Consider the following 72,089-nt stretch of genomic DNA (forward strand, 5'->3'; position numbering starts at 1 on the left):
TCAATTGGTATCAGAGCTTTGGACTCCAGAAGAGAAAAGTTTAAAGGTACTTGAGGCAAAGATCCAAAGATGTATAAGAGGGATGCATCGAAGCTGAACAAGTCAAGTTTCTCTACATGGCAGAAAAGGATGAAGCTGCACCTATCAGGAGTTGGAGAATATGCTGTATATTATCTGGAGAATGATTTCATTACACTGAGCACCTATACATTGACAATGGAAGAGATAAAGGCAAAGCAAGAACATATCCAAGCAATGATTGAAATAACATCTGCATTGACCGATTCAGAGTTTAATGATCTAGAAGGATGCAATGATGCAAAGGCAATGTGGGACAAGCTCATATCTGTGTATGGTGGAGATGAACATGTTCAAAGAGAAAAAGTGGGTACTCTAAGAGGACAACTTGAATCTATGAGGATGAATGAAGGTGAGAACATAACCCAGTATAGTGCAAGACTAAAGGAGATTGTTAATCAAATCAAAGGAGTAGGTGGAACTATTGAAGAAAAGGATATAACAAGTAAGTTGTTAAGAACCCTTCTACTAGCTTATGCAATCCGAGTATCTGCAATCAATGAACTAAGGTCTGTACCCAATATGCCAGTTTCTTTAGATGCTACTATTGGTAAGCTACATGCATTTGAGTTAAGTAATTTGGATAACAGTGGGTCATCGGTAAATAAAGTTGAATCTGCATTTAGTTCTTTTCATATTGGTGAATCTGATGATTACAATGATAGAATGAGTAAGTACACTAAAGGGGATCAAAGTGGAGAAAGTGAAATATTTCGCAAGAATATGGAAGTACACAAATTGTATGAAGAAATTAGAAAGCAAGAAGAGTTTGAAGCACTATTAGCCAGAAGGTTACTGAGAGGCAAAGGTAAGTATAAAGGAAAACTACCTTTGAAATGTTTCAATTGTGATAAGATAGGACATATGGCTTCTAATTGTCCTGACAAAGATTCTACTGAAAAGAGGGATTACTGAGATGATAGACAGAAAGATAAGCATTACAGAGGACACCGAGACTTCAGAAGAAGAGATAGAAAGTCATGCTTAATAGCTGATGAGGAATCCAATGATGATAAATTAGATGAAACTATTACAGAGGAAGTAGTTTATGTGGCTATCAAAGATGGATCAGATGAAGAAAGTTATGAAGAAAAATCCCTAATATTGCACATAAATACTAATGATTCTTGGATCATAGATAGTGGATGCTCACATCACATGACAGGTGATAAACACAAGTTTGTTATGTTAGAAGATTATGATGGAGGCTATGTAAGATTTGGTAATGATGCACCATGTCCGGTAAAAGGTAAAGGATCTATAACACTTCTTGACAATGCTAAATGTAATGATGTTGATTGGGTTGAAGGATTGAAATATAATTTGTTGAGTGTAGCATAGCTAAACAATACAGGTTACCGAATAGAATTTCAAAAAGGAATTGTCAAAGTTCATGACAAGCATGGAAAGTTAGTTGCTACCGGGACACAAACAAAAGGTAATACATTTCATCTTGACTCAACTCGAAATAAGTGTCTGTATGCAAAGATAGATGATACCTAGTTATGGCATAAAAGGTTTTGTCATGTAAATTTTGATAATCTGATCAAAATAAGCAAGAAGCACTGAGTAAGAGGTCTACCGAGTCTTGGAAAACCTAAGAATGCTATGTGCCGAGGATGCTAGATGGGTAAAATGACAAGATCAAGCTTTACAAGTAAGTCCTACACTTCTAAGGGAATTTTAGATCTTGTGCACACTGATCTTTGTGGTCCTATGAAATTTCAAAGTTATTATGGTGATAAATATTTCATATTATTTGTGGATGATTATTCAAGGATGATGTCAGTTATGTTTTTAAAAGAAAAATTAGAAGCTTTTCAAATGTTTAAATGGTACAAGGCAAGAGTTGAAAATGAAACAAGAAGACAACTGAAATGTCTTAGATCAGATAGAGGAGGAGAGTTCACATCTGATAAGTTCAACTTATTCTGCAATGATCATGGTATAAAAGACAAGTCTCTGCACCAAGAACTCCACAACAAAATGGGATAGCTGAGAGAAGAAACAGATCTATTGTGGATTGTGCCAGAACCCTGATGATTGAAAAGAAAGTGCCACAAACATTTTGGAGAGAGGCAATAAGCACAACAGTTTACACCTTGAACCGTGTACAACTGAAAAAAGAACTTTGAAGACACCATATGAGATCTGGTATGAGAAGAAACCTAATGTAAGTTATTTCAAAATCTTTGGAAGTAGATGCTATGTACACAAAGATGATAGAAATGGAAAGTTTGATCATAAAAGTGAATAAGGAACATTTCTAGGTTATTCTTCTAGAAGTAAAGCATTTAAATGTCTAATCAAATCATCTAAAAAAATAGTAGAAAGTGAAAATGTGAAAATTGATGAATTTTCAGAAAGAAATGATGAAGGAAACTCCAAAGAACTAGAAGATTATGATGAATTTGTCTATGTTCAACCAACAAGTCTTACTGAGAGAACTGTTGAAGGAAATGAAGATAATGTCCAGTTGCCGAGTGATGAAGAAGATCATACAAAGCCTACCGAGCATGTATTAGCCAAGTATGTCAGAAGACATCATGTATCAAGTCAGATTATAGGAGATAAAGATGATCGAATGATGACAAGGAACAAACTGAGATAGAACACATGTCTGATACCTGAATTTGAACTGAGAATAGTGAAAGAGGCATTTAATAGTGAAGATTGGATAAATGCTATGATAGAAGAGATTGATCAAATCAAGAAGAATGACACATGGACACTGGTCCCAAGACCGAAGGACAAAAATGTAATCGGTGCAAAGTGGATTTTCAGAAACAAGCTAAATGAAAAAGGTGAGGTCATTCGAAATAAAGAAAGACTAGTTTGCAAAGGTTATGCCCAAGAAGAAGGAATTGATTATGGTGAGACTTTTGCACTTGTGGCTAGACTTGAAGGAGTAAGAACATTGTTGGCATATGCTGCTTACAAGAATTTCAAGGTATATCAAATGGATGTCAAATCTGCATTTCTGAATGGTATATTAGAAGAAGAAATTTTTATTGAACAACCTGAAGGATTTGTTCAAGACAAGAATAAAGATCAGGTATGTAAATTGAACAAAGCTTTATATGGTCTGAAACAAGCACCTAGAGCATGGCATGAAATATTTCACTCTTATTTAATCAAGATTGGTTTTATAAGAACAAGTGAAAATAGCAATATGTACATGAAGAATGATGAAAATGGAATACTGATCTCAGCCATAATTGTTGATGATATTATATTTTGTGGAAATGACTCTCTATGCAAGAACTTTGGAAATGAAATGAGAAAAGAATTTGAGATGTCATTAATCGGTGAGATAAATTATTTTATAGGTTTATAAATACTGCAAATGAAAAATGAGATTTTCATTACTCAATCTAAGTACATAAAGGAAATCTTGAAGAAATTTGGAATGGAGGACTCAAAACCAGTAAGTACTCCTATGACTACCAACTATAAATTATCAAAGAATGATGAATCTGCATCTATTGATGAGACACTTTACCGATCCATGATTGGAAAGCTACAATATGTTATTCACAGCAGGCCAAACATAGCACATGCAGTAGGTATAGTTGCAAGATTCTCTGCAGATCCTAAGGAAACACACATGACAGCAATCAAGAGAATTTTCAGATACTTGAAAGGCACTAAGGACTATGCCTTAGTATATCAGAAAGGAAATGACTTTGATTTAAAAGTTTATACTAATGCTAATTGGGTAGGCAACATTGATGACAGAAAAAGCACAAGTGGAGGAGCTTTCTTTTTAGGAGAAAGACTAGTGAGTTGGCTTAGCAAGAAACAAGGATGTGTTTCATAGTCAACAACAGAAGTTGAATATGTTGCTGCAGCATTGAATTATACCAACATAGCATGGATCAAACAACTGTTGGAATGTATAAATAAGAAAGTTACCAAGCCAGTAACTATATTCTATGACAATACTAGTGCCATTAACATTTCAAAAAATCATGTTATGCACTCTAAGACAAAGCACATCTCTATCAAATATCATTATCTTAGAGAAGAAGCTCGAGAGAAGAAAGTGGTGTTGGAGTATGTTAGCACAAAGGAACAAATAGTAGATATCTTCACCAAGCCACTATCAAGGGACACTTTTGAGTATCTCATAAGTAAGTTAGGGGTCCTACCCCTATCTTCCATTCACTGACCGAGTTCAGTGAATGCATCAATTCGATGACTCTATATAATATCTTTTAGGAGTTGATGCTGATTTACACACTTTAGGATGTTTTCTAAAGGTGTGTAGGAAACAAATACAGGGAACAGGAATTGAAGACAAAATGCTCTGACCGAGACTAAGTTGACACATAACATCAGGAAATCACTTCATACAGGAAGAAATTATGTTTTAGTTCTTTACTTTTTGGCATTGTTGTCAAAGGGGATAAGACTGAAGAAAAGGGGAGAAGACTAATGGAAGACTGATGACAGGGAGAGCATTTCAACATTTCAGAATCTCATAGCAATCTGAATCAATTAGGTCAAATCAATTGGTTTTGCCATCAATGCCAAAGGGGGAGATTGTTGGCATTATAACAGACAAAGGAGAGATTGTTGGCATTTAAATTAAGATATTGAGAAGGTTGTTGATGATTATGGATATAATTGATTAAGGATGTTTACTGTCTTAATATTATTATTTTGTCATTGATGTCAAGAAATTGATTTTCTAATTCAGTATGATGTTGCCATATCTTAAGAAGTATGATTTGATGAGTATAAAGATGTCGGTAAAAGACAGAGAAAGAATGTGATGAATAAGGGGAGGAATAAGTTATTCAACGGGCAACTATTACCGAGTTAGACAATGATGAGATCATGATGTTTAGATTGTTTTGATATCCTACATATGTTGTTGATTATAAGGTTAATACTATACTATGTTACCGAGCAAAGAACCTAGTCAGTAAACCCTAAGGAACCTAGTTGGTAAACCCTAAGGTTATCGCTATCGGTTAATGAAGGCAGAATGTCTACTGAGTGAAGTTTAGTATTTACCGAGTTGCAACCAACTAGTAACAGAATGCATTGAATGAATAAAAGCATTATTTAATGAAGGAAGCTAATGAGCTGGAATTGATTAAATGATTGGTATGCGGTGCATGAAGTTTGTTAAAGAATATATGGTAAAGGAAAATTGACAGGAAGATCTACAACTTAGATTGAACCGCAATACCCTAGCACAAGTTCCAAGAAATGTATGCAAGTTCCAAGGTGGGGTAAAACATTTTCAGATCGAAGGATACATTGAACCTGGTCAAGTTTGAAGATCTGATGGCTATGATTGATCATGGGATATGTGATCAAGGAGATTAAGTGGTTGGCAAATTGTTTATAAATAAGGAACCGTTGATAAATAATGTATGCAGGCAAGTGTATGCACAGGGATGCTACATAGTGATTACCGAGCATAGAAGCTTGAAGACCTGTTTGAATAATAGAGTATAGAGCCCAGCAGATGGACAAGATAAGTCCTATTGTATTGAGAAAATAAGAATCTGCTTTAGCATTTTAGATGTGAAGTTGCAGATAGATTTTATTACTATTATTTTGTGAAGTGACAGAAAATCTCTTAACCGAGTCGACTTAACAATCTTATTTGTTAAACCCTCTAGCAAGGTGACATTCTGATTGAGTGTTTGAAATCCTTTAACAAGTTCACTTCTAACAAGGTGAAGATCCTAACAGATCTGAGGGAAATCCCTTCACCGGGTCACATCTAGCAATGTGTTTGTAATCTTTAACAGGATTTGCTTTTAACCGAGCATACTCTAGAAGAGTATATTTCTTAGTGGGTCTGAAATTCCACAGTGGTTTTTCCCTATTTGGGTTTCCACGTTAAATCTGGTGTTATGAGTTTTATGATGTTTATATGCTTTTGAGTTTGCATGTTTAGCAGTTTTGGTTATATTGCTGAATTATATGTTACCGAGGTTGAATCTGTTGTTTTTATGAAAGATTAAGTTTGTATGATTCACCCCCCCCTCTCATCTTATTAGCTTGGCATCTATACTTAACATTAAGTATCAGAACTATCAGGGGAAATATGGATGACCATAGAAAGTTACCTCTTATTTCCTTGGATAAGATGAGTATAAAGAAACTCAAAGGTGGGGAAGGCTTGCATGATTTAATTTCAAGAAATATGGCATTTGGGGCGAAATTGATTTGGTATATGTATACAAAACCTCATTTAAAATGGTGTAACATCCTTTAAGCAAAATATCTTGACAACCATTCACCTTCCACGATTCTACCTATTGCAAACCCTCCTAATGGTTTTGCAATTTGGAATTTTATGTTATCATGCACACATATTATTGTCACTTACATCTCATGGGAAGTGAATAGTGGTAAAGATGTGTTGTTTTGGGATGACTCATGGAATGGTCATCCTCCTTTGAACACCAAGTAAGACTTGGAGATTGTAATAGGTTTACTAATAGGGTGTTGGGGAACTAAGTTAATTGATTATGTACAATCAATGTGTGCATCTACTGGGAGGGTAACATGGAATGATATATTTCTTATGCCTATTCCACCGAATGATGTGGCTATATTGAATAACATCTTGAAAAGTAGAGTGGTATACTTTTCTAATAAGGAAGATAGAATCATACGGGCTCCCTCAAAGTATGGACAATACTCGGTTAAATAGGGGTATCAAACTTTAGTCAGCAAAGGGAAACATATTCACAAGAAAAGAGCCTAATCATTTTGCTAGAATCCGATGGTGCTCCCAAAGGCAGGTAGTTTTGCTTGGTTGGCTTTGAGGAAAAAAATTCTAACTAGTGACAAGCTGTCCAAATTTGGTATTGCTGCCTCTTTTCAATACGTACTTTGCAGTGATCAATGGGAATTAGTAGACCATCTATTTGTGCAATGTGCCTACTCTCAGGAGTGTTGGAATTTCATAAAATAGAAATTAAGTTGTCTTCATGTTCTTCCTAATTCTCTTTGGGATGTTTTCTCAAGTTGGCCCTTTTTATATAAATCCGGTTTTTTTGCTTGTATCTGGAGAATAGTCCCAATAGTACTCATATGGACCATTTGGTGGGAGCATAATAGTAGAATATTTAGAGACTCTAAGTCCTCATGGGAGAAAATTGTAGTTAAAATTGAGAAAGTTGTCTCAGAATGTGTGAACTCTTATGTTTTTACTTATAAATCCAGTGCCTCCTTGTTCACAAGTTGGGATAATCAGATTTTAAATAATTGGAAATTCATCTCACTCCCATTCAAAGGCAATACACTACATCCCCCTAAGAAGAAAGTGGATAGAAAATGTGTAAAATGCATACCTCCTTGGGACAAATTTTGCAAACTTAACTTTGATGGAGCTTCGCATGGCAATCCTGTAGTGTCAGCAGAAGGTATGTGTATTCGTGATTGTAAGGGCATCCTACTTGTAGCTAAATCAATTTAGTTATCCAGAGGAACTAATAATATGGTTGAAGCTCAAGCTCTTCTAATTGGCTTAATGTTGGCTCAAAATATTGGTATAAGAAATCTCCAAATTGAGGGTGATTCATTGCTGATTGTCAATGCTTGTAAGAAATAATTTATTCATAATTGGGAGATAAATTATTTTCTACAGCGATGCTGGTCTTTATTCTCATACTTTGATTCAATTGTGATCTCTCATACATATCAAGAAGGTAACAAATTAGCCTATTCTTTAGCTAATTTGGGATGTGAGGGTAAATATCTTGAAATCTTTAGAGACTCCAACTTTAAAGTTTTCCCATCAATTGCCAACATCATAGAAAGTGAATACACTCACTAATCATACTTTCCAGGTGGAACCCTAACCCTACCTAGGTTAGGTTACAAAAATCTGAGAGGGGAGAAGAATATTAGATCAAGGATGATCTGATGGCATGTTGAATTTGGCCTTTGAAGTCATCCTCAGCCTCTGGAAGAGTGAAAACCTTGCAAATTAGGGTAAACCCTGCATGTGAATGCATTTGGGGTACTTGTAGAGCCCAAAAGTCTCTAAACTGCACTGAAGAGGGCATGGGTCCAAAATCGGGCACCGATTGAGCAAAGAATGTCCTCAACCATTAGGTCAACAACCACCCTCCTGCAGAGCATTCAAAACTCAATGACCACTGCAAAATCAAATTTCCATCTTCGATCTGAGAGATTCGCATGAAGATGGACGTGCGAGATCTCTCCACATAGACATCCAGCAGGCCAAATCTATGATTAAAACATGGTCATTAGATTAGGTCTTTATGAAGATCTAATGACCGCAATTGGCTGACATGACACCCCGATTCCACGTTTCCTTAGCTTTGTTTGACCATTGAGCTTCTCTGAGTTCTTATCCCACATTGTCTCTGTGGGTCTATTTTTACCCCGCGGGATAAGCTTTTGCTTGTTTTTCCTTTTGTTTCTTTATCTTGGGGGCCATGTTGTGTTGTCCTTCCTTGATGCGGGATAAGGGCTCTTTGTTTCTTCTTGCTTTTCTCATCCTCAGGGTTGTCGTTATTACTCTTTTAACTTTGTAGAACAAGCCATGCATGCTTTTGCTTTGATTTCTTATCTTGCGACATCTTTCTTCACCCGGCCTCAGCTCGTAGGATAAGCATTTTCTTGGCTTTGTCTTCCTTGTTTTCTTATCTCACGACATCTCCCTTGTCTTTGTTTTACTCCATGGGATAAGGGACTCTTTGATTTATCCTTATTTTCTTATCCCGCGGGAACACGTGGGATAAGAAAGTCCTTCATTTTCTCTTTGTTCTCTTAGCCCATGTGACCTTATGCACTGTTTGTTATCCTCGCGGGATAAGATTTCTTTGTTTCTGCTTCGCTTTCTTATCCCGTGAGCCTTGATGAGCCTTCATTCCACTCCGCAGGATAAGGTTTTCTTTATTTTATTCCTTTATTTTCTTATCCCATGGTCTTTGATGCCTTTGTTTTCCCTCATGGGATAAGAGAGGCTAACCCTCTTCTTACTTGGATCTTATCCCACGAGGCCTCCCTTGTTGCTCTTTGATATACTGGCAGTCTGAATGTCATCGCTACACAGGATAAACCTTTTGGCTTATTTTCTTCTATCCTCTTTATCCCACAACCCTTTCTTGTTGACCTTTTCACACTACGGGATAAGCATTTGTCCCTTTTAACCCCAATCACTTCTTATCCCGTGACATCACATTGTGTCCCTTTTAACACCGTAGGATAAGGGAAAAATACCTGCCTTAGTTATTTTCTTATCTTACGGGTCGCTACCGATGTCTTTCTAACCCCGTGGGATTAAAAAAAATCTTATTGTTATTTCTTATCCCGCGTGGTTCTTGCTACATTTGTTTTATTCTGCGAGATAAGGGAAAACTCCACCCACCTTTGAATTTTCTTATCCCACATGACCTTATCCCGCGAGACCTTTTTTCTTCGCTCTCTGTTAATTTTGGCTAAAAAATTGCCAACAAATACCTTGGTATTCGAGAGGGTTGTTACGAAATATATTTTTATGGAATTTTATGATTGGTCGACATGTTTCTATAGTTTCTGAATAATTTTGTATATATTCAGTTTTCTGTGTATTTGTCGAGGTTGGCTTCTTGGAGTTTTTCTACGATTTTGGAGGTTGTTTCATTGCTAGATTTTAATTTGGTTAGAGCATGGGGATTTTGGATTGCTCAACCTCAAATTGCTTTTCCATAACTTCTATTCCTTCAGGTTGGAGATTTTGCCCTTCTTTGCATTTCGTTATTGAAAGGATTGTTTGTGAAAGCTTGTCCACGGGAATGGGAAGTTGTTAGATTCTTTTCATAGTTTATTATCATCATTATATTTGGGGAAAATTATTGTATTTTATGAATTCTGATTGTTGTGATTGCCAAAGATTCTTTTTGCATCTTGTTAATGGATGTGGTTGTATTTTTTTTCTGGGTAATGTTGTGAATGCCCATGAATGTTTGGAAGTCTTGATATCTTGTCTTGCTGATGTCTGAAGGAATTGTTGTGATTGTGATTTATTATTATGGAAGGCTATGGATTCGCTTCTCCTCTAAGCTTTTATTTTGTTGCGTTTCCATAAATTGCACTATAATGCCCGCCAAAATACCCTAGAGAAAACAACCAATCTAACTAACAAATAGAGACAATTTTTTTTAAATCCACTAATGTAACATAAAAACTACCATTATGAAAAATGCATCAATTAACATCTACAAGTTTACATAAATCATATCCATAAATTTATATTACACAAGCGGAAATAACATCATAACCATTGTCCATTTATTTTATCATATATATACTGATTCTCTAGGGTATCCCAACGTCACTACTTAACAAATTTTAACATATAAATACAACTCCAACTATAAGAACATAATACAATCATTTCCTAATCAATTATTTTCTTATTGACCATAAGAATCACTAACATCATACACATATTCTATCATATCCCATTATCCTTAAGCTCATTTTAAAACACCAAATCCAAATGTTCCTAATTTCCCATTTCTTCACTAACCATCTAGTATCATATAAATCCTATCTAACTCATAAGCAAATTTGATTCATTTTATTTCTTAAATCCATCTACATCCTATCAAGATGACACATTCTTATTCATATTCAAATCTATACATCAAGTAATAATTTATCTTTCCAATAAGAATACTTCAAACAAGATTATTTCATAACTACATTTCCTACAATAGTCTCTACATCATTCTCACACCATGGACCATACAATGAATATTATATATTATTCCATTGCAAGAATCATAGTCTCTACATCATCATGTCCTAATGCATAAGAATACAAGGTATAAGAGTACATAATCTCTTTACATTACAAAGTCTTCATGATACATTACACTATCTCAATACATTAGAAATCAGCTCCATATCTATTTGCATAATGAAGAATCATAGAATCCATGTCCACATACACTATCATCCAAAGAAGAACATCCCAATAGAAGAAGGTATCAAACTACTCGACCATGTGGAACCAAATAGGAACCACCCCCTGTACTAGGAGATGACATGGGGTTCCAACTCATAATAAAGACCTAGGAAAACACCTAACAACCAAGTGAATCAACATGACATCCACAAGATAACATTCAAGAATAATGGATCAAATCACATCACAAGGCTAATCACAAATCAATAAATTCCTAGAGGCATAATCAAGAAAAAGGCTTAAGGATCATGGACACATGTAGGGAAAGAGTGTCATTGCATGTAGTCATCATGGGAACTTGGGAACATGTCCCGACATTTGTGATACCCATGTGGAGCCATCTCAACCTTTGAGAAATCAAGGGAGTTTTCCCTACCTGTATCACCAAGGTCTTCTCAACCATTCATAGATCAACATAATCACCCCAGGGACATGAGTTGAGGCCACAAAAATAATTTCTTATCTTGATTAAATGAATTCCTAATTACCCAAACCCACCAATCAATTATTAGGGTTATCACTTGCAATTACAAAGGAAAAATCTTCATGTGGTTCCATCAGGTCTAGATCCCCTCCTAGAGATCCATTGCTCATGACCTTGGTCCTACACATGCAAGAGCCCACTCCCCCTAACCATGGACCAATACCTTAGGGTGAAAATATAGCCAAAATAACATCACATTCACATCATGAAGGATCTCCAAAGACATGAATATAGTCATAACATCACTGATACAATTTGAAACATAATATGAAGCATACACCCATATGCAAAGCAAGAGCCTCCACCAAACCAATACAAAAATGAACCAAGGCAATTACATGAGATAAAAAGATAATCCATAAGAAATTGCAATCCTCAATAGTGATGCATAATCATCCCACTGTAGATCTCATAAACATTCCTCAACAACAAGGCATTCTTCCTCTTGCTGGAGCAAATCAACATATGAACAATATCCTCAATGGTAAGGCACAAATCCTCTTACTGGAGCACAAATCAGAAATGATATAAACAATGAAACATCAAATTTTCTCTATAAGAATCCATAGAAATCACAATAAACCTCTGGTTAAAGCCCAAAATCCAGAAAAGTGACTTCACAAGACCTAACTGACAAATTTGGCAACTCAGGGCAGAACAACGAATCAAAAACCTAGTTTAGCATATCTAGGAGATTGTTTATCTCTCTCATGACATATTTAAGAGTTTTGGGGTCTTCTTTTGGCGTTTTACTACCATTATTTAGCATTTTGGGTTCATAGAGAAAAAATCAAGGAAAATGGACAATACAAGTACGAAACTTGCCCAGTTCACACATAGGCCTGCAAAATTGATAAATAACTCTTGCAAAAGATGCAGGAGGGTAAAATAGGACTAAGAAAACATTAAATTGGATTCAAAAGATCATACAAATGAGATTCATCATCAAAACTATGGACTTCCTGCATACATACTTACACCGAACACACCTAGATTGCACAAAACTTCACCAATGGATTCACTAGGTTAAAAGAAGGACTCTCACACCATAATAAATTGAAATAAGGAAACTATAAGTCCAACATGAAGGAAGGAAACAAGAATAATACTCACAACAAAGGCAACTAGTTGCTTCACAATCATCATACAGACACATTCTTCCATTTCATAAGAGGATATGGATAAATAGAAATCCTGAAACTTTTCCCAAATCAAATAGAAACAACATAATGTCAATATTTGATCCCCAACAACCCCTAAAAACAATCTTTGAGAAGGCATGATGAATATAGAGCTTTTCTGAAAACCAAAATGCAGAATAAAGTTAAAGCTCAACATGAAAAATAGAATGATGGCAAGAAATTTTGTGGTAGAGAAATCCAATCCAACACACAAAGCAATCAATTTTCAAATCCAAGCTCCAATGAAATCAAACTCCAAAATGCCAACAAAAATCATTCGGAAGCTAACCCAAAAATGTTCACAGAAAGCTGAATAAATAAATAATTAATTCAAAACCAATCAAAATATTCCTATAAACAATACATTATACCTACCATGCATAATATCGAGGTAAATAATATAAAATAGTTTTATTTACTTACCCCCTCAAAAACAACCAATCAGATAAAAGGGTAGGTAACAATTATATTTTCTCAATTAACCATATAGTAATAAGAGGAAATAATATTATTAACAATAATATATTAATAATAAATCAACCCAATAGGATACTAGGGTAGGTAATAAATATAATATCCAAGGGATAGACAATAAATAAATAAAAAAACTATATAAATAAATTTCACAAGAATTAATTAATTAAATAAAATCAAATAAATAATAAATCATAATTAAACAATAAATAGATAATAAAAAACCTATTAAACAATAAATCATCAAAACCATTTAAATTCAATAAATAATACCAATTAATAGATAAAAATAAATAATAAATCATCAAATAATATTAATACCTTAATCTAACCGCTTAATAAACTATATAATAAAATCAAATATAAATTTAATTAAACAATCATACTCACAAGACCACATGACAAGGGTCCTAACAACCACAATGTGCCACAAGACAACACTAAACATAACTCAACTGACAAGGCGACAACTTAAGCCTAGAGTGTAAGAGGGAAAGACATACCATCTCCAACAACTTGCCATTGGGATAAAGACATGCTCAGATTTGTGAGACCAGGTGGAGTCGATGTCTGGTACTTGCAATCGTCCATCCACCACTAAACACAATACAACATATATACAACACATATACATCATGAATGATTAGGCAAGTGATAGAGAATCACAACATCATATTGTGCTCTCAATGAGTGGTATGACATCGTCTCTAATCACAAAGACACTATAAGGCAATCACAAATATCTTAGAATCAATTGAAACATCACAATCATAGAGCAGGGTTAGAGTAATGATAATGTCATCAAAATCCCATAAGCAATATGATCCATATGAATAATGAACACATATAAATCATCAATTATAGATCCATCATCATATCCAATACAATCATGAAATAAGGTTAGTATATAACATGATACCATCAAATCATCATAAACTAGAGTAAGCTAGATCAATATAATCCTTTGGTGTACAAGAAGACAAGATGAATCAGGGAGGGGCACTACATACACTGTGTCTAGTTGTGGAAGCACATGTTGTATCGGGACTTAGATATCCTTTGTATTTGTGTATTTCCTGAATCTATACTTTGTATTGCACCTTATTTGGGCCAATTTTCGAGTCATTTCATATACTTAGAGCTTTCCTAGACTTTGTCGAACTCATTAGTTCATTTTTTGAGTCTTTTTGAGCGGATGCACTAAATTGGTCTATACACTAATCTTTCTTGTGGATGCGCTAAACTACCTTGTTAGTGGTAATTTTTATGGTTTTAGTTTTCTGGATCGGATTTTCTTGGCCTGTCCCTGTACCAGAGGCATTTGTTGATTTTCTTGTGTTTCTTAGAATGAATTATGGCTCAGTATTGGGTATTTTATTGTTGTTTTGGCTCCAACAAGAAGGATAATACCTTGTTGTTGAGGGATGTGCTTATATGTTATTATAGCTCCAACAAGAAGGAGAATGCCTTGCTACAGAGGATGGTTCTTGATGGCTCTAGCAAGATTTTTGTGCCTCATTGTTGAGGATTTTTTTATGTACGACTGAGTATGAGGGATGTTCCTTACTCTTGTTTATTGATGTTTTCATTTATGGTCAAGGCTCTTGAGTTATATGTTGGCATTTTGGCTTTGCCCATGTTTCAGATTGGTATATGTTCATGTTGATGATATTTTTTTATTCTTTTTATATGAGCCTCCTTGTTGTTATTGCGATTTGTATTATACTAACCTAAGGTCTAGGTGCATGCTAGGGGGAGTGGGCTTCAAAGTGAGTGACTAGGGTTGTGAGGAGTAGCCAACTAGGTTACCCGAGGTCTGGACTGCTACAATATCTTATTTGGATTTTACCTTGTAATCAAGTGATAATTTAAATTAGTTGATTCTAGGAGGGTTGAGTAATGGTATCCGGGATAGGATTGGGAAGTTCTTGGTGATCCAAGTAAACTAATCTCTCGTACTCCTTCAAGATTGAGATGGATTCGCATGGACATTATGGATGCTGGGATGGGTTCCTAGGTTCCCATTATAATTGCATGTAATGACACTCTTTCCCTACATGCAGGTCATAGCACCTTGATTCTTTATTTGTGAATAGCCTCTGGAGGTCTTATGATATATTGAGCCTTGTTTTAGCCGCGTGATGTGCGAAGTGTTATCCTTTCGTTGTTAGGTGTCATCCTATATCTAGAGTGTGAGTGGGATCTTATGTCATCTCCTATCATGGGGGGGTGGTTTCTTATCATTCCACATGGTGGAGTGCAAGGATAGCTCTAAGAAACCCTCCCTAGGTAAAGGTGTAAAATCTTGGTGAATCTTTCAATATTTTGGGGGAAAATATTAATTTTTTTGGTGATTTTTTTTAATAGGGGAAAAATATTAAATTAAGTTGGCAAATTTTCTCATTTTTGTAAGAATTGTACAAAAATTAAGGTGAATTTTTCATTCTTTTTGGGAAAAAAAATAATTTTATTGGCGAATCTTTTTCTTTTGCGTGATTTTTTTTGAAAAATTAAGGCGAATATTTCACTATTTTGGGGGAAAAATTATAATTACATTGACAATTTTGTTCATATTGCATGAAAAAAGTGGAAAAATTAAGGCAAATCATTCATTATTTTTTGGGGAAAATAATAATTAAGGCTAATCTTCCATTACTAATTGGAGAAAAAAACTAATATAGAAAACACATCACATCTTAGTTGTAAGTGTCTTGCATATCCATATGAAATCTTTTAGAAAGCTTATTTTTGGCACATATGAAATCTTGACCAAGGATTCTTTGCTATCCTTTTGCATAGAAAAATCAAAACACTGTGTGTGTCAGAGGAAGAAAAATACGGAGGATAACACATATTTAATATTCAATGAGAAGCTTCCAGTATTAATTTCTGTTGAGGTCTGTGAGTCATGTACAGGTGTTAGGACTATTGGAATGAAAGCTTTCTTGTGGAATGAGAGAAAAGTACATCTCACATAGATTAATACAGTATGTGGAATAATCCAAAGTATAGACTTAACAGTCAATTGCCGCCACTTCCCAAATCGAGAAATAGGGTCATTATTCGCATGCTGTATTTCAAAATGTAGAAGATAGACATTTTCTAGAGATAAGTTTTTAGGAAGTGTTTCCGATCTCTTTGGCAACCGCCATGTTCCCCTTATAATAGGTAGAATGCAAAGAGAAAGTTGGGTGAAGAAACAGGAGATGTGGTTTTGGAGTCAAGCATCCTTGCTTGATAAAAACTCTCAAAGTTCTCCCCTACTAGGAAATGCAATGAAAATATTGTATCTTGGTATTCTCTACATCAATAACCACAAATGTGCAATAGTGGCATGGCTCATAAGGTAGTTCACATTCCTGGAAGCTTTCTGTGTCTCTAAACCAAAGCTTTCATGAATACTGGCCTGAAGATTTTACAAAATTGCATTGTTGCAATACATGTTACACATTCTTGTAAAAGGATGGTATCTTGTTGCATTCCTTATGATTACAAAAAGAATATCAAGGCCGTAAAGAAGGATTTTGTAATTTTCTCATCTTTGGGGAGAGTAGAACTAGAAACAGGGCTTTGTCTTGTCAGTGTGTAGGATGGTTTCATGGTGAAAGAATCTACACTTTTTTTCATTAGTTTTTTAATTAGTTCATGAATAGACTACTATATTTATTATTGTTGCTAACATTGTCTTCATTTGTACTTTCAGATATTACATGAATGGTGAATCATAATATTAAGGATATTTTGATTTGTCTTAGAAATTTCATTGTCAATGTTTGATTGTGTAGTGTGAATGTGGATTTTCTTCAAGGAAGGAATTACATTCTATTTGCAAGTTACTATAAGTATGGAGTAATGTAATGGATCTATAAGAATAATTTGTGCAACTACATATGAAGTTGTGTTAACGCTAGGCATTAATGCTCAAGTGACTCACTATTATAAAATTATCCGTTGCTTGGATTTGCATTCTTGATCTCATATTCGACTCCGAGATATGTTTCATAAATACATCAAAATCAAAGTGCAATTTCCTTTGTTTCAGAAATACATCAAAATCAAAGTCCAATTAAATGTAGAATAATTAAGGCACATCTTTCACAATTTGTTTTTAAAATAACCCATATAGAAAGTGTATTGTATATCCATCGGAATTAGAAATGTACTTTTTAGCACATATGAAAGCTTCATCTCAAATTCTAACCGATATTTTTGCATTGAAAACACTCCTCCTGTCAGAGGACTTTATGCTTGTCATTTTGATGAAGAGTTGCATGGGTATGGATGTTAGCTTGTTCTTAAAGAAAATATTGAATTGGTGGTTAAATGATTATAGTAGTTTGATGAGTTTTGATCCTCTCATTAGGTGGCATGTAGATTTATGATTCTTTGGAAAGGAAAAAAGGAATATTTAGAACTTTTAAATGTAGAGCTTCGAGGTTTTTCATAAATCGATAGCAGTTGAGTTGATCAAGGAGAATTATAAATATTTCCCTCTACACTTGCTCAAGAACAATATTAGAAATGGAATGCCCATATGTAGATGTTTCACGTGTGTTCATAAGATATAGGTTTAATGACACCAGGTGGAGAATATTTTAGGAAGGCTATGTTTATAGCAACACAACAGACTACTTTGTAGCTAAAGGGACTTTCAAATCGGAGGAGGTAGCTAAAGGGATTTTCAAAGGCCATCTGCAGCTGCAAATGGCCTTTCCCTAGCTGTCTACATTTGGCTCCTTATCTCCTGAAGCCTAAGAGTGAGAGGGAATGGGGATAGGGAAGAGTCAGCTCTAGCAAAGAGCCTGTTTAGTTAAAATTGATAACTAAATCCGAACCCCTATTCTGATTACAATACCCATCTCTGGAGCTAATCCACTAGTTTTTATAGCTAGAATCTCCCATCTGTAAAAATCCTCCTGTAGTTTTTATAGTTAGAATCTTGCATCCATAAATTTATCAGCAATGCGATGGTGGCACAACTCAAGCAATTGAATTTCAACAGTATTTGTTTTTTCACCATGATCCATGATAGTTTCATGATAGTTTTAGTCATATGGTTTGATAACTTATCCTATTCTATTTTAGGTTTCATATTGGGAATATATCATTTTCATGTGTATAAAACAAACATATGTCAAATGAGAACATGGCAGTTGTATACAGCTTGAAGCTTGTTGCATTCCTTACTCTTATAAAAGAAATTCCAAGGCTGTAATTAAGAGAGTTTTTTGGAGGGAATCTTGGTCTCTTTAGAAAAGGGTATAGTAGTAGTTTCTAAGTTAGAATGTGGAGTCTTCCATAGTGAAGAATGTATATACTCCTTCAACAATATTAAGTTAGTTTATGATCTGTCATGACAATTACTACAGACATAGTCTCTACTTCTAGAATGCACTTCTTGATCTCACATGAATAATAATATCAATGCTTTTGTTATTTGTCTTTGCAAATCTCTTGTGAAAGTGAAATTTTGTTTGTGGGTTTATGTACTTGTATCAAAAATTAGAAAAATAAAAAAAGAAGATATATATACTATTAATATATATCACGCAAGGCAACTTAATAACTTATGGTAAGTGTGCATTTAATGAGACATTTATGTTGAAGTTGATCGAATGCCTTTAAATTGGGCATTGGGGTATTATTGTATTTTCACATTACATGTTCGAGTTGGAAACATTGAGGTGGGAGTGATGGACACACCAATTATGCTTAGGGCAACGAAACTATAAGCAAAGTTTGTAGGTGAAGTCACAAATAAATGGTTAGGGGGGGTCTTGGTGAATGACCACCCATACATAATGCATGCAGTCAAGACAGTGCTAGGGTTGGAGTTTCTGATGGTATATCACAGGCATAGGGTCAGTTGGGATATTCTGACCTTTTTTCTTGCCATGCTGTTATATGTCAGGGTTTCCAAGGAGTGGGCAAAAAAACTCACATAGATGGTGTTCGAGCATGCATATTTGTGCGACATTGATGCAGTCATCGATAATGTGGATGAGAATCTTCTCATTTCCCTCCCACAAAACTATTATATTGGAAGGGTTTTTAAATTTTCGATTGTGCAAACATAAGATGCGCAGTTGTTGTAGGCATGAAGGAGTGATATACTATGCAGTATCATTTTCCTCATGTATGTAGCCAAAATCAAGGAACCCGAGGGGGACGATTGGCATTGGGACTACCTGACCACTGAAGGGTTGGTAGATGAAGATGAAATTGATGAGGAGGATGCAACTAAGATTGTAGGGGCACTGGAGCTGGGGAATGAAGAGGAATGGATTGAGGATGGCAGACACGATGTGGATGAAATTGCAGTAGGCGTAGCTCATGCTAACTATGGACAAGATTGCTCGCTCATCTTACAAGCCAAGAAAGTCAAGGAGGAATGTGAAGCTACGGAGGTAGCAAGGCAAATTAGGAATGTCTCCTAGCCTTAAAGTATGGTGCAAATGTTTCATCTTGTTTTGATGCTTGAATTTTGTATTGTGGGTTATGGGTTGTTATGGGTGATCATTGGAAATGCTATCGGGAATGTATTTTTGGCTACAAGCCAAATACTATTGTACCTTTTTTTTTAATCTTAATATAATGGGTGCTGGCCCTACCCAACTATTCACTTATCAAAAAAAATTGTTCAAATGATTTATTTTGGTGAATCTTTCATTATTTTGGGGGAATTTATTATAATGGATGTTGGCCTTGTGCAACTATTTACTGTTAGGGTTTATCAGATTGTCACTTTCTGGACCTACCAGTAGGTAATATGATATTTAATTGATTTAAAGATTAAAAAAAGATTACAAAAATATTGGAGTCATCAAATAACCTCCATCCACTCCATCTATCTATACCCGCCACCACCAAAGCCAACTCTTAAACAAATCCTAATACTTGCCTCCCATCCTCTTCTTGTGATCTCTCTGCATCTCGCCTTCAACTCATCCTCTTGCCAGCAAACAAAGGGTAGTGGGTTCGTAGGCTTTTCCAACCCTTTAGAAATGATGAAACCCACTCTCAAAACAACCCACTCCCAAATTGAATCCATTCCTCCCAGGAATTCTTTTGCAATTAAAGTTTGCAAGGCCCTCTTCACCTTGTCTGCATCCTCTTCAAATACTAATCTCCATGCAACAATAAGGGAATAGATTTCCATATTAGTCATGTATCTATGACTACTATGGACAATCTCCTCTCCCAACAAGAGCTGAACCACATCCACAAGCCTTTCATCCTTGAGCTGGAATAGGGCCTTCAATCTCTTATCCAAAACTTTTCCCATGAAGGGAACCGATTTCTTCTCCCTTTTGAATGTGAAACTGGCTTCCATGTTCCCTCTATAATAGTGGTGACACCCCTTCAATTCAATATTATCCCCTACTCTCTGCAACACACTCTGTCAAAGAACTCGTAAATATGTTTAATAGAAATGACGACCACAAATGAATAAATAATCAATACTCCTCAGATCCTACTCCATCACCGAGAGGCAAGCTCATGAATGCTCTGCCATCAATGTGTTGTCCGAGCTTTGTTCTAAAATCAATCCACATGATTCGGCATTAATTACTCCTATATAAGTGCAAATGAGACACTTTTTGATTTTAAATTTAATTGCTTGGATTTAAATACTAGATTAATTTATTCACTTGTAATATTAAACTATATTAAATTTTATCTTTATTTTTCTTTCGGCTATCCATATAATGAGCTACAAGTGATATTTAACTATAAGTTTGTAATTAATTAATCAATAAAATTAATGACCATTGGATGATCGCAAATCAATGACATATGCTCTATTTCAGCCTGAGGTTTTGAAGGACAAAGGTTTCTTCAAAAAGTCGTCAGCTTAGAGATAGGTTTGAGCATTGTCTAATTAACTATTATAAATTATATACTTAATTAACGAGGAGGATAGATTGGGACAACCCTTTATGATGTGTCCTTTGACCTCCAACATGCATAATATTATTAGTCCACTTCAGAAGAGCCTGACGTCAGCAGGGCCCATGCACCATGTGTGCAACAAGGCTCCAGAGTTAAGGTGAAAGAGCATCTTGATCTAAATGCACAGTCGTGCGAAGATATGGACTGTTGATATCAAAGGAAGTGCATGACAGGGTAAAATATGAAATTCATTAATTTTAATTTTAATTTTATTTATATTGTGAGTGTGATTCTCACCATGGTTTTTCCCACAATGGGTTTTCCAGGTAAAAAATATGGTTTTCATGTGTTTGGTGTTTTTTTGTTTCATCTTGCATTGATGTTTAATTTGTTAATGATAATTGATAAGTACTTGTGATTAAAAAAGTTTAGGATTTGGTTTAGACTAATTTACCCCCCTCTCAATCTTGTGGTGTTTTCAACATAAAGGTTAGGTCATAAGCCATAGCATCATATTCACAAGCATATGGATTAAAGTTATTACATATAGGCATCATGAATACATCCATAATCATCTATAACATCATAGTATATAAATGTATATGTATATATACATGTAACTATCACATAATAGGTACATACATCTATGTATGCTAAATATTGACCTATTTGTAAACCCTAAAGATCCAACCACTAACCCTAGATCTACAAACTAATTCAACAATTAACCAATAGAGAACTAAAAATACATGCAAATAAAATGATATAAATAATATAAATTTATTTATTACTTAGATTTAAATATTAAATTAATCAATCAACTTAATGATGATTGGATGATCGCAGATCAATGACATATGCTCTATTTCAACCCGAAGTTCTGAAGGACAAAGGTTTCTTCAAAAATTCATCGAAATAGAGATATGTCTGAGCATTGTCTAATAATTAATTAACAATTATAAATTGTATACTTAATTAACTCTAAGTCTATACTTAATTAATTTTAATTGACAACATAAGCTCTATTCCGGGCCGAAGTTGTGAAGGACACAGGTTTCTTCAAAAAGTCCCTGGAATAGACTTAGAGACACGTGTGAGCACTGTCAAGAATGAAAGGTTTTAATAAATGAATAAAGGAATATTTTTAATAAAATAAAGAAAGAAAAATAAATGAATTTTAACCACGGTTTTTTCCTTTGAGGAAGCTATTGAAATTAAGGGAGATAGGTGTCCTGGAGGGTGGAGATTCATCTCCGCTTCCAAGGTAGGGGATTGGTTAGCATCAACCATCCATAGTTGTTTTCCTCGGGGGATATGCTCTGGTTCAGACTTGAGATATAATGTGGAAATGGGAGGATCATCCAGAGAATAGGATTGGTTGAAGTCAGGCAGAGATGATCGAGCATGCGTAGGAGTTGGATAGGGGATTTAGTTAGATAAAGAATATTAGCACCACTGTGGCCTTTGTTGGTTTTGGCTATTGTATCATGAAGTTGATTATGGGAAATTTGGAAGGGACGTCTCCTGGGTCTAGAACAGAGGTTTAGAGTACTTTTTCCTTTCCCAGTGCTATCCATGGAAGAATCCAGAAGGAGTTGGGCTATAAATGGTAGGGAAGATGGATCTGAAAGTTATCTAGATTGACTGGGAGAGCCACATTGGAGGAAGACACCAAGAATATTGTTGTAGAGGAAATGAGTCATCACAAGGGAAGCATGGTTCATCATTTTGGGGTAAGTTGTATATGCAAAGATAAAACTCTATGAATGCAATGCAAACGATTATTCCATATAGATGAAAGAGTGTCTGTCACGGTGAAGAGATTTGTCAAATGCATGCTTGGTGTAGGAAGGCACTGGTGTGATGGATTTGTGTATGATGCTATAATTAGCCCACTGGTAGATGTTTTGGATTCCAGGGAGGTGTGCATCCAAAGGATTGACGGGTTCATTTAGGCAGTTGATGGGCATGTAGTAGCCAATGCCATTCTGGAGGAGGATAACTTGGGGGCTAGTGTGTTTTACATATTTTCAACCCCAACAACTATGTTTCATCGAACTCCGAGGATGATCCAGAGAAGGATGGGTTTGTTGGGTCCGAGGAGGAGGACGAGGAGGTTGTTAAACATAAGGCATAAAAGATACAAAAATTATGGTTCATTGAAGAAGCTTGGGAGGTTTATTAGGTAGTAATGATAAATAATAACTTGGCTCCATTTTAGAGGATGATCGATAGGGGGATAATTGGCTCTTGGAGGCTTCCGCTGGAGATGTGATGGAAATTGGAGGGCAATTGGCCATCATTCTACAATATATCTAAGAGGGATGAGGATATGTGTTTTTCTATGTTTTGGGAGGGGGCGGTCTCTAGCATAGGAGGGTCTATTAATAATGGAGGTTGGATGTAATGGGTAGTATGTTAGGAAAATATGATGTTAATCTCTATGTAACTTGGTTTGATTTTAATATAGGGAGCAAGAAATTCATTTCAAATTCAAATTTTTGGGTAAGTTCGTGAGAGATATATAATGAGCTCAACAATGCAAATTGATAGAGATGAATTCAAAATAATATTATAACACTTCAAAAATATGATCACTTACCTTTAGGTCACTAGCAGTCACCAATGCAGTCAACAACGATGGTTGTTCTTGGTCTGAAAAATTCGCTAGTGATCGGATTGAGAGCTCATAACGAACCAATTTGTGTAGAGATAAATATGATCTTTAACTGCATTTATACCAATCCTTATTTAGCGAATTCGATGGGAATTTTATATGGTATACAAATATTTGACGAATCATGCTTAACTATAACACGTCTAATTTAATTTTTGAGGCAATTATGGGTCGTCCAATTAATTGGCAATTATAATAGAGTTGACGAAAATTGGGGTGAATTGAGACACGCTTCTACAAAATGTTAGGTGAATTGGGTCCTCTTGGCCAATAAATCTTTATATGGATATTGGCAAATTATGACCATCTATTAAGACAACCTTGGAAAGTGTGGAAAATGTAGATTCTATTGGAAAAATCTTGATAGAGATACAATTAATTAAATAAAACAATGAGTGATTGGGCCATACATTTGACGAATATCTATAAAGTCCAGGCGACATGGCCACCTCTGATCATACAATATATTCATCATTTTCCAAGTCGCAGACATGGAATATTCGCCATTAGTGAATAGTTGCCACTGAAGTAAACTCTAGTCAAGTGGTTTGATGCCTTCTCCCATTGGGATGATCTTCATTGGATGCTCTTGTGTGTGGATGTGGATTCTTATCTATTTAGCTTATGGATGGATAATGTAGTAGATTGATGTATATGATTCATATGGGATATGTATGTAAAGAACTCATGATGTAATTATCTTGTAGTTGAGAGATATGATCCTTGATGAAAAATGGTTGGCATATATGTAATGGTAGATGTTGTATTAGGTCATGATCATAATAATTGTAAGAGAATGTAATGTTGTATCTTGTTGAATTTTGGATAATGCTCATTAATGGAATTGGTTCTATGGATGTGCATTTAGTGTTATGTGAAGGTCTATGATGAATAAGAAAATGGATTAATAATGTGGTAATTAGTATTGGAAATGGAATAATGATGCTAGGATGTTGAATAAGTGATTGGGATTAGGAACATTTGGAATTGATCCTTTAAAATGAATCTAAGGGGGTTTATTGGCATTTGCATTATTAGGAATGGAAAGATGATAGATAGTCTAGAAAAAATCTTATGTATGCATGGAAAGAGAAATGTTAGTCTAGTTAGAATGCATTGGATTATGGTAGTAAAATGATGTAATGCTTATGATTATATATTCTTGATGTGGTTATGCCTTATGGATAGATTAGGTAATGGCGTTGGGGTGCCCTAGGGAAAAATTAATTGTAGAGTTGTATTTATTTCCGCTTGCGCGAAGTACTTTGGTGAATATGTTCATAATGGTTAATTGTTTACCTTGTTAATGGATGTTAAAATGCATATGAGAAGTTAGTTTAAAATGTTGCATTAAGTGATTTTTTTTTTAAAATTAACTTTATTTGCATATTAGATTGTTAGTTTCTCTAGGGTATTTTGGTAGGCATTACAGTATATATGCATACATACATGTGTGTGTGTGTGTGTGTGTGTGTGTGTGTGTGTGTGTGTGTGTGTACATATACATATATACTTACATATATATGTATACATACATATATGTATGTATATATGTATGTATATATGTATATATATATATATATATGTACACATATGTATATGTGTATATATACATATGTGTACATATATATATATATATATATATATATATATATATATATATATATATATATATATATATATATATATATATATATATATATATATATGTACATACATATATGTACACACACACACACACACACACACACACACACACATATATATATATTGATGCTTTGAAAAAAAGACAAGGTTAGGATAAACAAACACCTAAACAAGAAACAACAAGAGTCGATTGTTAGATGTTAGAAAATCATAAATTAAAAACTATCCTAAGCAAGCATATCAAGAAAGACACTACTAAGCAAAAAGAAAGCTAAAGGAATCTACAAAAAGCAACTAAGCTTCTCCAAATGCTCTCTACCATGCTGATAGTTTATCCTTCCTTGTTCCTCTCCTCTCCAAGTTCCAAAATAGTGTAGCTTTTAGCAGCTTTTTGCACTATGGATGCTTATGGAGATTCAAGATTGTAAATGATCTCAAGCTTATGCTATGCAAGTGTAAAACAAACTAATAAAACATATTATGAAAAAGAACTAAGATTTATTTTAGTCCAAGATAACAATATATTAGTGATTTTTGCTAAATGCTCTCTAAAATTCACTATAGGTTAAATGCATATAAGTTTTCAGGATCTGGATTATGAAGAAATGGACTCTATTTATAGGAAAAATAGAGCAATGGATGGCTGAGATTGAATAATCTCAACAAGGGTCAGGATTGAATGATTTGAGATCCATGTGAGGGCTTTCAACCCAATCCCAGGATGACAAGTGTCAATATGAGATAAGTTGAGAGGAGAGGGAATAAGCGTTAAATGCTTGACATGACCTGAGAGTCAACTTGGGGGTTAGGGTCAAGGTTGGATTGAGTGAATAAATTCTTTATTCAAAGAATAAAGCTTTTATCCAATCAATAAACTCTTGAGCAAAGGCAAAAGGGATAACCATGGTCAAAGCAATAAATGCTTGAGGAGACCCATGAGTGCAAGTTGAAATAGCCATAAATGGTTATGTAAGAGCCATTAATGGTCATGTAAGAGCCATTAGTGGTTTTGGAAGACTTTGGAGGTTAAATTGTTGAACACACAAAGCATTAAATGCTTTTCAAAGACTTTGAAGTCTTTGAGAAATGACTCCAAGTTGCTTAAGAATGTGACAATAATTAGGGGATGGATTAGGCTAATTAGAAAGGGTTTAGAAGAATCTAGAAGGGGGTTTAGGAATGCAAGTGGGTTTGGTGGGTGAGGGAAAATAGGATTTTTATTTAAAATAAATTAATTTATTTCAATAAATGTGTGCAAGTTGCATTTGTAGGAAAATGCAAGGGGGGGAGGGGGGGAATAAATGATTTAAATAAATATTTTTATTTAATTTATTTAAAAGAGGAATAGGGGATTAAATGAAATAAATATGATTTATTCATTTAATTGATTGTGAATTTGGTTTAATGAATTAATTAAAATAAATTGAATAATTTATTTAATTAGTATGAGAATGTTTGAAGATGAATTAATTAAATATTAATTTAATTAACTGATGGCTTAGTGGATTTTTAATCAAATAAATAACAAATATTCATTTAATTAAACTGGACAGATTTATGTGACTACAATTGCCCCTCTTTGAGACAATGCGGTTTATTGCGTCATTTCAAAGAAAGAAAAATAGGTGTGAAGAATATGCCCCATAAATGTTAATTTAGTGGGTGGTATGCCCCCTCAAGATATGGACTGAAAAATTTCAAAAAATCGGGCGATCTCTCGAAAAAGAGTGAAAATTGGTAGGGTGATAGAAGAGAAGAAGTTAGCAATGCGGGTGAAAAATAGAAGAAATCGAAGGTAAAATGGAGAAATGAGAGGCTCAGGAAGTTCACGGGGACCACGGTGATGACGAAGGGTTTAAATGGGGAGAAAGGGGTGAAAACAGGATCATTTGTTACTGCGACCAGTGTGAAACCAGAGCTCGGATAGTGACGTTTTAGAGGAGCAAGTAGCAGCTAGGATGCCGGTACCTATTGCAGAGCACCGTTTCGAGCGAGTCCGTCGATTCCATCAGTCAGACGACTAGGGACTAGCGGTACGCAAATTTGAAATTAAAAATTTTACGCATTTTTGTCATGTTTTTTGCTGAGTCCAAGTTGAGTCAGGACAATAGCGCTGAAACTATGTTTTGGCACTTTTATCCAATTAACTAGCGCTTTTGTGCCACAATGGCGCTATTGTGTTGTTGTTCGAGCGCTATTGAAAATATTAGCGCTAGTGTGTGCATGTTTAAGTGCTATTGTTTGTTTAGCGCTATTGAGGGGTCAAGTGAGACGTGCACATTTCACCTTGCACAGGGGGAGATGACAGTGACATTGGAGGATGTGTGGCGTATCCTTCATATTCCCATTCAGGGTGAGCTAGTCACATATGACAGAGCATGGGGGACTCTAGCAGTGCAGTGATTCTTTGATGAAGACGTGTTCATTGATGACGACTCCATAGCTTGGGAGGAGATAGCGACGTTGTACGAGCCATTGCCCACAGTTTTATCTGGGATTGTGGGAGGGCTACTGTGTCCTGATAGGCGCTCGCATGGTCTGGCCATTGGATGGGAACAAGTGATAGAGCAGATGATGATGGAGGGGACCCGATTTGCTTGAGGACCGTGCGTGTTAGCGCACATGTATCAGGAGCTGCATGAGGTAGCATACCGTGGGAGAGGCTCGTTGGCAGTAGGAGTGATGCTGCTACACATTTGGGCATGGGAGTACTTACTAGTGACTCGACCAATGAGTCTTATATTTCAAGCTGTTTATCAGCCTTATATGTTCATGTACAGTGGCATGATGAGTCAGCCCCACCTGGGGAAGTTAGAGTGGTGGCAACGGGCATTGGATGATCTTGATGCGATGATCTGGAGACCTTATCTGGAGTGTGAGCCCTAGGAGGATGATTTGGAGGCCTTGCCGTATGTATTTATGACCCAATTCCTGATTGGGTGGACATCCTACAATGTAGAGAGACAGGTGCCAGGCAGGGTTCTGAGGCAATTTGGATGGCACCAGGGACTACCGAGGGGATCAAGGGAGTATGCCAGAGTGGTGCGAGAGAGATATGCATGGGGGCTAGTACTTCCATATGATCAGGCATTGGCGGAGTTCCGAACGCTTCAAGAGAGGCCATGGGATTTACGACCGAGGGTGGTGGATGTTGGGGTGTTAGATGAGTATACACAGTATATGGCAGCTCATCTGATTCTGCGGATATCCGATCTAGCAGAGCCGATTCCTGCTTTTGAGGATGAGAGGGGATGGAGATGGAGGAGGGGAGGAGGTCGAGGACCCATAGCAGGTGGAGGAGGGAGAGGAGATGGTGGAGGTGGAGGAGGAGATGGTGGAGGTGGAAGAGGAGGAGGAGGAGATGGAGGAGATGGTGGAGGTAGTGGAGGTGGCAGATTAGGTGGCTTAGGTGGTTGGGTCCAGCAGAGAGGGAGAGGCAGATTGCCACTACGGATATCTCAGGGGCCGTTGGTGCCAGGCGGAGTCAGATTAGGTGGCCGAGGTATGGAGAGGGAGATACCGATGGATAGAGGGGAGGGAGCTACTCAAGAGTAACCTATGGAGATAGGGGAGGGAGCGACTGGAGAGGGGGCTACAGGTGAAGCACCTATGGATACAGGAGAGGGAGCGGGTGGAGATATTCGGGAGTGGCTGATAGTACTTTTGCAATCTTGACTTACAGCAGCTGAGACACAGGCAGAGGATTTGGAGGCGGAGGTTGCAACTAGAGATGTGCAGGTGGATGATTTTGAGGTGGAGGTTGCAGCTAAGGATGTGCAGCTATTTGCACGAGAGTCAGAGCTGACTATAGTGTGCGGGAGAGAGATCAGGCCATGGATAGGTTGAGCTAGTTGTAGGTGAGAGTGAGGGTTTTGGAGGGAGCACAGGGACAGGGGCCATCTGTAGAGGCATTAGCGAGGGAGGTATGGAGAGCATGTGAGGAGGTGGCTTATTGGTGGGGCCTATATGAGCAGGTGGTACCATCTAGTTAGTGGGTGCTGAGCTATTCACAGATGCGGAAGGCTAGATCAGAGCAATCACAGAGGATGCAGAGCAGTGGGGATGTGATGGGTCCTCTACGGAGGGATAGATCAGGGGATGCAGGAGCTAGTGGGGGTTTGATGGGTCCTCCATGGGGAGATAGATCAGGTGGTGTAGGGACTAGTCCTGGAGCAGGTGGTGATGGTGGTGCAACATCTGGTCAGAGCGACATCTAAGAGAGCATTTTGCATGTATTGTGATATTTTTGTCATGTTGGACTGTACCTTGGATGGCTCTTGGTAGCTGATTTTGTAGACTTCATTGTACTCTGATATATGAGATGATATATATGAGGAGATCCGATATTTTGATGATATGCACTTTGTTATGTATGGATGCTATGCAGGATGGTGATTTTATGAGTTTATGCTTAGATGGATACGTGTATATGTATGCATTTATGAGATGATTCCTATATGCATGTTTTTATGATGATTTATGATGTTGGATACTGACATATGAATGCAGGTTTATACATGTGTGCATGTTTTGTTTGATGTAATGCTTTATGTATGTAATTCCATGATGATGATGTATGCTTATGATGATTTATGAACAAGATTTTATGGGCTTTTCATATTTGATATATTTGCAATGATGAATGCAATGTTTTGAATGAATGATTATATGTATGTAAATGTATCTAGATGTTTTTAGATGAATGAAATATGGATAAACAAATGTAAAGTACAAATGTTTATATGATGATGTCTAAATGAATGCATACGTAGAATGGATATATAAAAATGGTATGAACCATTTTTTGAGACAAATGGTTTTATGATTCTAAATGCCTAAATATGATTAAGTAAAATGATAATGTGATGATAATGCAACCTATGGTTTAATAAATGCACCTTAATGCAATTAAAAAGGATAATGAATGCAATGTAAATAAATCCTAGAATATGGATCCTTGGTAATGAATAGATAAAGAAATGGGTGCAACGATAAATGATAAAGGATAATAAAGGATGATGAAATGATAATTGATAACTGACACTAAATGAATGCATAGTAAATGGTTAATACAATCAAGTATAATTGATTTATATGAATGAATCTAAATATCTCGATTATGCAATGATGAGATGTATAAATTTGTAATAAATGATAAGCAACTAAAATGGTATGAAATGTACTTGATGTAAATGCAACTAAATGTAATGAAAATACAAGCATCTTGACATAATGATTCAAGATGACCAGAGTATTTCTTACATGGATTTGATATAGCAAGTTAATACAAACAACTTGATATAATGGGTCAAGTTGACCTGAGTATTGCTTGCGGAACAAACAAGGATCATCTCTGTTTATGCATGACTTGGATCATCCTCCTTGATCTTGGGCTGATCATATCCTGAGACAAGTTCATACCTTAATAAGAGACAAAAACCATTATCCAAATTGGATGAGGAGGAACCAAAGAAGGAGCATTGTTCTTGCAAACAAAACAATATATATATATATATATATATATAAAGAATAAAGAATATGGATCCTTGGTAATGGTTCATGCTCATATGGTCGAGGTATATGCTGTAGTTAGCAAGCTATAGTGATCTATGATTGTATTTTGCATAAGATCATGTAGCTTAGTGAACTTCCCACGTAGACACCATTAGTACATGCCCCAGAACTTCATCGGAATGATGCACCAAAGATACACAAATAATGTTGTAGGAACCTGATACATATAAACGAATGAATTACTCACAAATCAACCAAGTATTTGATAGCTTAACACATAATTTTCTTGTCAAAGAAAACGCCATTTTGTCTTTGTTTTGGTAAGGAAGGATGCATCCTAGTTGAAGACAGTTTGATTGTTGATGTTGATTGTTTGGTCAATTTGGAGAAGTGATCATCGTGTGATTATTTTTCAGTGCTTGTTTGGTATCCACTTGGATGAATATGTACAATGTGTTGCCATGTTTTTGTGTGATTTTTTTGATGTTTTTTTTTATTTTTTTGGATTTTGTGAGATATTTTTCCAATGTTTTTGGTATTTTGATGACTGTTTTTTTAATGTTTTTGGATTTTGTGAGATAGTTTTGAATGAAGAACTTAATGAATCATGAAATAATGTAGAATCCACTTCGATCAATAGGTTAAGGGTATTGCCCCAAGTTTAGACATGACTATGAAAAAGTGGGACGCAAGACACATGAAGTACTTGCTTGTTTGCAGATCAATAACCAGCCATGACTTTGGACGGATGGATGAGTGGATGAAATGAATGTGATTGCAACAAGTCTAAAAAGATAATGGAGCCATAGCCTTTACGAGTGGTGCCTGTTTGCCAGGTTTTCACCATTGCACTTACCCAAGGTGTCACCGGAGTGGTTGTTCACCATTTGGATGCATGATTTTTCTTTACTTTTTTGATGTTTTTGTATTTTCTTTAGGACATTTATCTGATTGTTTTTGGTATTTTTGCTAGTATATATGGGAGCATGATGCTCTTTGCAGCTTATGTATAAATCCGTTTGAGGTGCATGCTATTGATCAGATCTGCTAGCGGGTCTCCTTCTGAAGTAGCCAACTGATATGCCCCGGATCCAAATACAGCAGTGATAATATACGGACCCAACCAATTTGATTCAAACTTTCCCTGATGTTCTCGGTTGGGTTGGTTACGAGGATTTTCTCAAAGAACAAGATCACCTACCTCAAATGTACGAGGTCTAACTCGATGATTATAGCTTCTGCTCATGTGCTGTTGATAGGCCTTGAGGTGATTGTATGTAGCTTGTCGTTTTTCATCAAGTAGCTCTAAGTCTTGGAGACGGGATACTCTGTATACTTCATCATTGATGAGATTATGCAAGGAAACCTGTAATGATGGGATCTCGACCTCAATAGGTAAAATAGATTCTACACCATAGACCAATGAGTAGGGAGTTGCGCCTGTAGGAGTTTGAATGCTAGTTTGATATGCTCATAGTGCTGGATTCAATTGAACGTGCCAATCACGACCGGAATCATTGACTGTCTTTTTTAGGATCCTCAATATGTTTTTATTCGATGCTTCGGCCTGACCATTGCCTTGTGGGTAATAGGGAGTGGAAAAGTGGTGTTGGATGTGAAATTTCTCACACAGTTCACGGACATCCTGATTCTTGAAAGGAAGACCATTATCTATGATGATGGACATGGGTACACCATACCGGCAGATGATGTATTGAGGACAAATGAGGTGATCTACTTGTCGATAACTTGGGTAAGTGGAACAACTTCGATCCACTTTGTGAAATATTCAGTGGCGGTAATAATGAATTTATGGCCGTTGGATGAAGATGGATGAATTTTACCCACAAGGTCAAGACCCCATTGACAAAAAGGCCATGGTGTCGTGATTGGTTGCAATTCTTGTGCCAGTGCATGTATCAAGTCTCCATGAACTTGGCATTTCTTGCACTTTCTGACAAAGTAGTAGGACTCTTTTTCCATAGATGGCAAGTAGTATCTAGTGCATAGGAGTTTCTTGGTGAGTGACGGACCACTTGCATGCATTCCACAAATTCCTTCATGTACCTCTTCCAAAGCCTTTGTTATCTCATCTTGTTCCAGACATTAAAGGAGAGTACCATCAAGACTGCGTTGGTATAGGGTTTCAGCAATAATGGTATATCGAGTAGTTTGGCGAATGAAGGTCTTACATTGGTTATTCAATTGGTTAGGAGGAAGGGTGTGATCACGGAGATAGGTGTAAAACTCACCATACCATGGGGATTCAGAACCAACAAGGCAACATATCATCTTAGATTCGGGGATATCATAAGCGGGAATCCAAAGCTATTCTACCAAGAATTCGTAGCGTGTTGAGTTCTGTGGAAGATCTAGGAGAGATGTAATGGTAGCCACAGTGTTAGCAGCTCAATTCTAATCTCTTGGTATTTGCTCAAAGGTGATGGTAGTAAATGATGCCTTTAATTTGTCCACCATTTTTTCGTACGACATGAGTTTGTCATCCTTGGTTTGATATTCATCTGTTTCTTGTCGAATGATCAGTTGGGAGTCAACATAGACTTGTAATTCTTGTAACTTCCATTGTACAACCAGTTTGAGTCCTGTGATCAAGACCTCATACTCTGCTATGTTGTTGGTGCATGGAAATGTGAGTCTGTAAGACTTTGGGATGCTGTCACCTTGAGGTGTGATAAATAGAATGCCTGCCCCCGAGCCATGCCTAGTGTATGAACCATCAAAGTATAGTTTCCATGGTTGTGCTATTGTGATCATGAATATCTCTTCATCTAGAAAATTGGAAATGAGAGGATGATCACCTATGAGTGGTGCCTTGGCCAACTGATTTTGCAATAACTTGACCTTTGATAGCTTTACGGTCCACATACTCAATATCAAATTCACTGAGAATCATCACCCATTTGGCCAAGTGCCCTATCAATGCTGCTTTACTGAGTAAGTATTTGAGTGGATCAATCTTCGCAATGAGTTGTACTTTGTGTGTCAAAAGATAGTGCCTTAGTTTAGTGGCTGCCAAGATTACTGCTAGGCAAGCTCGCTCAATAGGGTTGTAATTGAGTTTATAGCCAACCAGTGTGCGAGAGATGTAGTAAACAACACACTCTTTCCCTTCTGCATTATGTTGTGCTAGCAGTACACCCAATGCTATACTTGTTGCTGAGATATAGAGTAACAGAGGTCTGCTTGGATCTGGTGGGATCAACAATGGTGTATTTATGAGATAATCTAAGCATCTAGAATGCTTGCTAGCATCTTGCATCCCATTGAAAGTGGATGTTCTTGTGTAACAGGTGTGTAAAAGGATGACACTTATCTGCCAGTTGTGCAATGAATCTTCGGATGGATTGTAGCCGTCCTTGTAATGTCCTTAGCTGACTGATGTTCTTTGGAGGTGGCATGTCCATGATTGCTTTGACCTTTGTTGGGTCGACCTCAATACCTTTGCTAAAGACAATGTATCCTAGAAGCTTCCCGGAGGTTACTCCAAAGACACATTTCTTTGGGTTGAGTTGAACATGATATTGTTCCAGTCTATCAAAGATTTTATCTAATATGTTGAGATGCCCTTCTCTGGTGAGTGATTTTGCTAGTAAGTCATTAACATAATCTTCCATCATAGTATGCATCATGTCATGGAAGATGGTGGTCATTGCTTGTTGATAGGTTTCTCTTGCATTCTTGAGGCCGAAAGGCATTACATTCCAGTAATGTGTGCCCCATGGACATGCGAAGGCTGTCTTATGTTGATCCTCTGGTGCGATCTTTATCTGATTGTATCTTGAAAAGCCATCCATGAGTGAAAGCATGGCATGTCCTGTTGTTAGGTCCACTATGATGTCGATGTTTGGTAGGGGGAAGTCATCCTTAGGACATGCCTTATTCAGATCTCTGAAGTCAGTGCAAATATGGATGCCCCCATTTGGCTTGCCGACGAGCACAATATTTGATATCGAATCTGCATAATCAATTGGTCTAATGAAACCAACATCTAGGAGTTTCTTGAGTTCTCCTTTGACTAATACTGCAACCTGAGGATGCATCTTATGAAGCTTCTGCTTGACATGCTTGGCTCCTTCTGCTATGGTGAGGTGATGCATGACTAGATCAGGATCAAGCCCAGGCATGTTTGCATATGACCATGCAAAGTTGATCTGACACTTTTGAAAGAACTCTACAAATTTAGGTTGTTCCTCTGGAGTTAGAAGAGATGCCAGGTGTATGTGGTGAGGATGTTCAGGACTCCCCATGTTGTATTCTTTTGTTTCCTCGATAAGAATTGTTGATCGTTCCCGTTGTGTGCTACAGTGAAGGATGTCAAACCGTTCATCCTCAGGCACCTCAGAGAGGTTTTCACCATTGGATACGCTCTTTCTTTTTACTTTTGTTGAATCAAACAGTGCCACAGTGTGGTTTTCAATGGAAGATCCATGTTTTATTGTTATATTTTTGCAGCTGAAAGGTTTGGCATCTGCCCTAAAGTATGCTACACTATTAAGTTCAATGGCGAATCCAGCTTTGTTATCCTCGCTTGGTATGTTATCCCGTAATTCCAAAAAGTCAATGATTGCCTCATCATTTTGGAAAAGGTCAAGACATGGGGGATTCGGTTGGTTCCATTCGATGAGTTCAGGATGGATAATGGACATTACTTCATCGATTAGATTAAGTTTGTTAGATGTGTCTATGAGGGTTAAGACATTATGGTGAAGGTCGTTGATGGTACTCTCCCTGTCAGAATCAGGCGTAGGATGTGACGTAGGGTCTGTGGAAGATGTTTCCAGGTCAGGAACCCAAGAGGTCTTTATCTGTGCTTCTCCGTAAACAAGGATGTCTTTGCGAGGTGGAGGTAGTGATGTGTCTTCCTCATCTGAAGTATTAAGCTAGATGGAATCAAATTTCCATTCATGTGAGTCAGTCTCTGAATCACTCTCCAGCATCCAATTACTATACCATATTGGGATGTCCTTTGTGTTAAACATTGCAGGTGTGATTGGTTGGTGTACCTTTGTAGATGAAATGATCGGAGCTGCAGGAAGGATTATGGGGATCAATGAATCCGATACGGGGAGCATTGGTAGTGTTGACTCTGCTGCTTCTGCTGGAACTGTTGGTGTCATAGATACTACTATGGGTTCTGATATATTCACTACTGCTAATGGTGCTTTTGATGTTATTACTGCTGCTGATAGGATCACTGGTTTGATTGGTGGGATGATTGGTATTGTAGACTGTTGTGTTGGGATTTTGAGCCTCGGCGGGGGAGTTGCGATGGTGTTTGATGCTTATTTTATAATAAAAGGTGTCCTCTTTGCAATAGGCTGATATAGTGGTTTGCTGGGTTTTCCTTTAAATCCGAGTTTAGGAAAGATCTCCTTTTCAAAGCCTAGGCTTGTATTATCCTTGGGCTTTAATTCCGACAGCAGTGGTTCATGTCTTCCTTGTTTGTAAGGTCCAAAAGCACTCTAACCATCATAACCCATTCTTTGCATAATGAGGAGGCCTTTGCCATACTGATCCGTGGGAAGTGTAGCTTGCAGCACATCAGTGGTGATGGGATCTTTATAGATCCATTCCACTAAGTCCTCGTCATTGGTTTCTTCTTCTTAACTCTTCCCAAGGATGAAAGGCATGAAAGCACATGCTGGCGTGATCAGTGGTTGCTGAAGTAACTATTGCGGTTTGCCATATGTTCTAGGAGAAGTGGGCATTTGTCCTAGACAAAAGAGTTGACTCAAATTGTATTCCCCAGGACCTTCCTCTGCTATTTTCATCTTAAGCTTTTCTTGCTTGGGTATAGTGGTGTTTGAACTAGCAAGAGAGGATGGACTTATGTATGAGGTGGAGGAGATGGCTTCTCGATTATTAGGAACGGTAATTTCTAGTTGATGACTGATGTTATGACAATATGCAAAGGCGTTTGCATTGCCTAAGATTGTGATCTCTACACTATTATGAGGGAACTTGACACATTTATGGTAGGTAGATGGAACAACTTGCATGGCATGTATCCAAGGTCTTCCTAACAATAGATTGTATGGCAGAGGAAGGTCCAGAACTTGACAGATGATGTGCTTCACCACAGGGCCCACTTGGATTGGTAGTACCACCGCTCCTTTGGATGAACGCTTTGCATCGTCATAGGCTTTGATTGTGATCTTCTTGTGAGGATCCACTGATTCTATTGCATATCCCAAAGCTGTGACCAATTGTAGTGTGCAAATATTTAGGCCTACTCCATTATCGATCAAGACTCGCTTGATCCTATGCTGGTTGATAAATCCTTCAATGTGTAGTGAGGCGTTATGAGGTTGCTGGAAGGAAGAGTTGTCACATTCGGAAAAAGTGAGACAAGGTGATGACTTTAGACTTCCAACTATGGCTTGGAATTGATCTGTATTTAGGTTTGCAGGGACTGACGCCTCTTGGAGAGCTTGATCCAAGATTGTTTTATGAGATGGAGATAGACGCAATAGCTCTAAGATAGATATTAGTGCGGACATTTTGTCTAATTGTTCCACAAGGTTATACTGCTTTGGGATAGATGGGGTGCCTTATGGGGCTGCTTTTATAGTAATCTTGCTACGATGTGTAACAACATTGCAAGTGGAGCTGGGATTTTTGATGGTTATAGTTGCAATTTGTTCACTAGCATCGTATAGGTGATTTACAGTATAATTATACGCGGCTTGCATATAATTAGTGGTATCAGTGCCTCTCCTAGAAGTGGAAGGGCCCCTTTGATCTGGTGATGGAAGTAGATTTTTGAACATCAGATGATCATTGTTTGTTGTTTTTGGGTCATGTCCTTCAATTTCAATTTCACCTTGGTCAATAAGATCCTGAATAAGATCTTTCAATCTGTGACAATTGCTTGTCTTGTTTCCTCTCCCTTGATGGAAATCACAATGTTTAGTATCCCTCCACCATGTAGGTTTGACTTGAGGTTCATAGTTTGAAGTTTTGGGTAGAGTTACCAGATTTTGAGAAACCAGTTGTCGCAACACTGTTTCGATGGGTTCCCCTAAGGGCGTGTATGTTCACTTTTGTTTTTGTTGATGAGGTCTGGGTTCATCGTGAGATGTGATGTAGCCTTGATTTGGAGGAGCAATTGTGTTAGTCTGAGGTGGAGGATTCTGTCCTGCAAATCTAACTACAGGTTGTGCACTTTTGATAGTTCTGGTATCCACAACCCCGTCGTTGACGACATTTTTGTTTTTGTTCCAGAAGCTTGGTTTGTCACTATTGAAGTGTGGGCGAGGACCATTCTTTGGTTCATTATAGATTTTGATAAGTCCTTTCTTGATGAGAGCTCGCTCACATTTTAAACCTTTGGTGATCATGTCATTGAAAGAGTCTGTGTCTTTGACATCTAGGTGAAATTCCATTTCTTTGTTTAAGTTGGAAATAAATATTTCCACTAGTTCTTGTTCAGGTAACTGAAGAGAACGTCTTCTAGACATTCGACGCCATCATTGTAGGAATACTGAGAATAGTTCACCTAGTTTTTGTTTAGTGTTACATAGATCAACCATGGTGATATCACATTCAATGTTATGAGATTAATGTGCTAAGAACTTCTGAACTAGCTCTTCAAAGCTCCTAATGCCACCTGGTAGTCAGGAAAACCATGATGTGGTTGTTCCTCCCAAGCTTTGGGGAAAAAGTCGCATTAGGTATGTATCCTCGTATGCCACTTCGAAGAAAGCTGAATGGAATTCTCTGACATGATCATGAGGATCTCCTTTTCCTCAATATTTTTTGAACTTGGGTGTTTCGAATCCTCGAGGAAAAGGTGGCATATAAAGATTTCTATCAAAGTGATAGGGACAAATGTCATTGAGTGAAAATTGATTAGTCTTCACACCACTATGAAGTTGTTGGGCAAGATTTTCAACTTGTTGCCTCAACATCTCTATTTCATTTGGAGGAGGAGGTGGTGGGTTACCTCAAGGAATGTTATATCTGATGGGATCTATACCTCTTTCTTCCTCATGGCAACTTTGTCATTCTGATTCTTGTCTTAGTTGTGCAAGATCAAAGTCAGAGGGGAGTTTGGATCCTTCTTGAGCAAGCTTTAGAAAGTGAGCATCTGCATTGCTTCTAAGTATTTCATCAAAAAGTCTGTTAAAGAGAGGGTTGTGCTAAGCCCTTTCTATTGTTGCAGGAGTAGGAGTACTTGGGTTTTCATCATTAGCATTTCCTCCAAGTGCTTCTTGAAATTCATTGATATTTTCCTCCTCTTCTTCTTCAATTTCTATTTCTCGTTGCCTTGACTATGATCGGGTATGAGCCATTGTGTTTATGAGTTTTTGTTAAAGTTGGGTGAAAATGATGATGAGTTGTTGATGAAATGAAAGATTGATGGTTGGTGAATTGTGTTGCATGTGGATCACTAGCACTTTAAAGGTAGATGTGACCAAAATTCTTTCTTTGAATTGCTTGTTGTTTTTGATAAGGTTTGATGTGATAAGGTTTAGAGAAATCTGAGACATGTTACAGACTTAACTACCTAGTAATGAAAGGATTCACTCATAAACTAGTTTTAACCTGCGTAGATATGTCTCTTAGGATGAGCTTATCCTAGATGTAGAAACAATCTAAAAGTGATGTTTTGTGTTTGATTCAAGCAAATATCTAAAAGAGAACTTTAGGACAAGAAACTCTTAATGTTTTGAGAGTTGAAATGAAGTGATGACGTGATGGTGAGAAATGGATGAAATGTTTTAACTTCAATAAAAGCTTTGTGTCACAAATGGAATAAATTCTACATCTTCCCTTTTGGGCGTTGGTGGCATTTCTCGAGCTATGTTGTAAGTGATACAAATGTTTGGGAAGAAGTTGGGATTGATCTTGCCTCCTTGGTTTTTGTGATAACTCAAAGCTCTATATTGCATAAAAGCTCTACGGTTTAAAGACTCTGAATCAAATTCGTTTGATTTGCCTTGAAGGTATAGACGCATGTGATGCAGAAAAGCTCTATGAGAGACAAAGATTTGTCTATTTAGATAGAAGAATTTCCTCCTTTTGATCAAAGCCTTTGAGCTCATTGGTCTTCTTTTCAAGTTGATGTTTTGATGAAGATTCTTCTTTCTCAAGATGTGAAGAATGGTTATAAAGTTTGATACTTTTCTTTGTTTTTGATCTTTTTGGTTGTTTTTGAAAAATGTTTGGTTGGATGAATACTTGTTTTGTTTTTTGGATTTTATGATGTTTCTTTGACAAGAAAACAAAGCAAGCACACAAACACAAGAATGTTACCTCAAAGGCACAAATGAGTATGGGTCTAGATCAACCCAATCTTTCAAATTTTTATGACCCTTTCTTTTAAGTGTTTTTTTAGGTGTTTTTCTTTCCAAAGCCTGAAGTCGGCTCAATTTGTACTTGGTCTTGACTCAAAAATGAAAATACTTCAAACACTTTTTATCCCTAAGGTCAAATGGCCAGTTGTGATAAATTCAGCCCACATCTTGATATTTCTTCGACTTTGGTACCACAAACCTTATGAATCCCGCCGTGGCAGGTAAGGATGTGATATACTAAGTCTTGCGCGAGCATAACAAATAGATGATCCATATGATGGGGGAGTCGCCACTTTCATCAAGACACAAGTGACTTTTCAAAAAGCTATGTTTCTACTCAAGGAAATATGTATGGTGAGTATCTTGGGAGCAAAACCATCTATGCTCTTGCACTGAATTTTATCTCAAATATTCTCAATCAATAGAATGAGTGGGCTTCTACTTAAAGGTGTTTAGTAATTTTTGATGTTTTTGGACATAAGTTCATTCTGCAGTGACTCACTTAAGAACCTTATAACTTGTGGTGGGGCCCATTTTCCCTTTCGGCAAGTTACACTGTAGGAACATCTATACCCAAGGCTACAACTTTCGCTCTCACTCGATTTCTATAGCGGCTCGAAGAATTTACCACGCGAGGTCGTTCTTAAGAGTGATGTGTCTCTTGGCAGGCCTCTCTTACAAAGATAAAACTTGAGTGTTACTAACACTTTTCTCTTGCACCTAGGACCACGAAAGCCAAGGGAGAGGATAGTGTGTGTTAGAAGTAGGACCACTCGACAAACTCTTTTGCACAAGTGTGCCAAACATGAAATGCACTTGTTCTTTTTAACTTGTCATCGCAATGTGTTTTAACTATTTGGAGATGTTGCTCCAACAATCATGGTGTTCTTTTTAACTTCAAATGCAAAGGTTTGAGTAAACTAGAACTTTGAAAATCTTGGTCAACTTAATTTGAAGCACGTATGCATGAAGGAAAATCGCTTTGCAAAAATTGAAACAAGTTGATTGTGAATTTTATTTGCACCAAAATGGAAGTGTGGATCGTGAATTCTTAGTTTGATGCAAAAAAGAAATTTGTCTTGTCTTGTTTTAAGCACCAAATAAAGTGAACCTAACTTGCAAGAAAACAAATTTGTTTTATTCAATTTTAAAGCACTAAAAACAAATGATCCTAACTTGCAAAGAAATGGAAGATTGTTTTTGTCCAATTTTAAAGCACCAAAAACAAATTTATCCTAACTTGCAAGAAAAGGGAAAATTGTTTTTTTTGTTCAATTTTAAAGCACCAAAAACAATTTTTTTTAATTTTTAAGGAAGTTAACTTTAGACCTACACAAAAAATGAACAGTTAGTAAAAACCGAACCTATGGTGGGCTTCTACAAGCCTAAGAAATTTTACTTTTTTGGTTACAGGGTCTTTTTTACAACATTCTGTTACAATAGCGCTACTCTATGTTTAAATAGAAGCGCTATTTAACACAAACGCAATAATATAAAGACAACAATGCTAAAAGAAAAATTTGACAGCAAATGCAAAAGCGCTAGAACAATTTCAAAAGCGCTAAAACAAGTTCAAAAGCGCTAAAACAATGTCAATAGCACCAAACTTGGTACAATAGCGCTATTGTAAGAACAATAGCACTAGAATAACAAGTTGCAATAGTGCTACAACGCGATCAAAAGAGCTAAAGCGTGACCTGTGTGTCAATTTCAACATTCAAACATGTTAGTTGGTTTAATTAAAAAAAAATTTGGGTGCTTGGATTCACATTAGGTTCACCAAATGATGCTCTACAAAAAGGACAAGTTTAGGATAAACAAACACCTAAATAAGAAACAATAAGAGTCGATTGTTAGATGTTAGAAAATCATAAATTAAAAACTATCCTAAGAAAGCATATCAAGAAAGACACTACTAAGCAAAAAGAAAGCTGAAAGAATCTACAAAAAGAAACTACGCTCCTCCAAATGCTCTCTACCATGCTGGTAGTTTCTCCTTCCTTGTTCCTCTCCTCTCCAAGTTCCAAAATAGTGTAGCTCTCAATAAATTTTTGCACTATGGATGCTTATGGAGATTCAAAATTGTAAATGATCTCAAGCTCATGCTATGCAAATGTAAAACAAACTAATAAAACATATTATGAAAAAGAACTAAGATTTATTTTAGTCCAAGATAACAATATATTAGTGATTTTTGCTAAATGCTCTCTAAAATTCACTATAGGTTAAATGCATACAAGTTTTCAGGATCTGGATTATGAAGAAATGGGCTCTATTTATAGGAAAAATAGAGCAATGGATGGTTGAGATTGAGTAATCTTAACAAGGGTCAGGATTGAATGATTTGAGATCCATGTGAGGGCTTTAGAAGAATCTAGAAGGGGGTTTAGGAATGCAAGTGGGTTTGGTGGGTGAGGGAAAATAGGATTTTTATTTAAAATAAATAAATTTATTTCAATAAATGTGTGCAAGTTGCATTTGTAGGAAAATGCAAGTGGGGGGGGGGGGGGAATAAATGATTTAAATAAATGTTTTTATTTAAATTATTTAAAAGAGGAATAGGAGATTAAATGAAATAAATATGATTTATTCATTTAGTTGATTGTGAATTTGGTTTAATGAATGAATTAAATATTAATTTAATTAACTGATTGCTTAGTGGATTTTTGATCAAATAAATAGGAAATATTCATTTAATTAAACTAGATAGATTTATATGACTACACATATATATACATATATACATGTATATATGTATATATACATGTATATATGTATATATGTATATATACATGTATATATGTATATATGTATATATACATGTATATATGTATATATATACACTGTGTGTGGGAAATGAGGGCAACATAAATGTGAAAGTCTAGTTTCAAAGTGTCCACACACCAATGAGACTCTTGGTGCAAGTTATAGGAGCTATATTGAATAGCTCAACTTCCCAAGGGGTGTCCCATTGTTCTCTATCTCACAGGATCCCTGAAGTCAATGTCTTTGCTCTGAGATCACTAAGCAAAGTGACTTAGGAATGACAACTCCAATAACGAGTGATGTTTTTCTTATAAGTATGAATGCATTCCTACAACATGTCTAATATTGAAAATAGAATGATTTAAACTAGTATGAATATGATGCTATGATAAAGATTAGTAATCCTATCCTAACAAGATATACTAGTCTAACATGGATATGCTATGATATTAAAAATGCTTCTAAATGTTTAATGTGTTTTAACAAAGAGAGGCTAGGTGATTAGTAAAATGACTATAAGTTAGATGCATGAAACTTGGATATCTAGAAATGAGAGAATGAGATCTCTATTTATAGAGAAAATAAGGCGATGGATGGTCAATATTGGATAATCTTAACAAGGGCCAGGATTGAAAGTTATCAATCCATGTTTACAATTCTTATCAATGAAATGGTGACAATTGTCAACAAGAGGTTGCTTGAGAGGAGATGAAAGAAGCATTTAATGCTTGAGAAGACATGAAGGTTACCTTAGGAGGTAAGGGTTATCCATTGGATAAAGCTTTTACCCAAGGGATAAACTCTTGTGCAAGGGTTAAAAAAATAACCAAGGTTAAAGCCATGAATGCTTGATGAGACCCTTGGGTTAGATGAGGGTTGAGTTGGAGAGAAAGTCTCTAATCATGCAAGAAGGTTGAGTTTGCCCATTAATGGTTATGTAAGAGCCTTTAATGGTTTGGAAGACTTTGAGGGTTAACTTGTTGAGGACATAAAGCCTTTAATGGTTTTCAAAGAATTTGGAGACTTTGAGAAGTGACTTCCCTTTGCTTAGGTATGTGACAATATTTAGGAGATGGATTAGGGTAAATTAGAATTGATTAGAAGAATCTAGAAGGGGGTTTAGGAGGCAAGTGGGAGATGTAGGAAAATGCAAGTGGATGGAGGAGAATTTTAATTAAAATAAATTACTTTATTTCAACAAAAATAGAAGTAACTTGCATAAATACAAGTGGGGTATTTAAATAAAGAAATTAGATTATTTACTTGAAAGGATAAATTTAATTAAATGTAAATTTAATTAAAAGGGGAGAAAGGGAAATTAATTAAATAAAGTGATTTATTTAATTAAAGGTTGGAAAAGGCTAGGTGAACTTAATTAAATAAATGGAGAAACTTATTTAATCAAATAGATGAATGCGGATAAATTAATTAAATAGAGGAATGAGGTTAAAATGAATATTAAATAGTCACTTAGGAAAATGGTCAGATTTATATGTCTACATTTTGCCCCTCTTTGAAGTGACGTGTGTGCACATGTTGATTCAAAGAAAAATTGTCGGATATGCTATCAAAATTTGATCAATATGATGTCGTTTGTTGAGATGTCAATGTGATGCCCCATATTTGATAAATGATATTGATGATGCCCCCTCGGGAGATGAGTCAAGGATTTTAAAAATTTGTTGATTTGATGAGCATTTTTAAATTAATTGCATTTTGAATATTTTGACTATGTTGAATGCATTTTAATTGATTCATCTCCTGAAAATGATGTTGATAAGATAAAAAATGAAAAAGTGAGGAAAATACATGCCTCACTAATTAACCTTGTTGATTTTTACCCTATAAAAAGGTAATAAGCGATTTGATTCTTATCATTTGCACATTTGTCTCCTTGTGATTGTGACATTTTAGCTCTGACGAAGATGCCAGTGCCATATGCTTCACACCGACTTGAGTGCGTTCGTCGATACCGGAGGCCCGCCGCGTATGGCCCACCTATAAGTGATCCAAAACTTACCATGTTTTTGATTGATTTTGCCTGTTTTGGTCAAGTTTTTGATTTTTTGGTTTAAAATTTTCCGTTTTAGCGCGTAGATGTATTTGCATAGCGCATACGATAGACAAGTTAGCACGTAGGGTAAACCTAGGTAGGTTAGCATCTTAGTAGCCTTCTACAATGTGTTAGTAGGCTAGGTTAGTGTGTTGCATGTTTTAGCGCATAGGGTCTGCAAGAAAGCACATAGGGTAGATAGAGTTGCGTGTCAGGTAGATTAGCACATACGGTTAGCATGGTAGCACAATGGAAAACCTAGTTAGCGCATCAGGGGATTTAGTGCGTAGGGTAAAGGTTCTAGTACATTGGAAGAAAATGATAGCACATAAGTAGTAGCTTAGCACATACGAGCCCTAGATTAGTGTGTAGGGTCCAAAATGGGTGAAAAAAGGCTTGGAAGAATGTGTCGCTAGTCGAATAGATTAGATAGATGGCTTAGGGGTTGATAGGCACCTGCTGAGTGTTTTTGAGATGGGTCTTGAGCCAATGTTTTGCCTACTGTGATGATGTTCGATTTTGAAATGATGATTTGGAGTATGTTGAAATTGCTTTCGATATGGAGTGCCAAGCCGATTGATTATTTTGATGAGGACTGATTTTCTTTTGATGTAGATCTGTGATTTTTTCTTTGCAATATGCATTTGATGTCCGATATGAATTCTGATTCTTGATTTTTGATATGATTCCTGATTTGATGCTTGCGATATGGGTCTTTTGATTTTCATATGGGTCTTTGATGTTGCTTTCGATATGGGTCCTGATTTAATGCTTACGATATGGATCTTTGATTGCTTGCATTATGGATCTTTGATTGCTTATGTTATGGATCTTTGATTGCTTGCGTTATGGATCTTTGATTTTCAATATGGGTCTTGATTTGATGCTTGCATTATGGATCTTTGATTTTTGATTGGTTCTTTGATTGCTTGCTTTATGTTTCTTATGATATGGGTCTTTGATTGATGTTTGTGTGCTTGAGATGTTTCATTGTTTCAAGTTGATTTTGTTTTGATTGGATATATCAGATAGACGCGGGAACTGATGATGGACATTTATTGTTTGGTAGGCACAACTTGGCATGCTTTAGTCTCAAGAGAGATTTCTGAGACCATGGTCATTGATTCCTTGCTTATCACAAGCTGATAGAGATGTGATTGAGAGATGTGGTTTATCATCCTTACTAGATATGCCTCAGTATATCATTAACCGGGGTTTGTTGATAGCTTTGGTAGAGAGGTGGCACAGTGACACAAACACTTGCCACTTGGCTATGAGCGAGACAACAGTCACACTAGAGGACTATTATCACATTCTGTGGATTCATATAGTTGGGGCCTTGTTGCCATATGAGTAGACTGAGGAGGATGGGATAGAGGCTCTTCGTCACATCTTCCAGGATGATCAAATCAGTGGATATGAGATCCCCTGGCAGGAGTTCATGGATTTTGATTATGCTCCGTTGCGCTCAGTACTAGCAGGTTTCATTGGTGGATTTCAGTGTCCTGACCATAGGTTGAAGGGACTAGCTATGGGATGGGGATTGGTGTTGGAGGATATGGTCACGCAGGGACACAGGTTCACATGGGGGTCCTATATGTTAGCCCACCTTTATAGAGAGCTTCACCAGGTGGTGTATCTAGAATACAATAGTTTATCAGCTGGGGTGACATTACTATAGGTGTGGGCATGGGAGCACATTCCTACAGTGAGGCCACTTGCAGACAGGGATATGCCAGTTGGGCAAGCCTATGCTTATGGTTATATAGGTATAGTTGTCCAACGTAAGGTGGGAAAACTAGAGCACTAGCGAAGAGTGTTAGATGATATAGATACGGTCATTTGGGGACCGTATATGGATTGTGAGGTGTGGGATGAGGATGGGCTAGAGATGCCCTATGTTTATATGTTGAGATATCTGATCAGGCGGACACCCTTTATTATTGAGCGATTCTTGCACAGCCGTGTTCAGCAGTAGTATGGGAGACAATAGGGGATGCCATGGGGAGCATGTTTATATGCGCATCAGAGACAGGATGTGCCTGAGGGGGGACCCACTGTAGATAGTGTAGCAGCGATAGAGGAGTATATGACACTAGCAGGCCTGATCTAGGATTATGGAGCTGGGGTTGTTGATGCTGGGATGATATAGGAGTTTGTAGCGTACTTCATGGCAGTGGCACAAATATCTGATCTAGCAGAAATGTTACCTATCTTTGATGATGAGGAGGATGAGCAGCTAGAGAGGCAAGGGGGAGTCAGACATAGAGATGAGGAGGGAGAGGAGGTAGGAAATGGAGGTGGAGATGATGGAGGAGGTGGTGGAGGAGGTGGGAGGGGAGGTGATAGAGGGAGAGGGAGAGGAGGAGATAGAGGGAGAGGAGGAGATAAAGGAGGTGGTGGATTAGATAAAGGACTAGGGGGAGATGGAGGGAGAGGAGGAGGGATCATTCTTGGTGATGGTGTGGTTGGTAGGGTAGGTATAGTGCTAGTGGCGGTGGGTGGTATAGAGGATGTTAGGTGACCCGCCTAGAGGAGGAGATTTGATGTTTTACCTCCATTGGCACCTCAGACAGGGATAGGTATGGGTGGGACCACAACACAGGCACCCATTCAGATTAGGGTACCCACCCATCAAAAAGATTCACATATAAGATCCCTACAGGTCACAGTGCAGGAGCTACAGGCATGGGTGCTAGCACAACAATGCCAGATTATGCATATTATGGCAGAGCAGGATATGGAGAGAGAGCATTGGGCCTGGGCAGAGGATCTTGCTGAGAGATTGGAGAGAGAGATAGGTGGTGCCCCGATGTGAGACATGTTGAGGGAGATACAATACATGACCAAGGAGGCCGAGTACTACAGACATTTATATGAGGAGGTGGTCCATAGAGATCACAGAGCTCCTAGCTATGCAACCAATCGATCTTCTTGCAGTCATATGGGGACAAAGAGTAGAGGTGTTACGGGGTTTGCCCAACGTGATCCACCTAGTGGAGATCCAGGGGCTGGGACATCTACTGCCAGACTGTCAACCGCTGGAGATAGTCATACTTGAGAGACTTGTATTTGCTGTATTTTGATCATTTTGTTGTATTTTGACAGACATGATATCCCTTGTACATTTCAACCATTTTTTAGAGATATAATATATATGGCCCTGATTTGCTCTGATCCATATGTGTTATTGATGATGGTTGATGATATGTATTGATATGATGATTCTATGATGATGATGTGATGCTTAGATAATGATGATCTTGATTTTGATGATGATATATGATTTATGATGAGATGAGAATGTGATGATGTATTTGCATTGATTTCTTTGATTTGTGAGATGTATCTTGAAAATGAGATGTATGATAATGATGCGATACTAATGCAAGATTTTTAAAATGATATGTAGCTTAATGCAAACTTAATAATGATATGCAGCTAATGCAAGCTTAAGAATGATATGCAGCTAATGCAAGCTTAAGAATGATATACAGCTAATGATCACTCTAATTTTGGCATTGTCATTCTTGTTAGTGACTTGTTTGTGCTCTATTTTTTGTTTGTCATCATTGAGCTTTGATATGTTAGAAGTTTATACAAGAATAATGGTATAATTGAACCATAATGACCTGAGTAAAATTAGCATGGATTTTGATATTGCAAGATGACACAAGCATTGAGGTATAATTGAACCAAGATGACCTGAGTGTTGCTTGCGTAAAATAGACAAGAGGTAACCATTTGTATGCGCAAAGTGCAAAAATTTCTTCAATGATATGGTTTCAATCATATCTCAAGACAATATTTACACCGTACGAATGATCCCCTCACAGACAAAAAAAACTAAAAAAGTATCAGATTCCCTCGTTGCTTTCTCTAGCTCGATGCATCCTCGAGTAGCTTAGGAGATCCAATGATTCAAAATTAAAAAATAGGCAAAACTTCATGCTAGATGTAAATAAATTATAATTCATAAAATCATCCATCATGTGTGTGTTAAAGTTGTAGTTGGATAATGGTCTTGTTTTCTAGCTTGATGAGCAGTTGTTGACATTGTTTCCTTAGCATGCCGCGATCCTTGCTGTTTGTTGTCAAAATGGTTAAAGCGAGAGGAGTATTTCCCCTAGTCATAGATATCTATCGATGTGGATATACATTTTTATCACCAAGCCATGCTGGGATATGAAATGGATAAACATATTTAGATAATCAAGGACCGTGACTATGCTAAGTATGTCCGAGATAATGCTACATGAATAAGTGTTGGGTGATGGTCATTAGATGAGACTTGGATGGATGTAAAAGATATGAGTACTGATAGATAGAGGATTTGGTCTCTCATAAATAACGCTTGTTGCCAGGTTTTCACTACTTAGTTTTACTGCACTTTTTTGTTTTGTTTTTTATTTGATTTTGCATTTTTTTGATTTTGGCCATTTCCGTGCATTGGATGACTCAAGTGTAGAATTTCTTGAGATGGATGTTGTTGGTTGATTCGTCAAGAATGTCCCCTTCAGAGGTTGTTAACTAATAGGCTCCTGATCTGTAGGCTGATAGGATGAAAAAAGGACCCAACTAGTTAAGTTCAAACTTCCCCTTCTTTTCTCGATCCTGTTGATTTCTAGGATTTTCCTTTAGTACAAGATCACCAACTTTGAAATCTCTAGGGATGACTTTGTGGTTGTAGCTTCTAAACATCTGCTACTGGTATGCCTTGAGATGATCATAGGCATGTTCTCATTTTTCATCCAGAAGCTCTAGTTCATGCAATTTGTGGAATCGATACTCCTCATCTGGTATGAGGCCTTTCAAAGATACTCTAAGAGATGGAATTTCTACATCAAGAGGTAGAATTGCTTCTGATCCGTACACCAATGAATATGAAGTAGCCCCTATAGGTGTCCAAATTCTAATCATGTATGCCCAAAGTGCCGGATTTAATTGTACATGCCAATCCTTACCCACATCATTTACTGTTTTCTTGAGGATTTTCAAGTTTCTTTTATTTGATCCTCCTGCTTGACCATTCCCCAGTGGGTAGTAAGGTGTAGAGAAGAGATGTTGGATTTTGATTCTTTCATATAGCTCTCGTATGTCTTAATTTTTGAAAGGACACCCATTATCTATGATGATAGAACTTGGAATGTCGTATCTGCAAATGAGATAATTAAGAATAAATGAGGCAATCTGTTTTCCAATTACTATGGTCATCGGGACTGCTTCAATCCACTTTGTGAAATACTCTGTTGCAGTGATAATGAACTTGTGTCCATTTGAAGAGGAAGGATGGATTTTCCCTACTAAATCAAGTCCCCACTGACAGAAAGTCCAAGATGTTGTAAATGACTATAGCTCTTGTGCTGGTGCATGGATAAGATTGCCATGAATTTGGCACTTAGGACATTTCTTTGCAAATTGATACAAGTCTTTCTCCATTGTCGGCCAGTAATATCCCATTCTCAGAAGTTTCTTGGCGAGAGTAGGACCACTTGAATATGTACCATAGATACCCTCATGCAGCTTGTGTAAGGAAAAATCAGATTCATGATGATCAAGGCAACGAAGAAGAGTACCATCTAGACCTCCACAGTAAAGGGTGTCAGCGGTTACGGTATAATGGGTGGCTTGTCGGATGAAGCTTCGCTTTTGGTTACGGGATAGATCGAGTGGAAGGGTATTGTTCTTAAGATATTCATAGATTGTCCTATATAGAGGGGAGTCTGAACTGGTTAAGGCATAGATGACTTGGGATGCAAAATTGTCATAGGCTAGGGAAAATAATTGCTCTACCAGGAACGCATAATGACTCTGTTTTTCTGGAATTTGTAGCAGTGAAGTGATAGTGGCCATTGCATTGGCCGCTTGGTTTTCCAACCTTGGTATTTGCTCAAAGGTGATGTGTACAAAGTACTATTTGAAATCATCCACCATTCTCTTATAGGGGATTAGTTTATCATCCTTTGTCTGATATTCATTGTTGATTTGATTGCTAACTAATTGAGAATCCCCATAGACTCTTAATTTTGTGATTCTCCATTCCACAACCATTTTGATGGCTGTGACCAAGGCTTCATATTCAACGATGTTGTTGGTGCATGGAAACATTAGTCTATAAGATCATGGAATTGTGTGCCCTTCTAGAGTGATGAACAAGATGCCGACACCCGATCTATGTTGGGTATAGGATCCATCAAAGTACAAGGTCCATTGCTTGGGTGTGATAGTAAGGACATCCATGTCTGGAAATCCCACTTGCATTGATTGCTTATCTGATAGCGGTGCTTCTGCTAGTTGATCTGCAATTACCTATTCTTTGATAGCCCGACATTTTGTGTACCGAATATCAAACTCACTGAGAATCATGACCCATTTATCCAGTCAGCTTGTAAGAGCTACTTTGTTGAGTAAATACTTGAGAGGATCAGTTTTTTCTACTAGCTTGATTGTATGGGCTAGCATGTAGTGACAAAAATTTTGAGAGGTGAATACCACAACTAAGCAAGCCTTCTCAATGAATGTATAGTTTAGTTCATACCCATTTAATGTTCTACTGATGTAATATATAGCTCATTCTTTTCCTTCTTAATCTTCTTGTGCTAGCAGTGCCCCCAATGATACTTCAGTTGTGGATATGTCGAGAATGAGTGGCTTCCCTTCTATTGGTGGTACATTCATGGGATATTTCTTGAGTTGGTAGAATGATTCCACACACTTGCTTCCCATCTGAAAGGTATGATCTTATGTAGCAGATGATTGAATGGTAGAGTTTTATCTGCTAGTTGGCTATGAATCACCTGATAGACTGCAACCGTCCTTGTAGAGATCTGAGTTGGCTAATGTTCCTAGGAGGTGGCATCTCCATGATGGCCTATACCTTCGTTGGATCTACTTCAATGCCCTTTGCGGACACAATGTAGCCTAATAGTTTGCCTGATGTGACCCCAAATACACACTTCTTAGGGTTTAGTCTAACCTTGAACTGTTTCAATCTTTGAAAGATTTTATCTAATATGCCTAGATGTTTTGCCCGAGTGAATTGTTTAGCCAGTAAATCATCCACATAGTCCTCCATGAAGGTATGCATCATATCATAGAAGATTGACATCATGTCTCTTTGATAAGTTTCCCCATCATTCTTTAAGCCAAAAGGCATGACGTTCTAATAATACATTCCCCATGGATAGGTGAACGCAATTTTATCTTGATCCTCTGGGGCAATTTTGATTTGATTATAGTAGGAGAAACCTCTATTAATGATAACATTGTGTGACCCACTGTTAGATCCATAATTATGTCAATGTTGGGAAAAGGAAAGTCATCCTTTGGACAGGCTTTGTTGACATCTCTAAAAGTGCATATTCTGATGCTTCTGTTAGGTTTTGAAACTGGGACAGTGTTTGAAATCCATTTAGCATAGTCTATAGGTCAAATGAATTCGATGTCTAATAACTTCTTTAGTTCATCTTTGACCAACAATACCACATGCAGATTCATTTTTCTTAATTTCCATTTGACCAGCTTAGCTCTTGGAGCGATGGATAAATGATGCATGTTCAGGTTTGGATCTATCCCCGATATATCAACATAGGACCAAGCAAAATTGATTTGCTTTTCTTGAAATAATTTGATAAAATTTGGTTTCTCTTCTTCTGTCAGTGATTCGGTAAGGTGTATGGATTTGACTGCTATTTCTGTACCGATGTTTATTGATTGAGTGGGCTCGATCAATATGAGTGCCCTCTCTTGATAGTGTTTAGGAAGAGTGTCAAGTCTCCCATCCTTACGTGCCTCAAAAAGGTTTTCACTTGCAGATGTGTCCTTTATTTTTACCTTTTTGTGATCTAGTACTACCATTGACTGGTTTTCAAAATTAGACCTTTTGTTTGTTTCATTTTTGCGACTGAGAGACTTGGCACTCCCCTTATTGAAGATATCATTATTTTGTTCACTAGTAGAGCACGTTTTTGGATTGGCTGTACATAGATACTAGACAATGGATTCATTATCTAAGAAAATAGGTATATCATGGTGTTCAGGTTCTTCCCAATCTATGAGATCAGGAAATATGAGCGGTAAGGAGTCATTTGGTGGGTTGAGATCAGCTACGGTAAGTGTCATGATAGAGGTAGCGTTATAGTTGTTTGGGATGTTGGTTAGGTTAATGATATTGTCAAGGTCTTTGATGTAGACTTGTTTGTATTGTTGTTGCTCGTTCTCCTTAGCGTCGTAGATATGTCGTGGTCCGAATTCAAGTGGTCGAGACTCTATGCCTGGTCCCTCCTAAAAAAGGGGTGTGTATGAATTGATAGCACCTACCTTGATATCCTTAGTAATATCTGAACAACTACCCCATTCATATTAATTAGAATCAGTTTCAGAAGTACTATCCCAGAGTCTCTCACTGCTGCTGATAGGTACATTGTAGGGTGAGAAAAGATCTCTGACAATTGATACCAGTTTTGTAGTTTTTTTTAATTCAAAATCAGAGACTGCTTGTACCCTTTGCATTTGTTCATACACCGTTTCCCCTCGGGGAGTAGGAATTTTTTCGGGTGGTGACTCTGTCTTTGTTTGAACAGGTTCTTGCACATGATGCACTTTCTTAGAAGAGGCTTCTTCCCTTTGAATGACTAGTTCCTCTTATCATTTCTCTATTTCTTGGTGTTCTTGCTCTTTCCTTGTCATTTCAATTGCTTGATGCAGTGCCTCTTGCCATGAGTTTTCATTGTATTTCTTCTTTACTTTCCACTGAGGTTTTTGATACTTATTTTGTTTTTGCTTAGGTGGTATACTATGTCCATATCCCAGTCTTGTTTTGTCTCGTGAAAATTGAAAAGGAGGTTGTATCGGTTCTGTAATGCCTTCCTGACACCTGCCTATAGGTCCTTTGCCATTGTATCCCATCCATTGCATGATCTAGAATCCTTTTCCATATTGTTGTGTCAGTATGGCCACCTCTAGGGTAGCAGCTCTAACCTCTTCCTCATCCTTGTATAGCCAACTAAGGATGTCTTTCTCTTTTGATTCATTTGCTAGTGTACCCAATTGGATAAATTTTCCATCAAATTTGGTGATGGGCTGTGTTTCTTGATGTGTTGATGTCAAAGGTTGTCCATAAGATTTTGGCAATGTTGGCAATTTTGATAGACACATGGATTCAAAAGAGCATTCCCCCATGCCTTGATCTTTGATTTTTATCTTTTGTTTAAAGTCTATGGATAAAGACTTGAGTTTTTCTTGATGATGATCGAATGCTGAGGAAGCTTGTGCTTCCCTATTGTGTGGAACCAGGTTTTCTTGAGCTGCCCCCATAGCATTGCAATGCTGAAAAGGGTTATTATCGGAAGATATGGAAATTTCCTGTCCATTATATAGGAATATGATACACTGATGGTATGTCAAAGGCACTGCTTGCATTTCATGTATCCAAGGACGGCCCGATAGAATATTGTATGTTGTCTATGTCCAAGACTTGGCACATAGTGTCCTTTTATATTGGTCCTACCTAAATAGGTAGTATTACTGTTCCTTTGGATGACCTTTCTTCATCATCATAGGCCTTGATTGGATCTTTTTGTTTGGATCAATAGACTACTCGGAGAAGCCCAATGCACAAGTAAACTTTAAAGTATAGATATTGAGACAAACTCCTCCATCTATTAACACTCTCTTAACTCGATGTTTATATACTAAGACTTCAATGTGGAGAGGAGTGTTATGTGGATGATTCAAGGAGACATCATCATATTCAGAAAATGTAAGGTTATGAGGCTTTGTCATATGAGCCACCATGGCTTGGAATCTATCAATGTCTAGATCTTTAGGAATGTTTGTTTCGACAAGTGCTTGCTCTAAGATGTCCTTATGTTTTGGTGAGAGTTTGAGTAACTCGAGTATGGATATTTGAGTGGGAGTTCTCCATAGTTGATCAACCAAATTATATTGAGTCTTGGGGATAGTGGTGGATATTGATGTATGCCCTTTCAAGACATATTTTTGTGCTTTGGTGGTTACATTGATCGATGCATGGTCTTATTTGTCCTTGATTTTTATGACATTTATTTGGTTGTCATTTGTTGATATGTGATTGATGGTGTTATTGTACAAGTGATTTATACAAGCTCCTCCGGTATCGTTTGATGATGAAGCTCCTCCCTTGTTGTAATTTGGAAGAGGATTTTTAAAGGCATCATGGCCACCATTTTTTTTGAGACCATCAACTATCAAATCACCTCTATCGATCATGTCCTGAATGATTTTCTTAAGCCTCATGCAATCATTTGTGTGATGTCCTTTGTTTCGATGAAAATCACAAAAATGCGAGTCATTCCACCAAGGTGGTTTGACCTAGGGTTCAAAGTTGTTCATGGCTGGCAATGTGATAATCTTGTTTGCCAAGAGTTCTCGAAACACTGATTCTAAGGTTTGCCCCAATGGTGCATAGATGCATCTATTCGGGAAAGTGTTGGTGTTGCCTCTCTGGTTTGTATTATTCCCTTGGTTAGTGTTGTTGCCTTGGGTATTATTGTTGGTGTTTGAAATTGAAGGTCCCTGATTGGTATTTTGTGGATAAGTGTTAGTGCCTTGATTAACACTTTTTCTATTTTTATTAGATGGTGGGTTACCTGATAAGGCTAACACTGGTTGTTTGGAATTTACATTATTAGTATCAACTACCCCATCATTAACAATGCTTTTGTTTCTTGTCCAAAATCTGGATTTGTCTAAGGTGTTGTTGTTGTTTGGATTGTTAAAGGGGTTAGAGTTTGATGAGTTAACTCCTTCCTTAAAGAACTTCAATGTTCCTTTCTTGATGCAGGCTTCCTCCACTTGGATTCTATTTTCTATCAACTTGGCAAAAGATGGGTTGCATTGGAGTTTGAGTTGATAACTCATCTCACTATTTAGATTATTGATAAAGATCTCCATCTTTTCCTTTTCAGGCACGTCTTGAGGATATCTTGAAACCATGTGTCTCCAACGTTGAAGAAAAACCATGAATGTTTCATTATTCTTTTGTTTGGTGTTACACACATCCAACATGGTGATGGTGTGTTGAATATTATAGGAGTATTGCATGATAAATTTGTTTACCAACTCATCAAATGATCTGATGGGAGGTGTGAGTTTAGACAACCACTCCATTGTTTGCCCTCCCAAACTTCTGGGGAATAGTCTTATTAACTAAGTGTCATCATGAGAAAACTCTAGGCCTATGGTACGAAATTCCCGAACATGATCACGGGGATCACTTTTACCATCGTACTTGTCATACTTTGGTATATTTGAATTTGGAGGAAAAGGTACCATGTTCAATCTCCTGTCAAAAGGATAAGGATAGATCTTGTCCAAGGAGTATCTCACCGCAGTTTCTTGTTGCATGTCCTACATTTGCCTTTGCAGAATTTGGATTGTTGTGTAAGAGTGACCATGGGTGTATTCATACATCGAAGGAGAGCTTCCTCCCTTTCATTAAGATTGTCTTGATTGCAGGCATGGTTGTGTTCGGGGGTGTTGTTTTGTTCATGTATGATTTTTGGGTCATGTGTTTCTTCTTCTCTTTGTTGGTCTTGATAGGCATAATCTCTAGGCCTTGTTCTAAAAATTCGTTTGTCTACATTCCTTAAGTTTTCGGTAGCGAAATCTTCAAGAAGTCTAACTCCTTTTCTAGTTAGCATGAGTTTATATTTTTCCTTGTTTGCATCAATAATTCTTTCCATGAGCCTTTGGAATGATGGGTTTTCTTGACATTCTTGGAGAAGTTCCTCGGTGATCTCTGTATCACCCATATTAGCATACTCATCGAAAGGGTTGGATAATCTATGACCCATACTTGATTTTGGTTGTGATTCTCTTTGTTTGTTTCTTTGAGATCGAGTGACAATGGGCATTTAGTAAATTTCTACCATGATGAATTCTTCATTTTCTATGGGAGTTCTAGGTGCTATTGCTGGTTCAGCTCGAGCTTCGTTATATGTAATACATAATTGTGGGAATAAAGTAGGGTTGATCCTTCCTCCATAATTTAGGCGTTGGTTGAATTCCGCTTTCTGAATATAAGCCCTACTTCTTAAAGGTTCCTTGTCAAAATCGTTTGTTTTTCCTTGGATATAAAATCACATGTGATGCAAAGAGTTGGCGATTGATATAGAGAAATTTATTCCTTTTTGCAACTGCCTTAGAACTAGGTTGTCTCTTCTTCAACTTAGTTTTGTGATAAAGACTTATTCTTCTCAAAATATGAGGAGTGGTCATACACGAATGATCAATGGTTGCCGTTGATGCTAGATTTGGATACTTCATTTGAAAACTCAAGTTTACTTTATCAAGTAGAGGTTTAGTTAGATTTGCCTCCATGACAAAGTGTGTCAAATGATATGGATAAAAGTCTCCCAATATGGAAACTTGATTTGACAACTTAAGGTTTAAACTTGGTATGTTGTTTGTGATAGAATCCGTTGGATGGTGAAACCTTGATGAATGCTATGATACTGCCTAATTTTGTTGGATGAAGTCTTATCTTGAGCTAGTTTAGGATTTAAAAAACTTGCTCTCAGGATGCCTTGTTGATTTTGGAATTGTTTTCTCTAATAATTTGATTTGGATTTTGACTGTTGATTTTGACAAAAGACCTAAAAGGGTACTCAAGACTGTTGATGAAATTTTCTTGAAAGACCTTATTTGCTCTTTGTTTTTCTTGCTTTTTGAATATGTACTAAAATAGAGATAGGATGCGCTAACAAATGTTCCAGATGCACCATAGAAGGTTCTCTATTCGCTAAGATGTCTTTTCTATGCACTGAATCAGATTGTTTGAAACTGACTTGGTTGGAGAAGTCACGTGCTAATATATCCCGATTACACGCTACTGTTTAAGCTGAAAGCGCTAAGGTATCTCTCTGATGCGCTAAGCTGGTGTTTAAATATGCTAGACTGGTGTGGAAAAGTGCCACTGAAATTTTTACCAGTGTGATACTAGTTATGCACTAATGTGACTGCTGAAAGCGCTATGTTTTGGTTGAGATGCGCTACGAAGTTGCTCCTACGCGCTGAGCTGCCCTGATTTCTTTGCTTCTGCTATTTTTGGGGATTTTCAACTTGTGTTCTGGATGGATGATTTTCTAAAATATAAATTGCAAATAGAACATGAAAGAGAACAAATTTTGCCTATGCTAGAGAATTAGTGTATGTTCTGTGAGGATGTGCTCAAATCCCTGATGTTTTCATTGGATTAGATAACAAGTAATATAGATCAGGCATACTCTTTATTCAAGGATCATTAACAACATCATAGCCCAATAGTATTGATACTTTTTCAGCTTAAACAATTGTGTCACCCCCTAGAAGGCGCCTGTTGTTTTGCCTTTTTCCAGAAATTAACTCAAAGTGAATTACTTCACAGTTCAGTAGTTATCTTGGGATATATATGGTGAGTGATCTTGGGGGCGGATTCTTTCCCACGCTTGTACTATGATGTTGAAAATATTTGGATACTCACTCAGCTCAAAGTTTCTAGTGCTAAGGTTCTTAATCAGGCTTTCGCTCGGTCTTCAGTGATAAACTCCCTCAGGAGGCTTCCCAACCTTTAGAACAAAGGCTTTATGTATCTTAAAAATATGGGGGAAGGCTAATCACTAAGAAAAACCATTGAAGGGGACTTTTGTCAACCTCCACATTTGATTATAGTGGGTTGGAACACTTGGCAATAAAGTCGTTTCCCACTTAGGTCGTTCCCCTCTCACTGACCACTAATGGTGCTCTAAGAGCAACTCGGGAGGGCAGGTCTACTAAAAGATTTAAATGCTTGAAATAAAGAAAGAATAAGAGTGATTTGGCTTTTTGGTCACCTAGTTAAGGGGAGAGCATATACCTTCCACTTTCGACTCAAAGCAAACAAGTTCTTTTTAGCTTTCAAAGCAATGATTTGTTAACTTGTACTTTGAGATTTTGCTCCAAAAGGAATGGTGTTCTTTTAACTTTGCATAGCAATGATTTTCTATCTAAGAATGGAAATCCTAGTCAGCAAAAGAAATTGCGATTTTGGTCAACAAAAGTAAAGTTAATAAGTGAAAATTTCCCTTTTGCCCTTGCACAAAAACAAAGATGAGGTTCTTTTTATCCTTTGCAAAGAAAATAAAAAATGGATCCTTTTATGCACCAAAGGAAGGTGAAGTTCTTTTACCTTTGCAAACTTAAAAAATAAATTTCCTTTTTCTTTTTAAACCCAATTTTGAAGTGTTTTCGCCTAATCTTGCCAAAATGAAAATGTTTCCTTTGTTGTTCTTTTTATCCAACAATGAAGTTCTTTTTAAAACCCAAAGGAAGATGTGGTAGATTTTAAACCCAAAAGACAAGTGAGATTCTTTTCAAACTTATAGAAAAGTGAATTCTTTTATCTAACTAGAAAGTTAGATAGAATTAAAATTCCTATTTTTAACTTATTCTAAACTTGCAAGAAAATGGTTAGTTACCCGCAAGAAAAAAAATTAGTGAAAACCAAAATCTAAGGTGGGCTTACCCAAGCCTAAATTTTTCTTCCTTCAATTACAGTTTTGCATTTTCTCTATTAAATTCATGCTCTAAACTATGATGTAGATGTGCTACAAGAAGTTACTGACATGCTAATTAAAGGTCCCTAAGCGTTACATGGATTACCAGTTGTGCTACACTATTTGTTCTAATATGCAGGATAAAAACCAGAACATTATGCATTAAGGAATGGGTCTTATGCTCTAAAGAGTGTACCAGAAGTGCCAACACAAGTTTCCAAAGCACTAATGAAAGGTTCCAATGTGCTAAAACAAATTTTCTGCATGCTTGCAATCTTGATCCTGCATTAAAAACGATGTGATTAATGGGGTTGGGCCCCATGGTGGGCACCAAAAATGTGTGCAGGAAATGAGGGCGACATAAATGTGAAATTCTAGTTTCAAAGAGTCCACACACCAATGAGACTCTTGGTGAAAGTTATAGGAGCTATATTTAATAGCTCAACTTCCCAAGGGGTGTCCCATTGTTCTCTATTTCATAGGATCCTTGAAGTCAATGTCTTTTCTCTCAGATCACTGAGCAAAGTGACTTAGGAATGACAACTCCAAGAACGAGTGATGTTTGCTTATAAATATGAATGCATTCCTACAAAATGTATAATATTGAAACTAGTATGAATATGGTGTTATGATAAAAATTAGTAATCCTATCCTAACAAGATTTACTAATCTAACATGGATATGCTATGATATTAAAAATGCTTCTAAATGTTTAATGTGTTTTAACAAAGAGAGGCTAGATGCTTAGTAAAATGACTATAAGTTAGATGCATGAAACTTGGATCTCTAAAAATGAGAGAATGAGATCTCTATTTATAGGGAAAATAGGGCAATGGGTGGTCAAGATTGGATAATCTTAACAAGGGCTAGGATTGAAAGTTATCAATCCATGTTTACAATTCTTACCAATGAAATGGTGACAATTGTCAACAAGATGTTTCTTGAGAGGAGATGAAAGAAGCATTTAATTCTTGAGAAGACATAAAGGTTACCTTAGGAGGTAAGGGTTAAGGTTAGGTTAGGGTTATCCATTGGATAAAGCTTTTACCCAAGGGATAAACTCTTGTGCAAGGGTTAAAGAAATAACCAAGGTTAAAGCCATGAATGCTTGATGAGACCCTTGGGTTAGATGAGGGTTGAGTTGGAGAGAAAGTCTCTAATCATGCAAGAAGGTTGAGTTTAACCATTAATGGATATGTAAGAGCCTTTAATGGTTTGGAAGACTTTGAGGGTTAACTTGTTGAGGACATAAAGCCTTTAATGGTTTTCAAAGGCTTTGGAGACTTTGAGAAGTGACTTCCCTTTGCTTATGGATGTGACAATATTTAGGAGATGGATTAGGCTAAATTAGAGTTGATTAGAAGAATCTAGAAGGGGGTTTAGGAGGCAAGTGGGAGATGTAGGAAAATGCAAGTGGATGGAGGAGAATTTTAATTAAAATAAATTACTTTATTTCAACAAAAATAGAAGCAACTTGCATAAATACAAGTGGGGATTTAAATAAAGAAATTAGATTTATTTACTTGCAAGGATCAATTTAATTAAATGTAAATTTAATTAAAAGGGGAGAAAGGGGAATTAATTAAATAAAATGATTTATTTAATTAAAGGTTAAAAAAGGCTTAGGTGAACTTAATTAAATAAATGGAGTAACTTATTTAATCAAATAGATGAATGTGGATAAATTAATTAAATACAGGAATGAGGTTAAAATGAATATTAAATATTCACTTAGGAAAGTGGTCAGATTTATATGTCTACATAAACATTTATGTATATATATATATATACATATATGTATATGTACATAAATGTAGACATATATGTACATATATATATGTGTGTGCGTGTGTGTGTGTGTGTGTGTGTACACACACACACATATATATATATATATATATATATATATATATATGTGTTTATATATATGTATATGTATGCATATATATATACATACACACATATATATACATACATAGATGTGTGTGTGTGTGTGTGTGTGTGTGTACACACACACATATTGTTGAATATCTAGAATACTGAGTGGGGAGGGGTGAATCAATATTCCCTTGAACTTATTTAAACTTCTAACTAACCAATCACATAACTTAATTTAAATGCAATAAAGGAAATTAACACAAAACACATAACATTGAATTTGTACGTGGAAACCCGATATGCGAAAAACTATGGAGAGAGTGTTCTCTCAAATATAATGCAATATGTAACCGGTTACATAGTATAAGGGGTTGGTTCACTGTCAGTGAGGGTTGACTGCCCGGAGCGCTCACTACCCAAATACAAAAAGGCTCACTGTTGGATGATAGTGTACTAAATTGAACTGTTAAAGCTGCATATAGCATATACATGAATTACAGTTTCATTAAAGTGCACAAATTGTCTTGTACATCCACTATGCATATACCACATAACAATATTTATATCCATAAACTTTTCACATATACACAATGTACACAAATAGTTGTTTTTTCAACAACAATGCCTCTTACATGCAAAACTGATGGCTATATGTATCCACATCAGGTATTTTGACTATTCAGCTCAACTAGAAAGGGGTGAGACCAAGATATCTACATGCTACATCAAATAAATATTTTCATGAGATGTTGACTTCCAACATGATCCCAAAATGCCTTGTAGAATACACTTTTAACATATCTGGATAGGACTGGAACGAAAACCGCCTTGATGAATTTTCTCTCATTGCATTCGAATAGGATGAGACCCAAAACACCTTCCGGTAAGAGTAGATACTGGACCTCAAAGCTGCATGAAGTAAACATACATGCATTGCATAACAAAGAAACAATGTATACTGAAGCAAACTTCTGGACTAAATCAAAGACATACATGCCGGACCAAATTACATCGATGACATCAATAACAAGCCAACATATATGTATATATATACACACACATATACATACATACATATATATATATATATGCATATGTGTGTGTGTATATATACACACATAAATATATACATATATATTATAATGGTGAAAATATAATTAGAGTTTCCACCATTAAATTATGAAAAACACTAATACTTTACTTGGGGACCATTACATGAGGGAAAGATAGGAATTAGATAGATCTAAACCCAATAGATATATATTCTGATCTAATTCCAAGGGGTTGTAGTGTGCCTCTTCTTTCCCTTGAGTTGAATTGAATTATTGAGGATGCTAAAATCAGGGTAAATGTGTTGAAATTGAAGTAATTATGGGTGGACAGTGAGTTGTAGTCGTTGGATTGAGCCACAAACCTATATCAGAGGATTTTAAGACGATTCAAACCTATTTCCAGAAGGAGGTCCTGATTTATTGAGACCAGAATGGTGGTCGCTCTGGTCGTCCGCACTTTTTGCAATCCAATGGGGCATTGATTTGTCATTATAAATTATAGCGTCCTAAAATTGCGACACTTGCAATTTCGACTGCATTTCAGTCTTCATGATGGCGATGCAACACAGAACCTGAATGGAGACCCCGAAACCTGTTTATGACACCAAAAACTGCATTTTTCAAGCACCCTGGCCTGAACCTCCTTTGCACCCTGCTGTCCCAGGAGGTGGGACCAGAGCGCCCAGTGCCCTGGTCCTTCAGGACTAGGGTGCCCAGCGCCCTACTCCCCCAAGACCATGGCGCCCAGCGCCCTGGTCCCTGGCCCTATTTTGGGCCCGGTCTCCTATGGGACTTCGGGTCTTTTTGTTTGCAAATTGGAAAATAACATTTCCTGGTCGGCCTAAGGTCGGGAAAATCAGTCTATCAGCCCTAATTGACAAGTATATAAACTACATTTTCCTCTCCCATTTGGGATAGAAGAAAAAGAGGAAGGACATATGTGTACAAGACGTGGAAACGATACTCAAACATTCAAGTATTCAAGCATTCAAGCATTCCTTCTAAGTCTCCATTCAAGGCTAAGTGTTGCATTCAAGACAAGGATTCAACCATTGAAGAGGAGATCACTTACTACATACTACTACAACATACAACATACAACAACATCTATACCTTCGCACATAAGGATACAAACATCCTTACAACAAGGTATTAGTACTTGTTTTACATTACAGACATTTACATTTACAGCATTTCTCATTTCTTGGTTAATTCCAAAACCGGGGTTTGACCTAAAGGCAAACCCCTAATCCCTAACCCCCCAATCGTCTTCACTTTTCTATGTGTAGGTTGCAGGTACGCGGCTGAAATTGAAGATCTGGAATCCTTGTGCAGAGATGAACAGATCCCCCTTCGTTTCGTGGATTTTTCGGAGGACCGTGTGCACGCCGGGCGCCATCGTCCCGTCAACTTTTGCTCAAATTTGCAGGACAGCGCCGTATCGACATTTTATTGCTAATTCCAGGTCCGCAGCTTCATCCTATATCCCTATCTCAGTTTATAAGCGAATCTTTCTCACTTTCTATGCATTCCTAGCTTAATTCTTCTATCAACATTCTTTACAAAAGAGGGTAGCCTTGCTGTCTTAACCCTTGAAACGCATTTAGCATCCAATCTTGCATTGTGTGGGATTGGATCTTGTGGGTTTCAACCCCTCTTTTGAATGTAAAGTCTCCTTAAGTGAAAACTATCAACCCTAGCAACCTCCCTTCTCTCTCCTTGGAGTTGGAAGAGGGGAGAGCAACTAGGGTTCAATCGATTTTCCGCTTTACATTTTGGTGAACCCGACGTGAACATCCTTTCTGATTATTCATGGTTAGATCTGAAAATTGGATTCCTTGATTACATTTCCATGTTTGATCTTTTGCAAATTTTAGAGGTTGATTGCATAAAAACCCTAAAATTTTCTTTTTAGAAATTGAACTTGTGAAATATCTAATTGTTAATGCTTGTTTCAGATCTACCCTTCTATTACAAATTATCAATTCATATCTATGTTTTAATTTTGAAAATTAAGTGGTTAAGTGTTAAAACCCTAATTTTTGAAACCCTCTTGATTCAACCTTTGACTGATAATTTCACTGATCAAAACATCTCCAAATCAGCTGTAACTTTGGATTCCGCAATAAAATCACAATATCTTTCATCCCTGAAAATTTGGAAAAAAGTTGCGAGGACTGTGTGCACTCCGAGCGCCATCGTCCCCGACATTTTTTCCGAAATTTCGGGAGCTAGATCTTACTGTATTTTCCTGCTAAAATCCAGAATTTTGGCTGATTTTATCAATTATAACACTTTCAAAATTACAGTCAAAGTTGGTCTTGTGATTGCTTGGATTAAGGTTCCTAATCATTCAAAAATCATTGAAATTGAAATTTTGTGTCAAAATTGTGTTCTTACTATTCTAAATCTGAAAAGTGTGTTTGCATTCATTCGAAATTTCAGTGCTTTATTCAAATTCTTGCAATTTGTGACTTTTGAAATTAAGTGCTTAATTACAACTTTAATTTCCACTTTCAAAATTGAATTTTGCGTGAAATTGAGTCAACTTTTAAATTTCAAAACTTGCATTACTCTTAACATTCCCTCTAAAATCATAAAATTCAAAATTTCAGTTTCCCTCTCTTTTTCAAAATTCAAATTTTGCATTTTTCGACAATCTTGGTAGGATTCAATTTTGAAATTGCAACTTTAATTTGGCCTATCTACAGATCGTAAAATCACTCAATTTTTTCAAATTAGCTCTAAAATCATCATAATTTTCATCCCTGCAAATTTTGAAAAAAGTTGCAAGGACCGTGTGCACTCCGAGTGCCACGGTCCCGGACATTTTTTCTGAAATTTAGGGAGATTGTCGTGATTGCATTTAACAGCTTAAATCTAGGAGATTGGCTGATTTTACTAAAAATTGCTACCTCTAAATTCAAAATCTTCTCTCCCTCTCTAGTGCATGAGTTTTACAACAATAAGTCCTACTTACACTATTCCCGTTAGACAAAGCCGTAGAATTAAGTCTTTCCGAGGTTTAACTACTGAGGAGATGGAACCTAATTTGAATAGCCTTTTTAATGAGGACATGGGTAATTCCTCTAATCCTCCTAATGATGAAGCAGCTCTCCATGAGGTTTCTATAGAACAACTTGCGAAATTGGATAACCAATTTGACGATTTTTGACAATGGATGTCTCAAGAATACCCCGATAGTCAAGCTCTTCCTTTAATTGAGGGTCTAAAACATATGCTTCAAAGTGATAAGAATGGAATTGATATTTTGCGTGGTATTGCACACATTGTGGATTCGAATGTGATGCCTATGAAGAGTTGTGCCAAAACTTTAGGTTATACACAACCTCCCACTCAAGTCAATCACTCTATCCCTTTGACAACTTCTATTGCTAGCATACCTACCTTTACATCAAACATAATGACTACTTCTATACAAGACATTCCTCCTGTGATCACCAGTCATGGGGGAAATCCTTCAATTAACCCTCTTCCTTCATTTAATCCAACTTCTTCATTCATTCCTTCAATGAGTGTCCCTATTACATCTTCACAAATGAACATGACGCAAGGGGGCAATTCATTCAACCATTCCATTCCTCCTTGTAGTGTTCCTCCTATCCAATCATCTCCTATGACTAATTATCATAGAGTCCCACCACCTTACTCTTTACCTTCTTTCAATAACATAACACCTCCATCCCAATCTAACACATCTAATATGAATTCTTCGACTGAAGTGACCATTAACAATCTTGCACAAACTGTCTCCTCTTTACAGCAACAAATTGCCTCTATGAATCAATCTAAGTTTAGTGTGCCCACATTTGATGTTGCGAGCCCACTTTCTCTTGACATTGTTCGAGCTATCCCTCCTAAACATGTTGAAATCCCGCATTTGGAGCTTTATAATGGTAAAGGTGACCCTCTAGCACATGTTAAGACTTTTCAAACAATATGTACTGATTTTTCTTATGACCAAAGGTTGCTTGCAAAACTGTTTACTAGAACATTAAGAGACAAAGCCCTACAATGGTATTGCTCGTTGCCTTCTTATTCTATTACTTCTTTCTAACAACTTGCAAATGCTTTCATTCAACAATTTCAAAATAATATAAGTCCTAAGGTTACTTTGATTGATTTAATGCATTGTAAACAAGGTGTTAAAGAAAAAGTGACTGATTTCATTGGTAGATATAAGCATTTGTATGCTCAAATTTCTTTTCCAGTGCCTGACAATGATATTCAAAGAATCTTTATTTCTAATTTACAAAAAGATATTCGAGACAAACTTCTATTTTCTGAGTTTGCTTCTTTCCAACAGTTGTGTGCAACTCTTCACAATTATCAACTGACTATGAGTCAAATGGAACAATCACATCCTATGGCTCCGAGTGATAAGGGTGATAGCAGTCAACAACCATTTGGGAAGTTTAAACCGAACAAAGATTCCATCAAATTCAATGAAAACATCATCAACAACAATGTGAATGCAGCATCAGGTGTGCCTCCTATTTCTAAATTTTTCAAGAAAGAAAGAAAGTATACTCCTTTGAATGAATCATTGCATAGTATTATGAATAAGTTATTGGAACAAAATGTGCTTACTCTTCCTCCTATAAGGCAAATTGATCCTGCAAAGATTACTTCACCTTATTTTGATAACAAATCTTTTTGTCAATTTCATCGTCAACTTGGGCATGATACTGAAAAATGTTTTTCTTTAAAGGGTAAAATTCAAGATTTGATTGATAATAATACTATCTTTGTTTCCGGAGTGAATGATAAAGGCAATACATCTGTAGCTCCTCCTAACCAAAATCTTCAGATTTTTACTGATCCATTACCTTCTCATACCTCTAATGTGATTGAGACTAATGATTCCTCTCTCTCATCTGATGGTCTTGTGTCTATGACTCCGAATGTGATTAACTTTGTAGAGCAGCAAGAAAACCCTAAAGAACCTTCCATCACATTTGATTCTAGTGAAACTATCAGGGCACTTGATGGTCCTTTATACATAGTTGCAAAAGTCAAGAATACACCTTGCCGTGGAGTGCTTATTGATCCTTCGTGCATGGTTAATGTTATTACTAAAGAATTTCTTTTTACTTTGCAATTGAATCAAGTGATCTATGACAAAACAGATGTGGTTGTGAAATTGTTTGATGCATTTTCTTCTCCTGCAATTGGTTCTATTACATTACCTATTGAAGTTCATAACAAATCCCTTGATGTGAACTTTTCTATTATTCCTTCATCCGAACAATTTCATGTGAAGCTTGGCTATTCTTGGCTATCTTCCATGAAAGCTATTGCTTCTCCTATTCACAAATGTTTGAAATTTCCCCATAATGGTGAAGTTGTTACTGTCAATCATAGTCTCTTTAAACCAGCTGAAAGAACTTCTAGCGTTCCTATTGATTATTTTTGGCCTAAACAATTCCAATCCCTTCCTCCGCGAAGTGATCATCTTTTCAAATCTTATCAAAAATGGAAAAAAAATATGATCTTATCTTTAAGTGAACCTAGAACACCCAAACTTGATATTCCTATCGTTCTTGAGAAGGAAGTTCTTCCTTTGAAAGATAAAACTAATGTCTTTCCTCAAGAAGATTCCCAACCCATTCCTATGGATGTGACTATGTCTATGCCTAATAAACCTTCTAAAAGTAGACCTATACCTCCTCGTCATGATGGACTTGGTCTTCTTCCTAAACCAAAAATTCCTCCTTTATATGGAGGAGTTCCTCCTCCTCCTTTTTATAGAGAGAAGAGACCTTCTTCTTCTCCTATTATCCAGCCTAAGAGACCACAACCTAAACACCCAAGTGATAAGGATGAGAACATTCCTCCTCCTCAATCTTCTCCTCTTCCTACTAAGACTAGACAAAATCGTTCTGCACGTGAACGCCAACGAAAGAGTCATCTTAGAGCTCAAGCAGCTGCTTCTCAAACTTTACAATCTCCAAAAACACCTTCAACAAGCATTATTCCATTTTCTCCAAAATCTCCTAAACATAAGATGCATGATGGTCTTGATCCTGTGCGCATTAAAGACCCTATTGTTATAAATCTTGATGATGCTATAGATGAAAATGTTATTCATGATGAAAATGTTACTCCTCTTGCTTCCGATAGTGAATATGAACTTGTTGATATTGATAACCATTTATCTAATGAATTTTCTAAAGCACTTATCCTAGCTCCTAGACAAGAACAGCGTGGCTTGGAACATGAACATAGCCCTTGTTTGGATCTTGTGATAGCTCCATCTGCTGTGTTGGATGTTCCTCCTCTAGCGTGTTCCCTACCTTCTCGAAACATTGATCAACAAGATCGGGGGGTAGATGACGTGCTAGACTAGTTTCATTAGCATATCAGATTCTCTCCTCCTCTCTTTTGTTACTTCTTCTATATGTTATTCTCATTCTTCTATTTGTTGTCCTTAGTGTTGTCTAGTTGAGGACGATGCAAAGCATTGAGATATCTTTTGGTCTCTCTCATGTTGACTCAAAAGACACATGTGTTCCCTTCTTCTAGGTGACCTTCCTTGATTGGGGAATGAAGAACAATTATGCATACATACATATGATATACATGAATTATCATACAACATACTGACCCCGAGGAAAGCAAAGTCACCTCGTGCTTTGTGTTTGTGTCTATTATCCTTGGGTTTATCTCACACTTGGGGGCTAAATCTTTGTGATAATGTGCTCCTTTCCTTTCTCATTTCTTATATGTATCACTACGTTAAAACAATCACCCCCGTTGAGGCGTGTGCGATTGCTTTAACGTAGGGGGGCATACACCCCGTCTATCCCTTGAAAATTTCTGGGCGAACTTAGCTTTGCCTTGAAAATTTTTGGTATTTCTCTTGCATGACTCATAGTGAGGGAACCTTACTACTGACAGTCATGGTTTTCCCTCGTGATCTTCCCTTTTACTTTGTCAATCGAAGTCGTAAGATCCTTAGTCCACTGGGGGCTTGGTGTGTCTTGCCTTCTTGACGTGGTGAAAGTCTTTCAATGTTATTTCCTTGTACTTTACCGGAAGTATGAGCATACATACTCCCACTAAAGTGGGGGATAAATGTAGCATCCTAAAATTGCAACACTTGCAATTTCGACTGCATTTCGGTCTTCACGATGGCGACGCAACACGGAACCTGAATGGAGACCCCGAAACCTATTTATGACACCAAAAACTGCATTTTTCAAGCACCCTGGCCTGAACCTCCTTTGCACCCTGCTGTCCCAGGAGGTGGGACCAGAGCGCCCAGCGCCCTGGTCCTTCAGGACTAGGGCGCCCAGCACCCTGGTCCCCCAGGACCATGGCGCCCAGCGCCCTGGTCCCTGGCCCTATTTTGGGCCGGGTCTCCTATGGGACTTCGAGTCTTTTTGTTTGCAAATTGGAAAATAACATTTCCTGGTCGGCCTAAGGTTGGGAAAATTAGTCTATCAGCCCTAATTGACAAGTATATAAACTACATTTTCCTCTCCCATTTGGGATAGAGGAAAAAGAGGAAGGACATATGTGTACAAGACGTGGAAACGATACTCAAACATTCAAGTATTCAAGCATTCAAGCATTCCTTCTAAGTCTCCATTCAAGGCTAAGTGTTGCATTCAAGACAAGGATTCAACCATTGAAGAGGAGATCACTTACTACATACTACTACAACATACAACATACAACAACATCTATACCTTCGCACATAAGGATACAAACATCCTTACAACAAGGTATTAGTACTTGTTTTACATTACAGACATTTACATTTACAGCATTTCTCATTTCTTGGTTAATTCCAAAACCGAGGTTTGACCTAAAGTCAAACCCCTAATCCCAAACCCCCCAATCGTCTTCACTTTTCTGTGTGTAGGTTGCAGGTACGCAGCTGAAATTGAAGATCTGGAATCCTTGTGCAGAGACGAACAGATCCCCCTTCGTTTCGCGGATTTTTCGGAGGACCGTGTGCACGCCGGGCGCCATCGTCCCGTCAACTTTTGCTCAAATTTGTAGGATAGCACCGTATCGACATTTTACTACTAATTCCAGGTCGGCAGCTTCATCCTATATCCCTATCTCAGTTTATAAGTGAATCTTTCTCACTTTCTATGCATTCCTAGCTTAATTCTTCTATCAACATTCTTTACAAAATAGGGTAGCCTTGCTGTCTTAACCCTTGAAATGCATTTAGCATCCAATCTTGCATTGTGTGGGATTGGATCTTGTGGGTTTCAACCCCTCTTTTGAATGTAAAGTCTCCTTAAGTGAAAACTATCAACCCTAGCAACCTCCCTTCTCTCTCCTTGGAGTTGGAAGAGGGGAGAGCAACTAGGGTTCGATCAATTTTCCGCTTTACATAAATAAAGCTTATTCTAAAGATCACAGCTCCATACTTGTTCCTATGCACACTAGAGAAGGGAAATAGGTTGGGAATAGGGGTTTTCCAAAGTCAAATGTTGGTTTGGGAATTAACCTTAAATAAAATATTGCAAATATAATAAATAATGGAAAGATATACCTCAGATCTGCAATGATTGATAATGACGCTTTTCTTCTTTAATGTAATCACATATGTTTTATGAAATGATATGAACATGAAAAAACCCTAATCACACACACATGCTTGCATATGAATGATGTAATTTGCTCCACAATGGTTGAATGAAGAAAATGCAATCTTGAAAATCTTTGGAAATGCTTGATGATGAACATTATAATGATTGATTGATTAAAATGGAATTGCTAGGATGCTTAGTATAAAATTAAGTTGATCGAATTCCTTTATATATGATGGTCTAGGTCAATTTATTGATTAGGCTGACGTCCAATGGTCACATAGAGCCATAAATTTCATTCCCCAATGGAGAGATAGGTCTCATCCCTCCCTAGAAAATTGGGTCCCATTGAGGGGGACCGGGGCACTGGGTACTCTGGTATAGGATCAAGGTGCTAGTTCCTTGGTCCTTCTCAATCAAGGACCTCAAATCAGCTCCAGGGAGAAGGACATAGCCCTAAAGGATCATTTGGTAGGTGTACATGGCACCAAAACTGGAGTTAAGACACTGAATGGACTCAGATAGGAAATGGGGATGAGAAACGCCAAAGTAGGGGCACAAACATGAGGTGTAAATTGGCCCAGTGATAATTTACAATGCTACATTTATACCCCACTTTAATGGGAGTATGACTATTCAAATACTCATGATAAAGTAGACAAAAGAGAGAGAAAAGAGAGGAGGAAAGGAGAACAATCACAAGGAGTATAAGACATCAGTAATTTTAAGGAACCAAGCCTCTAATCTTAGGATCTTAACTCACTCAAACGCATGCAAGGGCACACAAGACAAGATAAAAATAAAAAGGAAAACAAAGATAATGAAAGACAAAAAGGCAAAAGACACACAACACAAAAGCTAAAGATGAAAAACAAGACCTCAAGTCAGCTAGCCGAAGAGACCTCGATATCAAAATGTCTCAACAACTAATATCATTCTTGAAAGATGCCATCTCAAGAACACAAGTTATCACATAAAAGAGCAAAGCAC

The sequence above is a fragment of the Cryptomeria japonica genome, chromosome 5 (genome assembly GCF_030272615.1).
Source record: "Cryptomeria japonica chromosome 5, Sugi_1.0, whole genome shotgun sequence".
Lineage (NCBI taxonomy): Eukaryota > Viridiplantae > Streptophyta > Pinopsida > Cupressales > Cupressaceae > Cryptomeria > Cryptomeria japonica.